This window comes from Varroa destructor, unplaced genomic scaffold (genome assembly GCF_002443255.2).
Source record: "Varroa destructor unplaced genomic scaffold, Vdes_3.0 BEIS01000005.1, whole genome shotgun sequence".
In the NCBI taxonomy this organism is placed as follows: Eukaryota; Metazoa; Arthropoda; class Arachnida; order Mesostigmata; family Varroidae; genus Varroa; species Varroa destructor.
The window spans coordinates 5,529,815-5,601,903 of NW_019211458.1; the positions used below are offsets into that span (position 1 = coordinate 5,529,815).

Here is a 72,089-nt window from a genome sequence, read left to right on the forward strand (position 1 = left end):
TAATTGCGAGATTCATCCAGGTCTAGGTGCGACGAGACATCGTTACACATCCCCCGTACCGCTCGAAGAAACTACAACCCCTAGACATGCAGTTTTTATGCCATCCAAAGTTTGGCTATGTACAGCTCAACAGAATTTTGTTACTACAGTGGAAGATTGTTTTACGATAGCGAAAACATTTATAGAAGATGACTTTCTTCTTTTAACGTCACAGCTGGGTAGTTAGCCGAAACTGTCGAGTTACCATTGGGTGTGATTTCAGCAAAACAGCTATTTACTTCTTGAAATGGAGGCTTTGTAGCGGTTCGACTGCCACCCTATCACAAAGAGCCTGTAAATGATCGGTTTTTCTCCATTTTTAAAATACGGGCTCGTTCGCTTCGAGTGTACGATAGCATTAATTACATTCATCGATGTTGTCTAAATAAATGTTTGTGTATCAATATATGTTTTCTTCACGAAACAAACAATTAAATATGTAAGAAATGTTCAACTACAATTATAAAAGAAAGTATTTGACTACTTCAATCGCTTTAATAAGATTCGCCGCACAGAATCATTGGAGGCCCATGGAACCCCAGTCATTAGCTCTATATGGGCCAAGGATGTAAGCATCTCTAACTCATTATTTTTTTCAAGCTAACGATTTCTTGCCTCCCAATTGTACGCGAGGAAACAGAGGAGTTCTTGCCGAAAACACTGGTATGACTTCTTCCGTGGCAGTGTTTTTTTTTTCAATAGAGTCGTTCAGTAAACTAAGCTTATATGGTCCCATATACAGATATGTGTGGTTTAACTTTGCTCTTTAAGCTTTACCTTACTATAAAGTGTTTGAAATGCCAAAACGGAGAATAGCTTCGTACTTTTTTCTATTTCATTACTAAGTTACTGTAATTCTACAATACCTTCCAGAGTTATGATGACTCTAACGCCGGTCCCACAAGTAAATTGTTGGCTTCTAAATCTCATTTCGAGTCGGATATAACTGATGATGAAAAGGACAAACATCAAAACGGCGTTCCAATTGAAAATGTTTGTTGATTCGGCTTTTATTTTGAATATTTGCATCAATGAGGGTAGTACTTCAAAGAAAGAAGGAGATTTACACGGGTTTCGTTCATTTAATCGTAAATCCTTCACAAATCCGTGACGCCTCCGTCTGTTCACAACGTAAAATGAAGGACGATAAACACACGACGTGTTGATAAGCCGACACTAATCGATACAAAGGTAAGTTCATGGACAAATAGAACGGCATGCGAGTGGTCCCATTACAATGTAAAACTGTCCTTGCAAACGTTAAGAAGAATCATTCTAATGTGGTCACAGTGGGCCTAAATAAGCAAAAAGGATCAATGATGATGCGAGAACACGTTCTAATCCTAATATGCGTACTTCTACTTTAGAACTTAAATTGTTTACACGTTTGAAGTGTGTAAAGGACAACAGTTCTTTTTACTAGTTATCCTTAAAGTTCAATGGTTGATTGTTTCATTAAAGCAACATGCGCCAACTCTCCGCTGCCGTAAAAATATGTTATAAACGGGCTGGATCGAATATACAGAGCGTTATCACGTCATAATCACTGATCCTCCTGAACCATAGTATAATGTACGAAGCATGGCGGAATCAATAGCGCTTTTCTGACAAACAGAGTTTGGAATATCACTATATGCCATGTGTAACGGCATAGCTCGATCATCATCGCGGTGTAAACTCTGCTTACTACCGAATCTTACCTTAACCATGCTGTTATTTTAGCCTGTTAGCACGTTGCCAATTACCATCTTCGCGGAGGAAAGTGATCTAGTTGGCGCAAGCTACTTGATAGTGAGAGCAATAGTCTTTAGTAGATGACTCAACCTCTCCCAACTGTCAAGGCAAGGTTTCAATATGCCATTGAAAAGTTAATTGTTATTTCTTTTACCTTATCACAGTCGTGCAGTGTGATATATATGACTTAATTATCAATAACACTAAAATATCATAAACATAAAGCTCACAAACGGATGAAAATACATTAGCTACCTTGCCGCTGTCGTAAGCGCAAGCATGCCATCAATTTACAGAGAAAACAATACCTATTATCTTAGTCGATCGTCTATAAAGGATACGTCTTTCCGCCGGAGCTGCAAAAAACAGCTGCAAACGTAATTAAATACTAAGCCGAACCGTATGACTATCGTTTTGGCGCAAACTAACCGCAAATACCATATAAAAATTATAGTGATATATTTAAAAGTTAGTCGTAGTTTTATGGTTGATTTAAGATGAATATTTTTTCAAAGTTATTCAAAAACAGGATAAGGTTTTATATAATCTAAGAATCAGCTGTTCTTGTCCGGCTGATAAAGAATTAAAGTTACTTGGGTTAGGTTGACACACGCCCATACGCAAATGTAAAGCTATCATTATTGGTTACTTGATAATCAGGTGCTTGTCTATTACTGGAATCTGAATCATTGATTGGACTCGTATAACTTTCACAATAAGTGCGGGAAGAACTTCGACAGATTTGTCAGCAACAAGGCCAAGTGCGAAAAACGTTCTTCAATCGTCCCGCTATTTCTAGATGAGCGCTAGAGATCAAGAATGAGCTCCCACTTTTTTATTAATGCTATAAACTACATCAGTAATGTTCACCGTGTATATACCAACCGTGTATTATATATGAAAAAGAAAAATATAAAAGAGATGAGTTATGTCCGGTGTAAATTGAAGTAGCTTCAAATATATCGAATAAGCCATTTTTAAATTAATTACTGTAAACAATTATATAACTCCATACAAAGAGCTTTAAGGTATTTGTATTGGGTTTGAGAATCTCTCTAAAATAAACGATTGGCGTTTTACAGGTAAACAGCATAGGTTTTAATTCAGGCTGGAAAAAGCAAAATTAAAGTAAGAATTAACCTTTTTATTAAGCAGATAATTATCTTATTAATCTTCAGAGATCTTCTTTTTTTTTTTTTACTTCCACTGATATTACGCTGATCGATTTTAGTGACAGTACGTAAGGCTATTACAATAATCCTACAAAGGAAAGCAAGCAAAATTATCAAAGATGTCTGCTTTTGCCTTCAAAGCAGCGGCTGTAAAATTTTTGCAAGTTGTCTTTCTCAACTAAGCTCGAGTTAAAAAATGTCAATTAGAACAAAGTTCGTACAGATAAAGTTAACCTATGACAGTGCGCGCCGCAACAGTCTAAAACCTAGATCTGTACAGTCATTTATAGTCTCCGATCGGATCATTATTATAACCCTGTTGCACATATCCATTTTCCCACTTCCCACGACTAATCATATTTCATAAATGGTTTTATAAATTAGCCAGGTTAGCATAACTTCCTTCCGTGGGAGAGAAAACCTTACCTTTAGATTGTAAGAAACTGTTTCTCTAGATCTAGAGAGCTTTTTCTCTAGATTCAATGTTGAGTTTGTTGTTTTTATCTCGTATGTTATGTTTGTCTTTAGAGTTTCTCAGTATGGTGATATCAAGAATTCTCAACCGTTGTCGAATAATTAACGAAAATGGGTCAACTTGCCTAGATTAACATTGCGCCTTATGATAAAAATTAATTTCTCTTGAATGAAAACTTCGTTTGAATGAAAGTTCTGCATCTGCGTATTGTTTCTACTTTGATCGGTGCTTAAACATTCGTAGATATAATTGTAAATTAATTTCCGCTGTTTATTTAAGAAGCGGTCTGGCTTGCTTATAGAAATCATATTACAGTTCACGTAAAGTTGTCTCGAAGCACCTAAGGCTAGACAGATTGAGGTCAGGTAAGATCTTATTGGACTTGCCTAACTTGATTAACAAGTACTTGGGAGCTTGTCTGTAGTGGCCTTGTGCCCATGAGAAGAATCAGTGTGTGGTGGGCAAAACAGACAGCTTGCAAGTAGTCTTAAATCATAACAGATTTAATGGATTCGTGACTTTCCCGGTCATCAGGAGTATAACAAGTTTTAAATAGCTTCGGACACCTGAATCCGCACGGTGTTGAGCATAACCAGTGGCCAGTATCAATTATCTACAAAAGACCCTTATTTAGGTATCATTCTTTGAAAGTAGCCAAAAAAAAGGCCACTGTCGTATGTTCTCAATGCGTCGAAGGGATACGGTAAGAAATGCAGACAGTAAATCCCGCGTCAACGCGGGTTTGTTGTATAGATGCGGCCAAGAAGGTTTGCTTGGTAGTATTGTAAACAGCGTGAGACAAGCACGCCTTTCCTCTCTTTGACTCAAAATAATTTATCCAGGTGTAAAACTAAGTGTGCCTGCATCAAGCAGTGATTCTGCCAATTGGTCGTCTGGCCAAAAAGATATAAGAAATGTTGGTGGGTCGAAATGGACTGCTCATCATGTATCGAGTCCTTGCGGAAAAACATCCGTTACTTCGTAAGTAAAAGCAGATGTCGGAATCCTTAGATGGCTGGCGGTCCTGGATGAGGAACCTAGGGATTTGGGTGACAGCCTGGCAGCAGCCAATGTATCCCCATTTCGGTATTGCTCGATCTTTCCTACTTTAAGGATGGCTTTGTTCCTTTTTTTGAGCATATACTTAATGATGTATTTAAATGACTCAATATATGCCAACACTGAAATGGTAGTCCAACATTCTCAGAAGGAACGCGTTGTAAGGCACGACGCGTTTTGAGCTAGCTACGTGATGCGTCTCGTCGTCAGCATTTTTCTAATCGGCAACCCCACAAATTTCCAGAGAACGCCGTAGGTACATCGGAAGAGTATTGTTGACGTAAAGTATATAGCTAGTGTAGGGCCCAGAAGCGATGATGGACCCCCACGAATACATGTGGTGTCGTATAAACGTTTTTTCCAGTTGCAGAATTCTTTCAATCAAATATCGCTCGCCCTTGACTAGTTTGGATTCGATTTTGGACCAAATCATGATGAGGAAAAGAGACGCGTTACCATAGGTGCGGAAGTACATCACGACGTCGTAACCTACCTCAGCCATATATCGAAGGCACCCTCTAAAAAAATATGAGAAAACGTAGCACACTCCAACGTTGGATAAATCATCATTGCGTCTTACGTCAATAAGGCCCCAATATGTAGTAACCCGTAGGTGTGTTAGCTAATCTGAATATAAAAGACATTCTTCTATTCAACTTTCAAAATAGCCATGTCCACCTAGTACTGCCGAAATAATCGCTTTGCATGTAAGATATGACAAACCGAACCGGCGTGAATCACGACACGATATCGCAAGGCAGTCACTTTACCCGCAGCGAAGGACACCAGCCATTTTCTTTGGCACGGGAAGAATAAAACGCACTGCAAGCAGTCGTACGACCGATGTAGTCCGTAAACGAATCGCAGCATACGCGGGTGCGTGTCGGAACGACCTTCGTCGAAGGCTCTGTGGCGGTACCAAAAGACTATGCTACGCGGTACGATACTGAAGGCTACGTCGGTTTAAACAACGAGTCCGACTTCGTTGGCTGACGTTATATATTGTTGTACATGGCATGAGCTCCAGACGGGCTGTTTTTCCGGGTTAACGATTATGCGTGCATCTCAGAGATCTACGATGAAATGTTTTAGCTATCATTTTAGTTTAGTTTAGAGATTTAGCTATCATTAAATGGCAAATGTGTTGGTTAACCCATCTGAAAGTACTCTTGAAGAATTCAACGGTATCTTCGGCAGCGCAGAATTTCACTTTTTTTTTTTCCGGTTAAAGTCATCTGAAAATAGGTGTTGCAGTGACGGTTGTTTTTCTTCGGAACGCCCGTCATACACTATGAATAAGGCAGCTCGTGTCATTTGTTTCATTGTCTGACAAGTGTGCATTATCAGTGTTAACGTGTTCCATTCTTTGGAGGCAAGTAGGCCGTTGGTCAAGCAGCGTCGTTCATGGCTAGGGAGTATGCTAAACTGCGAACGTATCGGGGGCTTTGTTTAGATGCCGGGGAGAGAGTTCATGTGACGAGCCTCGTCTTGTAACAGAAATGATTTGTTATTGTCAACGTTGGCAAGGGCAGAGCTGTAAACAGGCATGTGTCTTGGAAAAACAAAGGGGGCAGTGGCATAACGGAACGAGCTTATCAATTGAAGCAGGACGGCGGACGTCCCGCGACGGTAGCGTCGTCGGTGTCGAAGAGTGCAACCTTCTAATGGAAGTTTAATGACGCTGTGTAGTGGCTCTAGAGGGTTATACTCGGTTGACCCGTATGAGCTGTTGCTGGCACTGCTGTGTTCAGGTCTGTCGACGGAGTCGCTTTATATCGTTTCCTACGAACAACGTTTTTTAAGCAGGCTTCGCTTGGACATAGCTGAGCAAGTGCGGTAGAGGCATGATAAGGGTTAATCGTAGATCGAGCAGGTCTGACTCTGCAGTACAATGCTAAGATATTACAGATCGGCTAGATTCACGCGGTGCCTAGCAGATACGGCTTCAGGCTTCATCATTCGTTCGTTTTGCTGTTTAACATACTATTTTATCTACACAAAAGTGAAAGGTAAATTACATTCACAGTAGGGTTAATTTGACTGTCCAATTTTAGGTTGTGAGTTTTTGTTTTGATATGTACACCTACGTACATTTGCATGAAATCTTTGTTCGTTGATACGGTCCTAACGGCAATGCTGCTGGCCGTCGAAGTCATATTGCTAAGTCGTTGTTTTTGGATGGCATGAACAACTCTCCTCTACATAGAGTTCCATGCAACAAGAGAGCAAATGAATTCTCAAAAAAAGCTAGCTTGACTTGTCGTCTACAACGTGAAGTTTGCCAATAGTACGTATGACTACTACTAAGGCCATACGGCCCTCCTGCAGTAACAATGAAAATCACCTTAGTCAAATAGACAAACCTGAAATACTTATTATGTGTGTGAACTGGCGCATTATTTAAACACGGTGTTTCATACTATGCACGTTAGACACTCTGACAACACGATTTTCACACCGATGATGAACGACGTTGGTGAACGCCGAAAATGAAGTTATCATCTGAACTTACATTATGCTCTAAGAGAAAAACAAAGCTGGTGCAGAAAGAGTGCAGCTTTCAGACGTGCAAAATAAGAATGAAGTTGTTGCTTCTTTGAAGGGCTAAGTCAAAATTATTCTCTATAGCAAAATGCAGTATTTACCCCTCTTAGGGAGAAACGTATTTGGCAAAGCGTATGATTTTTTTCACGTAGACCTAATCAGCTCAATCGGAGCACCTCAAGCGGTCGCCTTCGATTGGACAAAATCCGTTACCTAGGACTTCCAGTAGGATGCAGTAGGACTTAATGAATATGATTCATTAAGATTACACTCAATCTAAGGCAAGCTGTGAGATAAATCAAGCATCCCATTGCACTTACCTTGTTTCATCTAACGTGTCGCCGTTCGCAGTAATTTCGTCTGCCTATTTCCCCAAGCGTATTCCGCCAAGGGGCTCAGTTAATTATAGATTTGTCGTGTTTGTCGTATGCTGGTATAAGGTAAAATCCTGCAACACGGTTACGAGTATTTTAGCCTGGCTAGTTCTCTATCTGTTCCATCTCCGAGCCGTCACCAAATCTTAAGGATTCTTTAGCTTTTGTTTTTTTCTTAAAATAAGTAGTTGCAGAAATTAAATTAAACGAAGATGCAGTAAATATGTTATATGGATTTTGTATGTTTCACTTTATTTATTAACCCCGTTCCTGGGTCGTCGCCAAGGCTTAAAGGTGTTTTTGTATCTTTTCATTTTTTTTTATTAACAGGTAGTAGCTTATTAATAGTTAATAAACGTAAATAATAGTAATAAACGAAGATAAATCTTTTATATGTTTGGCATATTGATTTTGTTCTTTGGACGCCATTTAAATCTTCAGATTTTTAGTCTAATTGTTTTGGATAATAATTATTCACATATATTTTTTTAAATTTTAGTATTTTTCTTTCTTAAGATCAGTTGGGGTAATTTTCATTTGCCAATCTAACCTTCTGATAGGCACTTATTAGCAACTTGCTCAAATACAACTCGAAACATATTTTAGCCCCATTGTTGCATAAGCAAACCGGTACTACAAGTAGGAAGTTTTTCACAGTTTTCTCTAAAAAGTATCCATATATATATATATGTATATACATTCGGTTCATCGAAATCTATCAGTTGTCAAGAAAACACACTTATTTTTACACAGCTTTCCAGACCTTTCACACAAAGTTCATGCTCTATAATAATTTTTATTAAGGAATCTAAAATATGTGCATTTCGATTTTTTTTATTAAATGTCTTGCCAAACCCTTTCTTTTTTTTTTTTTCGAAGTTCCTAGCTTTTTATTGAAATCCTTTAATTTAATCCAAAGATATGTGAAAGCCTTATTTTGAAGAACGTCTGCGATAATATTTTTTTTTGATACTCGGTTTTGAATAATTTTGAATCATTGCATTCTTAAAAAGATTACATAAGTTTGGCGCCCTTTTTCATCACTAACTTAATCACAAAAGGATCGCTTGAGATATTTGAGTTTGTTCGGCACTTCATAGCCTTCTGCCAATCGTCGTTGTTAATAAGCAGTCGTTTCTTTAGCAAGTTTCTGTGATTAATGAAAGAATAATTCATGCGTTTTCAGTGAGTCGAACATATGGGTCCATGAATATTACGAAGTGACAATCTTGGTTCCTTCCCGATATGGATTTGCTGTGCAAAGACGTGAAAGCATACCTTTCTGAGTGAGTGGAAAAATGTAAAACTTAATTCTTCTTTCTTCCTGCTTCATACAGACGTAGAGCAATGTTTCTATGGGCCATAAATGCTGGTTTTTCATTGTCTCAAATTGCTTGCGCACGGATAACTTCTTGGAAAACACTCATTGTTCCTGCGGTTGGTATAGAGGTGGTCGTTCAACGGATTGACACCGTCTCTAAATCGGGAAATTTTTTTGTGCATGAAACAGTCGATACATTTGACACAGTCATATGTACCGACTGTTTCAACATTGTTAACTTTCGCCTTTCAAGATAACTTTGTCGCTTCCTTTAAATGTGTATTTCGCAGCATATTTCACTGATTGTATTTCGATGTTAATAATTGAAGACAGAACGACCCACTCTAATGTGATTTTATGATTTTGATGTTATTGGCTCTCTTTGTAGCCTATTTCGGAAGAGCGCCGTCCATATGCACTTTTTATAAAGTGTACGCTCGACGTGTGCTCTTGGTTTTCCCTTTGAACATTGACGGTCGGTTACACAGAGCGAATTCGTATTATGATTTGAAACACGTTTAAGAACTAATCTGCGAAGTTCTGAATTCGTTTGGATTCAGAAGTTTAGCTTACACAGGTTTGTCGTAGCTGTGCCATAGCGAAATACAGATATGCGGTGGCCCACTTTTGCTATATTCTTTAGTTATCAAGCAGGCAGTAACATGGCTAATTTCTGCATATAATGTTCGACAAACAACTTGCTCTACCTAAGATACTTGTTCGATTCATCCCGACCCATTCGAGTTACTGGCTTCCGGTAATTTTTGACCAATGCGCGTTGCACGTCATCGTGAGATGTAGCAATGCGGTTCCGTAAGTGCAAATGTAGATTATAGCATTCTCGTAACAAGTTTTACCATGTATCTCTGTCCGTCTTGAAATGAAGGTGAAACGTTTGCCATTGGTTGACAACCCATCTTCGCTGTTAACGACATTACACAGCCTCTGATACGCAGTGAATCTCTGAGAGAAGATTATTTTGAGTAAAGGATAAGTTTTCAGAGCCAGTATTTGCTAGGTGTTGCTTAATGAGACGGCCTGTCTGCAACAGATGATTAAATCCATTTGTGATTCGATATATGTAGTATCGCGGTCCAGTTTCACATCGACCATCATCACCGAGCTACTATATAATCGATATAGTTACCTGCAAATTTGCCTATTTTGGCGAACCTTCCTGGCTAGGAAGGATCATCTCGATAGCGTGGAACGATGTGCCGCAGTGTTACTATACCTGATAGTAGGACACTTTGAACAATCATTTCCACTTCGTTCGCTGCTTAAACGCTTCGCGTTCGCTCGGTAGTCGTCAATCAAAATATTCTTTGGCTTTTGTAAAATATTGAATGTTAAGGATTACTCGCCCAATGCGCCCCTTCGAAACCCTACACGACGACACAAGGTTCTAAACCGTTCAGAATCTGTAGACGGCGATGAGTACTATCTTGTGAATCCATAAAGTAGATTTGAGAAAAAATTATAATTATTGGCCATTTTATGGCCTTAGTCGTCCGTTTCTATTCTAAAAGCCATTTTGTATAATTAACAAAGGATTGTAGGTTTCAGGACGAGAGCGATCTCTAGTGAAAGTAAACAACAATCTTTTTTGTTTTTGTTCGTTAGGTTCAATTATAGCTCTGCAGACAATTTAACCAATTCATTCTAATTTGACATTTCATCTAGTAACGGCAAATATTTAGCTACGTTAATATGTTTTTGGTATTGGATTCTTTTACGTTGCCCACATCTTTTATGATCAGTGTCATGTTGACGATCTATTCATTCTATTGTCTCGAGCTTTTGATATAACACACATGGAGTACTTGTCGTCGAACATAGTTCAGGCAAGGTTTCTAACACACCATGGATTTGAGCATAGATACATTATTTATACATGTTTTCCTAGAAGCAACAACTATAATATAGGTTTCGATATATGTAATACATGAAGCTATAATTTCTCTCGTTTAAAACTTTTTTTTTTTTCATTTAATTTATTTCACAAATAAAGTTCCGAATATTGAAATTATCTTATGGCTTTGAATAACAGAACTATTATCAAACCTGCGCTAGTAGAGCTAGACAAACAACTTTTTAAAATCAACTTTAGAGGAATTCTCAATATCTTTGGAGCTCATTCATCGCTCGATCCTGATATACCTGACAACTCAACATTTGTCTCACTTCTGATATGTTGATTTTTGCTAAATTTCCACGTACGTGATGACGATTCTCTTTTCGTATTGATTTTTTCTAAAATGCACGCGAATTGGGTCGGTCGTTAGGCGACCTCTAAGGAACGAACGTAAGGTATTGCGATTAATACAGTCGGCTGACCCATTGATCCTGTCCCATCACCCAATTGCTAAATAAAGGAATCCCTACGATCAAAAGGTTCTGAATTTTATACTCAAAGATATCAACTTTAGGTATAGGCATATCTATTATAGCTTTTTACTCAGCTCGTTAAAGTCTATCGATTCACATCAAGAAAAAACCCCGTTACCTAGAACACTTTATTAGGTTTTCATCGTTCAAACAAACAGCGTTGTGTTACGTTTCGATTCAGCTCGGTAAAGGTTTTCGATTGGAACAAAGGAAGCCTTCTTTTTAAGAAATTATTCGTCTCCACGTCACACAAGCGAATAAGCCACCAACACTAACATTTATTAGAAAAATTAACTCAAAAAAATACTTGAGTGTAGCGCGAGCGGGACAAATCCTTCAAAAAAACTTTTGTCTTATCTTACGCGCAGATTCAGCCAGAATGAAACTCTGACGAGACGTCAAAAATCGATCCGATAACTTCAAAAAGTTGATCTGAATCGGATCAATAAACAAAACACACAGGTTTTTAGTATTATATACAAAGATAGACCGCAATATTTCACTTCGCTCCGTTATACAAAAGACATTTTATGTGGGCACAAATGTGGAAATTATAGTTGCAGTTACTCAGTGCAAATCGCAGAGCTTTTTTTCTTTTTACTGGAACTAAACCCCAGTAACCTAGGTAATGCGGCCAGTCTAATTATTCAGGTCGGAATTACCCTGCTCTGTTTATATGGTTCTTCCACTCCAACAGTCCTGCTGCTTACCATGCTCTTCTAGTACTTAGAGTTACACCCAATCGGACGTACTCCACGATTGCACACACACACCTTTAAAAAGTGTCCGGTTCTAGCTTTCATGAGACAGTTTTACGTTAATTGTATTTCCGCATAGTAATTATCCAGTTATAATAATCATATATATGCTATATTTGCTTGTAGTCAGCCGATAATTGTTCCAGCGTCTTCTAGGTACTGCAAATACATCTATTTGCTATTGTACAATAAGGGATGGAATAATTTGGAAATATACAAGACATAGTGAAAACCTAGCGCGCGCGATCCGCTCTGAACAGTGTTTTAATTGTAGATGAATTCATTTAAAGTAGCGTGATGCAGCTAAAGTATCTTATGATCGCTTCTTCGCTTTCTTATATCAGAACTGCGCTTGCGATCTTCTAATTGGCGATCTTTACCCGACAGTATATTCCTAATGCAGCATTTTTTCAAATATGAAAAACGAGAAAGAAGCTGTTGGTCTCGGTTTACGTCCAATTAAATTAACAGATTCTATAAAAAAAAAAAAGCTTTACCCATTAGGAACAAAGTATTTGTTGAACTCGCGTCAGCCCAATCCGTGCCCTCTAGGGTTTCGTTTTGGTTGAACAAACTTATGAACCTACATTTTTAGTAGTATAAACAAACGTACATAAAAAATGTCTGGCTGACATGTTGCATAAGACTATTCAATGCTTACTTACAGCACGGACGTTTGCCAGCAAGCTGTAGTAATGCTTTACCGACCGGTGTACATAACGAAACAAGCATGACCGGTCTTTATAGAAAGCAATTACGCAAAAAAAAAACGTTACAGGCTTTGGCTCATCTCATTGTAACAAGGTTTTTAAACGCTTGCTCATGTAGCTCAAGCGAACGGCACAGATTTCGCACATAACAATCCATCATCATGGCGTGTGACATGGTCCGTGAAATGACGCTTTTCGCTATGTTCATCGACTCCAGGAAAGAAAGTGGAGGTTCCATAAACGATGTTGCCATTGATCGGAATGATGCTACAAGAGAATGCGCTGAGTACAGATGACGGCGTGGCCCGACCGGAACACGTCCGTCCAATTAAACGACATAGCACAAAGTGGTAACCTGAATCGCCCGCTGTTTTTACTGCTGCCGACTTATCTCTTCGTTCCAGTTGATGACCCAGCAGGCCAGCTAAAGACATTGTTTTATGCCGATAATCTTGTCATCTTTGCCGGGAGTCGGTCATATCCAGTAAACTTTTGCAAGGCTGACGATCTACATGGAAGAGACTAGACTATCAGTTAACATCGCTAGGACAGACGCCATGAGGTTCTGGCTTCCGACATAGGCAGAATGTTTTTTAAATGCGTACACAGCATCAGGTACCCACGGGTAGTTTTGCCATCGAATAGCCGAACCTTCGCAGAGAGCCTATAGACAGAGAGACAGAGAACGGCAAGCGATGGTGCCGAATGTGAACACTTCCAAGATTTTCTTTGCAAATGGCGTTGGTAAATAAGGATAGTTCCAGGTTCCTCCTACGGGTTTTTAGTTATCTGGAAAGTTTGCTCGCGTACACAACTCAAAAGATCACACCGTATTAAATCTGCGTTCTTGAAACGCACCATGAGGCTGCATCGATCATCATTGAGTAGATACGTGTACCCTTTAGGCGATACGTTGCGGTTGGTAAAAAATCTAAGACGCAGATTTAATCTCCGCGTTAGTCCTGCCTATTCGAGGTTTCTTATTATATGAGAGAAGACTTTTGTAACACGAAGGCGATGAGTAGCGAAGCCTTAGGAGGGATCCGCAAAATTAACACGTTTTACAGTAGGTGAATTTTATGCAACAATGGATTTATCCTGCGGGAGGCATCTGTACAAGATGTAATGTAATATGTCCCAAGCACTACGTAAGTTTGTACTCTCTCTCTTTATTTTTTTCATAAGTCTAGAAGTTTATGAACTTTAAAAATATCGGAGTTTTTGGATTCATTTATACACAAAATACAGTTGTATATTCATAAAGAAAGTTGTCTATATTCTACAAAAACTATGAATGTATCCGATTGGTTGAACAAGAATGCGTTTATCATTCTACAAAATTCGTTTTGCAGCATTAATTAATTAATTAAATCCGTATAAGGCATATGCGCATAATTTCCTAGTTATAGCGGCCCATGAAATACGTATGTGTGATCTCATTTATTGGAACAGACTTTATATTTTCCTGTATAACAATTTCGAGATATTATGGTGTCTAGAAACACAAATGGAATATTATTAAATAGAAGCGTTTATAATCAAATATCCAGAAGCTATCCATAGACCTAAAAATGAGTAGCTCTTCTTCTGTTTTGATTATTGCCAGAAATAGTTCGGATAGGGGCTACCTTTGTTCAAAAGAAGATCGCGCTTTAACAGAGACGCCTACTAAGTGCAGTTAAAACCCACTAACGTTATATCGACAAACTATATTATTAAGTTAACTTTAATAAGCAACTCTACACTACTTATGGATATCTGTAAATATTGTTACAAATCTGGGTATCCGGAGTTGCAATTCCGTCAATGTAAAATATAAAGGTATTTTAATTGTCTTCATCAGTTTACCTTTTTTGTGCACTAATAATCGTTAACCTACTCATTACTGGATCCGCACTTACCGTAGGCCTATTTTACCTACTTTGACTGGAATCAAAAACCTACTTTTTCAAAATTATAATAACCTTCTTATTCACTCAGGTTGTGTATCATGTGCTGTTGGCCTCGATATGGCGGGCCTAATTTTTACGGTCTCCAGGTATAAACAGTTCAATTGTCTTATTTTCGATGACGCAAGTCTTGGGACGTAAATATACAACGTCGCTATTTTTTTTTTCTAAATTAAACAGTTTCCAGAACTTCTTCTGTGGTTGTCTATGCCAAACAATTTAGGAAGCCCCGTACAAAAAGAATTATTCTTTTAGCAATACTCATTTCACATTAAAAATAGGATTAGGAATTCAATTTCGATGGCCATTATGTGTTTGAGATCTTCAAAGAATGACACGTTTTTCATGGGCTATCCACTGGGAAAATTTTAGAACTCCAGTTACCCTACAACGAAATCAGGCTGATGCAACAGTAACCTCTGCGGCTATAAGTTTGTCATTTTTATCTGTTGTGGTATTATTTGGTAACGGAGTAGGCTCTTAGATGCAGCGAACCATTTTTCACTTCTATAATTTCTAGACTCATCTGTATCGTATTGTGGGGTGCTTGCTAGCAATGGTAAATTCTAATAGACTTAGATTATTCAAGTACACATCATGAATACGAAAATAGTAACTTTACAAACTCATACAATGGGCGATGAATCCCCTAACCTTCTTTACTAACTAGTTCAACGACCGTGGGATACGGTGGTTCTTTTCTAGTTCATATCTGCATGATAACAAAACTTTTTCAGGACTGAGGTGTTAGTACAAGCTTTCCTTCTCTGAATTATTAATGGTTATTTAAAAAAAAACTGGTATATATATATATATATATATATTTTTTTTTTTTTTTTGAACAGCAGCTTTTATAAATGATAGTAGAAATAATCGCCTGTAATAAGTTAAGGCTTTTATACACTATTATGTGCTACCTAAACAATACAAAAGACGTTTAAAGTCATGGGAATTTTCCAAATATTAAACTGTATGTGGACATTGAAAGGAAAATTGTACAAGTGTGCGCGAATGGGATTGTGGGATAAAAATAACTATCGTTAAATTATCGTTACTATCTATGTCAATAACAAAAAGCCAAAAAAAAGTGAATGGAAATGATTAGCAAATTATCAAAGGCGTGTAGTGAAAAAATTGTTGATTTTTAGAAAACCAATTATAACGGCTGAGTGAATTAGCCGGAAATATCAGGGGGAAATGCTGGCTCAAGGTCTGCTACAGGTGTGCAATTAAGGTGTCCAAATGAGAAAAAAATACACTAAACATATATGTATGTATGTGTATATGTAAAGCACGGAAAGTAAATAGAATACTCTAGGACTTAGTTATAGTTCGAGTTTTATAAGGGTAAAGGCTGGATCAAGTACAAAGAACTGCGTTGAATTAAAACGAATATATGGCGTACAGACTTCTATATGTTAACAGAAGATACTAACTAGTACGGTCGACCAATAAGCAGTAAGTTTGCAATGTAAATGTTTCTTTACTATTGAAATCAGTGTTTTTTAAAGTAGAAACACAATTTCTATACCAGGACCAGAATATAACATTTCTAATATCTAAAGCTCTGTGTATCCTATTTACAGAGACACAGTTTCCGTACGGCCATCTGGACATTCTTTACTTAGGAATATTACCCGCAAGTTCAGAATGTATACGGCCGAATGAATTATTCTTCACTTTATAATTACGATAACTTGGTATAAAAGTGTTGTTGCGATTTCGTCTGCTATAATAATAAGATAATATATGGTAAACTTATTTTCTCTCCTTCCAACAACAGCAGAAGTCTTCTGACACCTCCAGCGAGGTCTTTTCAGCTGAAGCGTCTTGGACTATTGTTAACAATGTCGTTTAACATTTAAATGTTCTCTTGCACCTAGATACACCGTGACAGTGACGGAAGAAAGCGCAGTATTATAATATTTCTAGCTAAAAGCGTTTGTTTTCGGTAACGGCTGTATTGAATACCTGGGTAAATGTGCGGGGCAAATAGTCCTAAAGTGACCAAGTACGTTTGTTTAATCGATTGAATACGCATATTCGACTGGGATAGTCATTCCCTATAATACCATATTGATGTCGTACACAATGAAGGAAACAGAACCAAGTGAGAGAATGAAGTCAAACAATATCGACATACTAACGATTCGGCGCACGGAACGATTTCAACTGCTTCTAGCAATAAAAAACACGAAAATCTGCTGTCTTTGTCTGATATAGGCGTACCGTTCAGATCGGTGATAAGTGATGCTGTGAGCAGAAAAACGGGATATGCGTTTTGTTATTAGACAGCATGAAAGCAGAACCCGACAGCTACGAAGTCGATCATGTGAATAATTTCGAAATGAAAAGAACAAATAAATGTTGCGTAACTAAGTATCCCCATAAACGACAAAAAAAAATGAGGCAGCCATAGTAGTGTCGCACGCACCCATCGAATTTACTCTCGATTAGCCGGGCATCTGGCAAGTTCTGCAAGTTATATCTAATCATGAATGAGCACTGTGAATACGCAAAAGGCTGGCGGAACAGTTCGCGTGCAGAGAGCACACATCATTAACTAAAAAGCTTAATAGCAATATCTGAGGTGCAATCTTATCCTGAGGTTTGCAGATCTTAAGAAATGAAACAGTTCTAGACGCGTAGAAGGCGGAATCCATGTTGCAGGTTGCAAGATATGCGCACAAAGAACTAACTCAATATAGAGACCGGGTGACATACAGCACACGGAAAGAAGCTTATTTAAAGGAATAGTCTATGTTCGAAACGCGGTTCGTTAGTTTGGACTTTTATATAACGCCATCTTGCCCAAACGCGAACGTCGGGGGGCGTAACATGTAATGATATCTTAAGAAATGATAAAAAAAGTTTGAAGATACATTGATTAAGTATGTATGAGACTTCGATTGTGACTATACTGTTGAGTTAAACAGATGTTTATGTGCACTGTTTTCTGCCACTCTTCATAAGTACTATGCCTTCAGTAAATAAAGTGTTCACTCTCTTTGTTCTTTCTAACTCTTTCTCTCGCTATTTAAGGCAAGTAGCATTCCTCTCTCCTTGTCTGCATCATATACTTAGCCTCGTCCTAACATATCACTGCTTGTTAGGAGCAGGATGGCCATCTGCCTTATAATATTGAACAATGTAAAAGCCTGAACTGTAGACGACAGAGTGAACTGCGCTGAAAAGCACTTAAGAGGAATAATGAAAATAACAGGATGGAAGAAGTCGTACTTCAGTAGCTAATGGACGGACGACGCAGAAGTCGTACTTCAGTAGCTAATGGACGGACTCATTTTCTAGAGAATACCTTAAAGAAAGCCGGAAAGAGTTACGCATTAGAAGCTTGTCGAGGAGCAATGCGGCAGAATGAACGAAAAATTTGTGTATATGTGAGGGGTAGTAAAGTGTTGAATTTTTAGCGATGGAAACTAGCTGCAGAAAAGTTTTTGAGGCTCGTATGTATAAAAACAGGGCGGTAACAATCGTACTGTAAGGTATAAAGGAGGGTGGAACAGTTGCTAGCGAAAAAAGAACTGAGCAAATGCCTGATAATGCTAGCCGATTCTGTTATTTGGCTGTTTTGAGCTCCATATGTGTATTCTTGAAAACGTAACAATTATAGACATAAGAAGAATGTCAGCTACAGTCAACTGATTGATATAGACCTATTGGGTAGAATATCTTGCAAACAAATCTTGGGACATCATATGTATCGAGTATTAAAATGTTAAAGCCGAGCGTGTTACTTAACTGCCAGCATATACAACAGAGGTTGCTAAGAATTGTCTCGGTTTCATATAGTCGGCGTTACGCCAACTTGGCCTCAAAGGGGCAATTCGAGTTGTGAGGTAGTGATTATTATGCAGCTTTTTTTTCTTTTTTGTTTTTTTATTTATACAAATGTTAATAATGACTGCACTGCCCTTCTAGACTGTACTTGGTAGTGACTGAATGTAGAATACGTTTTTAACCTCACCTGTCATAAAACTATAATGATTTAATTCAAAACGCTATTCTGCAACCTAATAAATAGAAAATACATGGCTCTTTACGAGACACACCGATGATCGCTACGGGCTTCCGGTTGATGCATTTCGGTTAGTTTCAATGTTACGCGGTATTGTTGGCTTAGCTACACTGCGAAGCATCTAACAAGGGACAAAAGTTTAATATGTTACTTTCTTCCTACTGACTGCAAAGCTCTGTTTGCACAAATGCACAGATATATGTGACTGGTGCAAATGTGCTTGACGTTGGTTTCGACAATGGGCAATCGGATAATTCTGCTCGCTGTCAGAATCAGTCTGTATATCTATCTATAGTCTGCGTCTCTCTCTGTCTCACGTTACTACTGATAACTGATACATTGATTGAATGCCACCTTTCCAAAGGCCGACGTTCGAAGCGATAATTAGCGCCGTAGATAGAAATGTCTGCAAATACTATTGTGCCACGAAACCACTTTCGAACGTGTTCCACCGACAAAGATTTATCAACAAACGTCTTATAAGGGAAATGACGGGATGAGAGAACATGGAGGCAGGTTTGTCTGACTAGCTAGTACAAGCTTTTTCTCTACCTATAATATCTTAGAGCACATATATGTCTAATAAGTGTGCCTTCGTAATACGTATAAGCAAACCCTTATAATGCCTTTTGTCGAGACCAATCTGATTTCTAGTTTTTGCATTATATTATATCCTAGTTACCGAGAATTGGCTATGCAATGCTATCCGAGTGCACTTATTGTATATCTTGGAAAGAAACTAGGTGATATTGAAAGATCCGACTGCTCAGTATATTGCTAAACACGAAGAATGGCTTCATATTGAGCACTGCATGCCAACCGCTGCTTCAGCATTTCTGTTGCGGCGTACTTATTCAGTAAAAGTTTACTTACGCAATCGCGTGCCCTACGTGTCCCAAATCTAGCTAAAACATATTCCAATCCAGGCAATCCAATGGGCTGTTTCTTTTAACCTTGTTGGAAAATCTCGAGAATTTAAACGAACGAGAACTAAGAATTGGGCCAAAACATTTGCTTCTCATTATAGTTAAGAAGTTTGATGTTGTACTGCCACAAAATTCTCCACATGTTCTTTCGATGAGCCGTAGACCTATGTATGAATAAGGACTAAGATCGTCTACTGAAATCAACTGCTTAGTTGTTCAAACATATATACCTTGTTTTATTATGGTAAAGATTCTGGTTGATACAAAGCACAACTAAAATTATTATAAATGTTTTCTAGGTGCAAACCAGCATGAACTCATTGAAGGAAAATTTAACTTTTAAAAGCTGTGCCCTTGGAAATAACACCATTAGTCTGCGTCTACCTCGACTTCCCACGTGATTGTGTATATTGAAATGTGCTGTTATAAAAACGAGTTCAGATAATGCACGTGTACAGGGTGTAGAAACAGATGTTCCCAAAACACTTAATTTATTTTTTGGCCTGACGTCACTTTGCGTGTTCTGAAATACTTTAAACGGTTTTTTGTTCATATTCAAAAGCATCACTTAAGGCACTGCATGCTAGTCACCTTGTAAGGTAAATGAATACAGCCCATACAACATCATGTCTTAAATAAACATAAAGCGATATTTGTATGTGTGATGCAACTAATAAACACTTGTTTGTTAGACTTGTAACAAGAACTTTGCCTTCGATGATTATCCACGATCTGAGGCATTTCAGAAGGACCTCAGATATTATAAGCTCAGATATAGCAACCTTTTAAGAAATTCCAGTTATCGTAGGGCGAAAACCTAGATCAAAAAGTTAATAAGCCGTTACGGATAGTTTGCGCGATGTGGGATAGAGATTGTTGAAAAACAGCTTCTCCATAATTGAATAAACATGCAACCTCACGCATCTGTCTTATCAAGTTGGTTAAAAAAGTTATTATTGTTTGTATTGAGTTGTTTTGAATTTAAAGAGCCATAAACAACAAAAGCAAGCGACCATTACCTGTTCAAGTCTCAACGTTGGCAAGCTTGTTAATAGAAAGATTTTAAATAGCAAGGAGTAGAACTATAAGGGAAACATTAGAGGTCATGGCTATAACAAACTTGTGTGTTTGGTTACTATGCCGCTTCATAGTCCTGTTACAAACAGCCATAGTTCTAATATAAAAAAAAAAGTATTTTGTTAGTACGTTGCAGGTTTTTTTTCTGTCTCGTTACGGTCATCTGACTAGAGCTTTTTTAGAAACCCTGTTTTACGTAAATCACTACCTTGTTCTATACATTCGGTTATCTTGCTGCATTTTGCCATTACTTATTTCAGTCAGCTCGCTTTTGACATGCTATGCCTAATATTCCATACTCACTATGATATTTCACAGGTAATATCTTAGTACTGATTCTCATACTCTGTTATGGCGTTGCCCGATAATCCTCCAAGGACGTTTTAAATAACCCGCCCTCCATTTTCCCATTATGGTTATTCCGTTTTGTTAATTTAAAACCAAATATTAGGCCTTTTAAGATATATATATATATATATATATATATATATATATATATATATATATAAGTAAGTAGAAGCTTCTACGACGTAGAATTTAAGTTAAAGAAAAAATTTATTTGTTTAAAAATACAATGAGGATCCTAAGAGCATAGATTGCGTGTTCTAGTTGCAAATGTCCCTAAGTTATATACATTATATCGAAAAGGTACTAATATACATGTTTGGAAGGTACGAGTTAAGAAAAGTATATATGCATGCAAATGCAATAACAGTATTGATAATATTAATTATGATGACGCTTATTATTACTCTTATTGTGATAAAACAGTGAAAAATTTAAATCGATAATAAATTCCGCGCAGACAAAGTGGTATCGTGGCAAAACAGATATGAAAGTAAAACGACTCCTCGTTCTACCGTCGCCAGGGGTAGCAATGTCGCTTTTTCTCGCGAATCTACTCGAAATTCAAGCAGATCTATTTGCTTATGTAACCATATGTGTTATGTATTATATATTATGCACAATATTTATGGATTTCTCTTAAGTACTCTATTGTCCCAAAGTGAGTTGAATTGGCAGACTGGCGACAGATGTTCTGTGCTTTGGGTTGCATGCCTGGGTGGAAGTGCATCGAGCGTATATGTTACCTATGGTAAAGGTAGGGCTACACATAGCACGGGAGCTGAGGGGCAAATGTGATACACAAGGTAACATTTGTTGAGAACTCAATGCAAAAAACACCATCTGTCATATTCTGATTGGATCTCTAAATACTGCACGCAAATTCAGCACAAAAAGGACATACGAATTATGTTTAGCTCTTTCGTCAACTTCGTAACTGTAAAATTCACGTTTATGTTATATCATATTTGTCCATGTCTACAGTTTAACTTGATGTGCACTCACTTGCGTCAAGCGCCCTGCCGTCAAATACACTGAGTGTTGAAAAAATAGTTCACCTGCATTAAAAGTTAGCTTGGAAGTTTAAATGGTGAATTCACGGGAAGTTATACTTTTCTCTTCTCTAAATATATATTCACGTTGTCAGGTATAATTTAGGATGAGACAGAGAGCGAATCTAAAGAGCTTTTATTTAGTAGATTTAAGAGTACTCGGTATCACACTCTCGTGAACTGTTCAATAAATGCATTTTGGTGATGACATGTCTGTTCTCGTAGTTGGCGATCGTTATACAAACGAGATAATTAGAACAGTGTTACATATTATTGGTACTATTTCTGTATGCATTGATATTGAAACTTTATGTAAGCCACTACAAAAAAACCTCGTCATTCCCAAATTTTTACGTGGTTTCCAATTTGGCGATTTTATACGAGAAACTCATCTTACATTTCTTTGGATTGAAATGTCGTAGAACTTTTTACTCTGGACGCTACGGTAAGGTGTGCACGCTCGATTTTCGGAACTTCAAATTCAAACGCGTGACCTATATAAATTTGATTGAGAATAATCCTAGTCCCTCTACTACCCCAGCCCTTATCAAGACATGAGGCATACAACACATGTTTAGACGCCATCGAACGAGGGCCGTGTTGAAATGCAGCGCAGATAGAGCTTGTCCTTCTTTATAGCCTATTTCCAAACTACACGCCACGTTCTCATTATCTATGAATTAAAATGATGTGATAATATAATAACTACTACTATCAATATTAACTATTATTCGTGTACGTACGCGTATTAGCAATGTTATCTTTTGAAGTGAAATGAAGGTGATTTTCGAGTTTATCTGAAACTTTCATTAACCAAATTCTAGTCAAGGATTTCAAACTGAAAAATAAAATGGCTTTCTTAATTAAAAGTATACATTTTTCTGAATGGGTAATAGTAGGAAGTGAAAAAAAAATATATTGCACTGAGGATCGAACATATAGGGTGAACAGAGGTTCCTTGGACACATGAGGTGCATTATGAAGTCGAAAATTAAACAAATCAGAAGGCTGCCTAATTCCTACAACTGATAATTATCAAAATTAGTAAAAATGGCAACAAATATGTAAATCATTTATCTATTATTATCTTTATTGGTATAATTAAAAACTTGTTGTTTCGTTATGCAACACAACTTTTCCTAAGTCGGCTATACGTTACACCAAAGATGCTATATTTAACGTTTACTTTTACTTTAGCCTTATAGGAGCTCTCGTCAGATTATTATTTTTAAACAATAGCCATAGGTCTTGTTAATTTAGAAATGCATAGCGGATATTTCGGCGTCCCAGCCTCAAAGTATTGTAATTTTGTCACTTTTAAGATGTTTTCAACCTTAAAACTTATAATAGTTGCCTGATGATACCGTTACTCAGGTATACGAGGTTGAAAATGTCGTTGCATAGTGTAGTAACTCTGCTTTCAAGCGAATTCCACCGTAATGGCGGGAGGCAATTGCGGGACGTAAAATTATAGTCTTATAAACATCTTCGGTTAGACGTGTAGACCACAGTCTAGCGATTCGAGGACTGCATAAGTCATTGCGTAATATATTGGGCGCTTGACTACGGGGTTCGAAATACTGTATTGCAGTATTTCTTTTTTGTGAAATTTTTTTTGTGCAGATAGAATCAAGGTTATTACGTGGGAAATGAAGTGCCACCGACGTAACGCAATATTTTAACGGCAATAATTGTGACACTGTTGAGTATGTGTATATTAGAAGGAGCCATTCCAGCCAATTTTCATACACTCAGATACCGATTGTGGGATATAGCTAAGCTCCCAAGTTGAAACCTGTCAATACCACTGTTATGATCAGTTGCTGCCCTGCGTGTCCAACACTGGACTACGCAAAGGGAGCAAAAGCCGAGTTCAAATTAAAGTTATCTTCGCTCAGCCTAGTTACATTAACAAGTGCAAGAAGTAGGAAACGCTTTCCATCATTAACCCTCACATAGGGCCACGTAAGTTTCTCCGTGGCTATGGAATCGGCGTTTAATTGACAGAAAACAATTAATACTGTCCTCGCAAATTTATCTAATTGTATTATATATGAAAAAGGTACATGCCTGCAGTTAATAATAAAAAGGGCCTGGAAGATCTCCCATAGGGTATTACGAAATGCTCCGAGGCATATCTCCTGTTCACAAAGAGGCTAGGTTGGATTATTATACGAGTGGCTAGAGAGCAAACACGTTTTACAAATGATCTATGCAGCATCAGGCCTTATCGGACAACGATATTGATTGATACTTGACAAACTGTCGTATTGCTGCGTATCTTCCGTGCAATCACGGTACTCTCGGTTCGACAGCAGAAAGGCTGCAGCATTTCAAGATGGATTCTATAAGCTTATTTATTTATGTGATCATAGGTTTACTTTAGTACCAGATAATCTTGAACACTCACAAGATGCTCTTTCGTTGTAGAGCATGACATGGTACAATATGGTATTTATAATTGATTCGTTCTGTATGAAGATTACGGAAATCGTTTACCCTCTTAAATACTGCTGCTTCTGGCAAAAGCATGTTTGCTCTAGGAGTCGTAGCTTCTACGAGACTGAAAAAGTATTTCAATGCGATATCAGATATCATAAGGTTCGGAACGCTAGACTGCAAGCGTCTATGCCAGCTTACCATCAGGTGGTTGACATTAAACATAGATCTGAATCCCGCTGGAGAGAACTGCATTGCATATGTAAAGCACATAGCCAATTCACCGAAATCCTAGTTCCTCTTTTTAAGGAAGCGCTAATACTGTGGAGTAGAATTTCCACAGATCAGGTGGGATCTTAGTAATAAGTATTCTTACTGGTTAGACCCGAGGCCACAAGTAAATGTGTCGATGTTCCTCTTATGAGATCAGCCGATGCTGAAGTATGTATCAGAAAATTATTAAAAATATATAAACGTTGCTCGTTTCATCATGGTGCGGATGTGACCACAGATCACGGTTAGCCAGTCGCCAGGCAAAATCTTTTTACACTAGGCAGAGGGCTTTTTTGAAACTCCATTGCGCTATACCATCTATTTAACGCAAACGCTACCGGAAGAATGGTTGGGATAGTTAAAGAAAATATAAGGGAAATGCTAGAAACCTTAAACCTCGACTTTTATGAAACACTAGCCAAACTCTTAATGGAAGTACCAAGGACAGTCACCTTGAAGATAAATAAAATTACTGCAGAAATTAGCTACTAAATATGCGCCATCGAAAGAAATGGCCTAAAGATGGTTGTGTTGATTTTATTCTAGAAATTTCGATATTTCTAAGTAGGGCGCTTCTCGAAAAAGTTGAACGATTACGATTGAAATCACGATTGTGAAAGTTGTGAGCCGCTATGGTATCGTCAAAAAGCTGACCATCGATCAACAAGCGGTTTTGAGCCATTTGAAGAAATCTGACTACTCAATATCCGCGGATACTACAAAAGAATTTAGTCGATCGTATCTTCATCTGTAAAATTCATAAAAACAACGAAAACGAACCATCTCTAAAACGGTTTATCATGGACGATCAAAAGCGGATCAGATATGAAAATGATGTACAAATAAAAAATAAATATAAAAAATATACATGATAATCTGTAGCAAGGCCCAGACTGGTGTCAAAGAAGCTAATGCTATGTGTTTCATATGATTGTGAGTCGCTCTCGTCTAATAAACCTCTATTGTCAAGAACTAACGATGTTAGAACGAGCCATTGTCAAAACTTTGTGTGAGATTGAAACACTGTGAGAACTAGCGGAAAGGAGCGTCGCCTTCTGCTCTATGACAATGCCAGATCACATATATCTCTAGCCATCCGGCAAACGTTGAGAAAAGTTGAATGAGAAATTTTAGCGTATTCGACATATAGCCCGAATCTTGTGCGATGAGACTATTATCTACTTCAGTCTTTGTAGATTACCTTACAGTGTTAACTTAGCTTGAATAACAGAATGTAGAAATTACAATTTCTCGCCGAGAAACCATAGAAAGTTACCGATCAAAATGGCGCATGCTCACTTTAGAAAAAGTTTAAAATATAAAAATACTTGCTTCCACTTTGTCCTAAAAAAGGGACTACTTTTTTTCCACAATCCAACCGATGATCCCGCCCGCGGGAAACTTGCAAACATAACTAATAATAAATACAAAAAAAAAAAAACTGATGCAGTTGCATTACTACCTGTAAACTATTTTATAAAGTTGGCTCTAGACTCGAAGATACATCACGACATCGGCTATGCTTTTCATAGCGCATCTGTATGTACTCGTACATCTATGCTTCTTCACTGGACTACTTCAGGAGTCTTTTACCTATAGCGCATCTTCTATTGCCGTTAAGTGTGCAACTCCATAAGTTTAGACAATAGTCACAACGTTACCTGGCGCCCACATTCGACTGGCTACGCCCAGACAATGCGAATGCCGCCGCAGATTGGTTGGTTGACGCATCACCGCTTAGAACGAGGACCGACAGACAGACGAAGCCATCGATCAGCGATCGGTATTCAACCCTCCCTTGACCATAGGACCTGTGTGCTTGTTCCATGCGCCTTTGTTTTCCCTATGCCTGTATTCTTCACCCCTACGCAGCCTTTGCTCCAGCAACGTATGCTCAGCTGTGGCTTAGCCATTTACTCCACTTCTGTGTATATGACTACATTCCAAGTCACAATCTACAGCATTGGATACTTGCATATAACCTAGGTCTACAGATGACGTCAGCAACGAGGAACTACTTGTGCTCTCTGAATATTCGTCGAGTTATATCAAAGCATCCGTGTCGCCTGTTGGTGATGGCCTCTTTGGGGTTTGGCGTTAGCACTCGGACTTCTCAGATTTTGTGGTTTCTCCTCTCTGGCTTCGCTTGGTAGCTTTTCCTTTCCATTTGGTATTTATATGGAACAGCTATGTTCGTCAGGAACACGCGTACTTAATAATTCCACGTACGAGTCAGCGTACTGAGAATGGTCAAGCCCTTGGCTACACCGACGCAAACATCGAGTGCAACCTAAGGGAGAGTCTGTTTCGCCATTGTGTGTTATGCTTTGTTTTTCTTTCCTTAAATAAACTTCCATGTATACGAATATATGAAAATACGCAGATATGCAGCTCTCAGAAAATTTATTATCAATTTAATTAGAAACCGAAGTAAAATATAATATAGCCACACAGCGGTAGCAGCGTGAGACTTTCAACGAAAAACTTTGGTCGAATTGGAATCTGTTGGATCATCATTTTCGATCACGTGCTCTGCTGATATTGTTACGTTGGCACAACTCTGGCTAAATGCTATTAGGTATTAATGAATTCTGTCCACGAGCCTCTTTCTACTTCCTCCTTTTACAGATAGAAAAAAAAATTATTGTGTTGATTTTAAGTCCGAGAAGGGTTAAATGTTTACTATATCCGCGGTATTTAACTTTGTCAGTATATCCAGTGTTAGATGATTAAATCAGATTCGTATATAATTTGTCCACGTGTATTATATTTTTGAATGCCTAAACCGTTAATTGGAGACTGACAATACATCGGCTAACAGCTAGGGCTTTTATACTTTAATCGCGTCCAAACTAGCAGCCGTTTATTGTTTATATTCTTAACCGTAACAATCAGCCATCACTGCTAGTTATGCTGCGTCGTTGCCACGGTCCTTCAGTTGTCTGAGCGCCCTTGTACTTTCGCCTATCAGCGTATTATATGATCGGCGCTTTCCTTTCCTTTCCTGGAACCTTCACGGTCTTGATCTGGTGACTTCGTACGGTATACGACAGCGCACGCCAGGTCTTCCTTGGTGGTCAAGGCTCTTTAAACTGACATTAGTCATTCGCTTTGGGACCCCACTTTGGCTCCTGGCTTCAACATCGGGGATTACCTGGACCATTACCTAACGCCTTTATCAATCCTAACAGTTGCCGCGAGAATGGCCAGCCCCCTACGACTATTTGGCTTTAAGCTGCCTTGACGCCCATGACGACCATCCAACCAGTAGCTTCCTCGTTCATGACTTGATCCTCGGACAATTAGCCGGTTTCCAAATCTTGCGGTACAATCGCTTCTATAGGTCAGGTAGGACAAGCGCCGCGTCGCAGCCACTAAATTATACAGAACTACCCTGTCAATTGGAGGCTGGTAATAGACTATCTACCAGTTGAAACCTTTGCGTTGTGCCTTAAGAAAAGAGAGGGCTTGGTCGCGAAGAACTAGTGTGAGCGAAAAGAAGTTTGACGAACAAGCAAAAGGGAAACCGCACGTGCGCCATATAAAAAAACAAGTAGCCATATATTATAGAACGTTGCCAGATCTGGACTAGAAGTGTTCCAGGAAAACGCCTGAAATGTACTTCAATGATGGGCGTCTGTATGAGTATGCGAAAAAGGCAACAGGACTGCATTTATGGGGCGCATGCGCTAAGCAGGTAGCCAGTCGGGAGGGAAAGCCCTACCACATCGGGCTGCACGGAGAACATGTAAACGCTGCGTGGATGCAGCATGGCTAATAGTAAGGGCCAATCCTTACGGCATGTGACAATCATCCTAGGCAATTCTGTCTCCACCGCTATAACGGGACGAGGTGGTGTTGAAATAAATCACCTTTTTTTGTGCTAGTAATTGAGTGTCGACTACATTCTTGTATAACATTTTCGTCCCTCTATTTACTAAACATGCCTCCGGCTCAATTATAATATAAGTAATATAAATATTAACTACGTGATATGAAATTGTGTTTGGGCGGCTTGATTTTATCCGGCAAATCTTCACGTCTCTGTCTTCGGATTTTTTTTTAACTTTCAAATGCACCATCATACTTTGGACGTGCTCCACAGAAAGGGTCCATGTGAAAGTTGACCTCCTTTCTGTTCTTCACAATAACTTTTCTAGATAAACTGCTTCTTTAATTGACATGATATGAGTCGTGTCTAAGCATTGTTGAAGTCTATTGGAATCTATCAGTTACATATTCCGCCAAATAGAGTGTATCCACTGAAGGTGAACACCCACGTGGACGTTAACGATCTTGAAGTATATCTGAATTTATTGCACAAAATTGCTTGTGAAGACTGTAGCGTTCTCGCGCTTTCTGTGATCCTTCATTTACACAGTATAAGTTCATGAATTTCAGCGAGCTCTGATATTGCTAAGCTCTTAGAGTTCTTTATGGAAATGACACTTTTTGTCTACTGTGGTATGCCTCTCTTGTCACCATTGTGCGTACGAAGGTCATCTGCGAAAATGACGCTTGTAAACTGTGTAACGCGATGTTAATTTTGCTTTGTTGTGTCAATGGAATCCACTATTTATGTATATATAGTAACGGAAAGAAACAAAAAATACCTATTATAAAGAATGACTCAAGTGTTGAATTTTTCAGCGCATCGAGCGCATACAATGTTATTAAAACCCTTTGAACTACAATCGTCCTATTGATCATTTCGGTTATCAATTAAGTATTAACGACATTTAATTTAAGGAATATATTTAACAAAAAAGGTTAACTTATTCGGGTTAAAAAGGATTCAGTAAATTATTTAGTAAATAAATATTTTCCGCCCAGTTGCGATTCATGGATCACTTGAAGTTGCGACGGAAATCCTAATGTAGAAAGCACCATTCTATTCATCCAGTAACAATGTTTACCAAGTTCCAACGTATTTTTTTCATGTGAAAAAGACTATCCTCTAGTTCAATGACCGTAAGACCCTTCTTGACCAGCGTTACCTCCAGATTCGTTGGGGACCACGGACCGAACAGCCATGTTGAATCCTCATGCTCAGCAAAAGTAATTCTGTGCATTTAATTGCTTGCATGGTAACTGGTCAAAGTGTAGAATGTATTTAGTATAATTATATTTGGTCAAGGCTGCGTGATCACATACTAAGTTACCGATATCTACCAAGATCATAAGAGGTGACTGTGCCTCACTTCTCAGTTTTTCGAATGTAACTGCTCACCATGTATTTGATAGTGGGTCATTTAAAAAATAGCCTTGTTGATGTCTCATAAGTAATTTCTACAACAAACGCTTATATTATTATTTCCTATTGTAGATTCTATATAGATAAATATATTATATCGAAAAAGTTTGATCGTTTTGGTTAAAATTGGAGCAATTTTTTTTATATTGTGAAATGGTATCGCCAGACTAAATACGCAACATTTTGATCGATGACTTTTTGCCATTGTTCCGGTAATACCATAATCTCATCACTAGAGAACTTCTGTGGCTTTGAGCGAAAATTGCGACAAGTAATTTTTACATCTGCCCCTTAAAACTGCCCTTAAAAAAAACAGATGATAATCTGACAATGCGGGATCTGGGTTGTACGAAAGACGCATTAAAATGTTTTATCCAAATTGTATCAGTTGTTGCTTGCTGACTAAAAAAGTGCATCGTCCACCATTGTTGTGGTGAAAGGCTTTTTGTTTTCAGTAGTATTTTTTTTCAATGGCCTGCTGCAACCTTGTTAGTTGTTGACAATAGAAATCTGAATCAACCGTTTTACCAAGCAGTAAAAACTTATAAAGCATGACCCCTTTCCAGACCCACTAAACACATAGCATTACCATTTTTGGTTTCACTCTAGGCTTTGTCACAGATTGCGGAGCACTTTTTTCTTCCCTCTTTTTTTTGTTTTCATTCGCACATTATTACTGTGAGATTTCGTTGCCTGCAATCAACCGCTTGAAAAAAGACTCGGTTTCCTTACGCTTCTAAAGTTTCGCATCAGCAAATGCTTTTGCGTCAATTCATATGGCACCCGAACATCGAGCTTTTTTTTATAGCCAGATTTCCCCAAATGGCTGAGAACTATTTGCTGTTAGGCCGTAGGATATTGCTCAGCTTTTTGTAGTGATCTCAATGAATTTTTCTATAACTTGTCGATCAAAGCGACAGAGTCATCATCAACAAGGCAATAATGTTTTTCAACTATAAACAGCACAATCTTTATAGGCCTACGCAGCATAAGTGCCTTTATCGTAATATATATTTGCATATATTTTATTCATATTATCTCTTAGGCCGCTTCGACAACCTAATATATCACGAATTATTATGATATATGCACAGATAATTGACAAAAACTATTAGTATTTGTATTGTTGTATATGTTGTTTATACTATCTAATCTTTTATCCTTGCGGCGATATATCTTATTCGAGACATGCTATATCAGTCTGTCTATCTATCTATCGCATTTGCATTAACACCACTTACCAGACAAAGTCCACAACTTTCTGTTTAGTCTTTCTTGAGACTAGTTTTTTTATATAGAGGTAAATCAATAGCCGTCTTGTTTTTATAAACGACTCTAGTGGCACTGTAGTTCTGCGGTTCCCGACAGATAAGTTAACTAACAAACACTCTGTGTCAACACGAAATGTCCTATGCTGGTAGCAATTTAGCGTGCCGAAATCAATCAAAAAAAATCAATGCAGACTTTATAATTGAGGCTTTGCGGCGCCATTGAAGCGCGGCTTGCACTTAGCTTATGACTTGTTCGTAGGGCATACAACTGTATCCTTGATTCTATTTAAGTCTTTGTTCGTTATATTGTAAAACGCTGTTAGAAAATACACTTATTTGATAACGATCTTTATGGGAGCTGCGGGTGGATCTTAATTACGAAAAAGCTAAGAAATAGATCAAGTGATGTGTCATTTCTGGAAACTGAATTTAATCATCGACCCGAAGCGTAACGTGTACGTAGGGTAAACACCCTGCAAACGCGTAGTTTATGTGCTTTATATTGTTGCTACTATATATGCAGAAAGTATGCATACTCAAAATCGATTTTAACGAACTCATCTTTAGAACATGGCTTTGCTTTTACAAATGAGTTTTTTTCACAACCTTATAGATCTATAAGTTGCCTAATGAAGAACAGTAAATTAAAAAATAGTATTGAGAAAAATGATAAAAATCTAATTTGAAAATTAGGTATTATATGTAAATTTATTGTGATTGGTACTATTGTGTCCCGCAACGTGCAATCGTACCGCCGGAGACTATAGAGACAAAGCAAGTTCGAAATCAGATACAAAAAAAAAGATAATACTTATCTATAATTTTTAAATTCCCTGAAAAAATCACCGAACCATGTGAATCCAAAAATGGATTAACGTTCACTGTTCGCTGCATTTTCAGATGGAATGTTTTACAGTGTTTTAACGTCCCGAAATGAAGAACTAGTTGGAAGCGAAGATGGATTGCTGAAGACCTCCGTCTTTATCCTTATTTTAACATGCTGACCTGTACAAGAACTCATTAAACGGCTATGCAATTATTAGCTACTCTGTCCCCTGGGGACACGGTCCGTATATTTCCCCGATACCTTAATATACTATGATCTGCCAACGATAATAGGCTATGTTTTAAATAGCTAACCAACAAGTAAGTTTTCCGAAAGGTCGACGTATTCTTGGAGAGCAATTGGCATGTACACTTTTGCTGAATCACTCCGCTTGACTTGGACGGTTGAGCCTATTTAAAAGCATTGATCATTCTCGACGTTTTATATAAGGTGTATTTAAAAAGCGAACCTCGCAAAAGGAGGAATATGGAAAAGGAGAGTTCAAGGTAAGATCGCCTTATAAATAGTTGCAAGTGGTGAAACAAAGAAATAATCTAACTAGAATCTAATAATAAGCGTTGCGTTGCTCGCGCCGATTGAAAATAATGGATCTGGTTAACGAAAGAATAGGCCTAAATAGCAAAGGTCAAACAGAAGCCATCGGCAGGCGTCAGCGTGAGCACTGAAACAGCGGCATGAAACTATTCAAATGTGTCCAACAGCTTGCCACCTACAGACGTGATGTCGAACGCGGGAGCTTTTGTTCTCAAAAATCAAATTGTCACGATATTTTACGATTTAGGTACAATGAAAATATTTATATACACCAAACGTACATGCAATATTCATGTTATAATTTAAATAACTTGCATCCCAACTTTAGCATGTTATACCTTCATGTTCCCTGAAAGGCACGTTAAACCCACTCAATCTCAATAAGATGTAATTTACTTCCGTTTAGTTCTTGTTGTAATAAGCCAGGCGCATATTGAATGGAGTTTCCGCTTTATTAAGCCTGCTACTTTGGTTTTTGCCATATCCAAAAAACAAACCTGTCGTTAAAAAACGCTTGCATGTCAGTGTATTTCAAGTGACGAAGCAGTAAATTCGGCTGAAAGGGAACTGGACGCTATTTTGATGATAACAGCTTAACTCCGAAAAAGTAGCTGGCTCGCTCCTTTGCATAGATGACTATTTCGGCGTGTTGCTTCTCGTTTTCAAATAGCTTTGGACCTAAATTGAGTCTTTGTAAAAAACCACTAGGGTGATATAGCAGGTATCTAGATGAAGAAATCAAACATGACACATACAATACCGGATGCCCCATAAAAACAGCACCAACAAATAAATAAATAAGTATCTAGTTCTACGGAGAGGAATTAGTTAGGAGTTTGGCCACCCATCCTTGCCTGTAAAAAAGACCAACAGCCTTCTAGATGGACAAAAGGCTACGCGAAATGAAACAAAACAGCACTCTCTCACTGCACAACTATCCAGCGATAGTCTTCCCTGTCCCTGCCATCTAAAGCAGCTTCTACGAGCCACATTCGAGCCACCAACTACTCGTTAATAAGCTATAGTTGATTATTTGCGTGGGGGTTGGCCCGAACCGTAAAACAGAGCCCTGGGCTCCTGTGTGAACGAGTTTTTTTCTACCCGCTGCCGTATTGCCGGTCATAGCCCCACTAATATTCATCTTAAATTCTTTGCTTGTTTTGTTTGTTCCATTTCGTGTTCCCCTTCGACTCTGCATAGTTGTTCGTCCTGGGCAAAAACGAAAGCTTTAAAGTATCCTTTCCTGATGAAAGAACAATACAAAAATAACAGAATAACAGAGAACGTTTGCTTTCACTGCCCAACAAAAATGAGGAAATATGTGTATAACCGCAAAACTGCTCCCTCTATCCATAGGCTTCGTTTGGCAGACAACCGAAGGGTCGTCTTGTCGGTACTTACATATTCTAAAAAATGACCATCAAATAACGTCCATAAAGCCTATTTTTTACACATTTGGGGAATAACTGAGGGTACGCTAAATTGCACATTCGACTGCAAGTATAAGAGAAAACAGCAACTTAGCTGGTATTAGCTGAGACGTGTGCTAGAGTAGTGCATTACTTGATTAAAGTGGAACTCAAAAAAATTATCGTTGGGTTAAAATAATCAGCTAGAGAGCACAGTAAGTCGGTTTCTTTTCACTTTCTACACTTGAAGCGGAAAAAACTTTCCATGAAGGAATATCTATATAAGCCTTTCTAAAGATCTTTCAAAAATGTCACGACTTTTTAGTTTCAGATGTCTATTCCAAAACGATACTTAGTCATATTCTGCTTCTTAAATAAACCTTCCTTGTTTCGTCGAGACTGTCGCTTTGCTCTGATGATGCATCTAGTCATAATCTAAATGTACTAACGTCTAGATTCGCTAACTAAAATAACATATAGTGTCCATATAGTAGTCTATATGTAGTTTGCTTGTATTTTAGCGAATAGATTATCTAAAATGAGCGTGTTTTCTAGCATAGAAACATTAATGTTTTGGTAGACAATAATGTTAACCTACAATAGTTATCACTGCTTTCCTATTCGCAACTAAAGGTTGCTTAACCATTCTTTTCCGTTATTTCGACATCATTGAAAGTTTGTGCTTATAATAAGGCCTTCAAAGCCATAAAGGCAGTGGTTGTATTACGCGGCCACTGACAATAGGAGTCACTGGAGCAGCAGTGCGATGGTACCTGTATCTGTCTATGTGTTAGTGCGTAGGGACTCCGGAACTTCGTATTCTCGCATTAAGCGTAACCTCATCTCCTCTATTTCTACTTCGTGTTTAACATCCTCCCAGGATGCCCTCGAAAGATGCCCCTCTCGCACTTTCTTTTAGAATAGAGACCATCTCCTCCAACGGCGTAAATTGAATTATGCAGATTCGCTATCCCGACACCGGCGACGCTGCACTTCGAAAATCCTCGTGGCGTAATGATTCTCACTTTATGTTGATTTCTTTTAGCTCTGTAGTTTTTTTTTTTTCTCCATGATCGTACCAGGTTGCCAGAAGCATTTAATTATTTTCTTTTCATTCAAAAGGCAAAAAAGAGAAATGTAAGGAGGTCGTGTCAGCTACCTAGCGACGCCATTCTTCCAAGGAGTGCCACTTTTTTTTTTAATATCTCTCAATGATGAGAACTGTTAGTTCGTCAAGACACTACGCCACCTTGCGATCCAAATCTAATGTCTTAGATTCGACAGGAATCACATATTCTTTGAGAAAATAAAGCTTTTCTCGGCCAGCCCCTGTCGTTCAAGGTACACTAGAGAACACGCATTCTTATACTTTATATCAAATGTGCACATAATTAATTATACATAAAATCTAAGATAACATGGCTACAAATATATAAAATATAGTTATATACGGCCCTGTAGAAGAGAATAATGGGGAAATAAGGATAACAAGTTAATTAAATTTTATTCTTGTCCTAATGACAACTGATACCGTCGATTAGGTCTCTTTGCTTTCGAAGATAATCAGTTTTTTATTTAAATAAAAAGGAGAGAAGAAGCAACCCGTCAAAACTTTCAAATAAATTATCGAATTTAATAATAGCTCGAATAACATAGATGAACTGTCGAAAATTCACTCGATTGATTTAATGCCTCTAGGAAGCGACGCCGTTGAGAACGATATTCGTCTAATCTGGACAAAATTCTGAATATTTTCAAATAAAAACTGAGTATTTCGTATGTTACGTTTTTCTGTCATTAAATTACCATGGTTAATAGACCTGAGTTACCCGTTTAGTCCGTTGTGGGATCGTAAATCGCCGTATGTCTAAAAATTTAATCAAAGTACTCTAGACCGAAAGTCTGCGCCTTTAGCCTTTTAGTCAAAAGCCTACGTAGGCAAAAAATTATTTATTTGCCCGCATGTAATGTTAAGTGCAAAGTTAATCTGTAGATTAATTTTGGTAACTAGGAGAATGTTGATAGTCATACATTATATTTTTGGCCGAGTCGTCTTGGCTAAAAACGTTTATTGATCAATCAATACAATGTACCATGTATGTTAGTGTGGGAATTAAAATTGGTTGTTTTGGCGTTATACGAAATAGCATTCGTCATTTTATTTAACAGGCTTTGCAAATACATAAAGCAGCACGAAAGATTTAGTCGGAATCGGACCATATGTAGCTTATGAAGACAAGGTGTAACGGTGTTGTAACTAATGTAACTTAGCCGGCTAACCCTGGGCATTTATTTAAAATAAGGATTTTTGGCAACCAAAGCTCCTCTTACAAAAATAGAGACATTTCAGTTAAACAGCACCGCTGCGCATATCTGTATTTTCTGCCCGACTCAGTTGATGTTGTGCATAATATTATAATTACTGAAATTTCTCCGTATAACTAAAGTGTATCTCCAAGAGTCGATAAAGTAACTACATATAATAGTAAATTCCAACATGCACCTTCACCACTTAAAAAGCAATGCAAGGCTGGCCGACTTGAGGGCAAATTTGCTCTACTTTTTCCTAAATAATACTGTAAACACAATAATCTATAGAAATACGGCCAAAAGAATAAAATCACCCATTTTAGCACATATCTAAATGAATTTGGAATTTAAATCGAGCAGTTTAGCCTTAGAAGCTGAAAAACGCGATTGACAATATATCAGACCTTTTCTTTTGAGGCATCGTTTTGCTGGTCGGAAGAAAATTCTAGCTTTTTATGTGGGCGGCATTAATGTGCTCTGCTAGATTTTATCCAGTTCGCCTCTAACGCTCCCCTAACAGTGATCGTATGCTGTTCACCAAGAGCTCTTTTACGAATGGTGAGAAGTTGGTGCTTAATTTAACTTACAATCCAAAAGAACAAACGAAGATGAAATTGTTAGATCTCGCAGTTTTTTTCTGGGTCCTATAACCATGGGCCAATGGTTTGAAAAACATGTGCCGTCCATGAACTGGAAGCTGTTACAATAGTATATTTATAATACATTACAAAAGGCATGGCCGTCTGAAAATAAATTGAAATTAAATAATTTTGCCTTCTAGAGAAAACAACAAATGAAACGTATGTAAATGCCAGACAAAGACGAAGCAACAACTGATTTATGCCTTGAAACATCTATTAAATCGAGCAAACGGATAACCCGAGTTCTTGCGGAGCCTTGATTCGAATCATAGTAAAAAGTTGTGACGCAACTTTATTTTTTAAATGTAAATCACAGATTTATCAAAGTCGATTTAGGAAACAATCAACCGATATTTAATATCAGAATATTTTGCGCAAAATCGAACAACTAGATCGTATCTACTACTACTACTACTACTACAAGGACGGGAAAAGGCTTTTTCTTTTTCTAAAAAAAAAAAAAAGACCGAATTAAACATAATTCGTTTGTCAAGGACTGTCCGTAAGGACAATTCATGTACCGAATCAGATTCTCAAGGCGTATAACGGACCATAAGAAGTTGCTCGGTGGCATTAGTAAAAGCAGCAACTGATTTTTCGCTCTCTAATACTAAATTTATGTAGCAATAGCTAATTAATATCGACGTTTAATTTGATAAGTTATTATATTATAGTTCGGGGAGTCCTGATTTAGATACGGGACTATGTTCCATTAATCTAAGCCAGCGAACACCAAGAATGACTAATTGTGTCACTAAGCTGCATTTCCTAGCCTTGTACTCACCTAAAGTTGACAATTACAGTAATATCTACAAGGAATAATCAATAAAGGGCCTGGGTGAATACAAAAAAGCCATCTGAAATTCAAATAAAAGAAAATTTGACTGAAAACATTCGGTAGCCAAACAATGGTTCATTCTATTTACCTGAGTTCGAGAGATTCACCCTCAAATTCAGTTTTAAACCCTAGTCAATTTAATTGGCCTAATTTAGATAAAAAGGACCCTCATGCCAGCTAAATTGGTTAATTTCCATAGATCTCTCAATTTGAGTACTATATCTATCGGTACTCATAGGCATTTTTGCTAGAGTGGCGTATAGACATTTGCAACAGACAATTTAGTTGATATGAGTCTTGTTTCCTAGAATTCAGAATCGGTTGATGCATACTTCTGCTATAAGTAACGGAAATGTGAATTTAGCTTTGAAATGGCCTTCGGGTATGCAGCGGAACCACGGCGTGTTAGCCTATTTGCATAGCTGCTTTTCTGATATTAGCCGGTTCTCCAATGCTTCCAAGTATTTTTTAGTTAAGTGGCACAGGTTTTTTGGAAAATTGACCTGAGGCTACATCTGTGCTAGCAGTACAAAAGCGTTCTGGTCTTTTCGGAAGAAGAGTTAGAGATGACTAAAAAAAAGCGTGCGTTTTCTAAGGGTAGGTGGTCAGACAAATTACTGAACAACCTCAACGAGTTATTTCGCATAGTCTTAAGTATTCATTTAATGAGGTAAAAACTTCAAGAGTTCTTAAGCGCGCTCCAGGATCTGCATGTCAATGCGTCACGGTAATGCGTGGCTTTCGGCCGTTTAGGAAGGTCTATTTGTACATACATATATAAAGCCAAAATGTGAGAGTTTGTGCTATTTCTAGGGTTTCATCTAAATAAAAAGAGATATTTCGACGAAAAATTTTGCTAGTGCTAAAAGTGCCTTCCCTGTTGGTCATGTGTACTTGACATATGGGCAACAGCTCTAATTTGAGCTTTCAACTACTGAAACCTAGGCATTTTCGAAGCCTTCATTTTTTATCCGCAAGTGACTTTTTAATAGCGAGCGTTGCTCAAGCGATATTGGTAAAAATAGACTCGCTAGAGGCTCACTCAAATACATTCCATAGAACAAAAAAAAAACCAGCGGAACTAAGTTCGGGATTAGTAGCAAGCCAAAAGTTCCAAGTAAAGGATTCAAAACGGGTAAAAAGTTCGAGGGGTTTAAAGCACAACTGAGATCCGCATCAAAAATCCAGAACCAATTAAAATCGCTCTTTGCGATATTTTCGTGAATTCTCGAGCCCTATGAAGTTTATCCCTGGTCAAGAACTCTCATTTCGCTTCATAAATCTTCCTCGGATTTTGCGTAAGCTATATGAAAATTGGCAATAACGTAAATTGTTGACTTTAAGTAAAAAAAAAGAAGCTTTTCATTTCAGTAAACGTGCCCAGCTTCAAAACAGTCAACGATAATTGACTTTCTTTCGTATTCCGAACACGAGTCAACTGCATCCACTCTGATAACTTTTAGATATTTATTATCTAGAAAAAATTGGCTTTATTTTATTACGAAATGTAGCGGATAAACCAATGCTGTCAGACAACGTCGCGTGCTCATTGTTGAGCCATTTAGGCCTTGAATCGAAGCTGTAATCACAGTAAACGGTGGTTACATTGAACAGAAGCGAGACTTAGCAAATCCAAAAAACGGTCGTTGAATTGTCTGTTTCTGTTAAGATACAGTCTTATAAAGACTTCATATACCCTATTCTACATATATCTAAATTCACTACTTGATATATATATATATATATATATATATATATATATATATATATAACTATTTATTCACTCGAATAGTATTCATCTTCATTTAGTCGAGAAGTATAAAAAAAAAGTTTTGTTAACAACAATGCTTGTCATTCGATGATCTGTTATAATAACAAATGAAAAAAAAGCGTATTTTCTAAATTATTCTTCAAATCAGTTTCGAAGCACCTCCTTTTGGTTTTTATGCGTACATGAAGTACGATGACGAAAAATTTCGGTGAACCAAGATATTCTTTGTGGTTCGGATTGAAACACAATCGAGGTATAAATATATAGGAATTTAGGGTTTAGAGAAAGTTTTTCAATACCTTTTTCGATCACGATAACTGACTGAACCTTCTATCTTATTTTTATAATTTATGTGTCAAAATCTGCACATGAATCACGAATTACTCAAAGCATAAAAACATACTATTTAGAATACATGCTATGTTGTTATATTATGGTATCTTGGCACGTGTACCTTACATTAAAGCCGAGCAAACTCGAAAACCGGGTGCACTTTTACTTTCTTTGTAGACAGCTATAAAATACCCATCAAGGCACAGCATATCTAAAAGGAAAGTTGTTTGCTTATCCCTGTAAGACTCGGATTTGGCCATTTTTTAAGTGAGATCACGCAAGTTGCATGCGCACACAACTCCACGACCGCTTGAAGTCGTTTTTAAATTTTCAATATATGTAAAGAATACAGCTGATGTAACAGACTATGAGACCCAAGGCTTAACGCAAATTGTACAAAAAACACTTGGATCTCCTTAAGAACGCCATGAGCCTGACTATTAGCGTGGTCAATTGTCTATAAAACATGTTATTTATCCTCCTTGAATCTCTTTTCTTCCAAAGATAGTAGTGACATTTTTTTTATTTACGTCGTTATTTCTTTAAATAGTCACGCTAATAATAGTATAGATTAAACTCGGTAGTCGTAAATCCTTACGTATCCACAACAAATTCCTCTGCGTCTACTTGTCCTTCATACTCGCTTACGCTGCAGTAGTTTCTGCGTGCTGTATATACGTTCATGGAAGTCTACTTCCTCCCTCACTACGTTTGCGCACTATGGCTTCCTAATCCCCCCTTTACAAAGATGGCGGTTCTGTGGAACCACCAGCTCATTTGTCTAGCTTCACCTTGAGGATCAGAAAGACCTTTCGCATGTTCTGGAAGACAAGGAAGCAGGGGAAGGGAGAAAATTGGGTACAAAGTACCAAAACAAAATCTAAGCAGCAAAAGTCTCAGTCGGTTTGCGTAAATCCTTTCTCCCCTTATTCTTTTTTTCTCATCGTCGCTGCGATAAACCTTCATTCAAGGACAGACCCTAGCTACGAGTCTGTGTGCCAAAAAGTTTTGCCGAGTTTCAAGGCAACGTATTCGGGGTGTCCCGCTGCGAACGACAAGGGGCGACGGACTCCCTCTAAACGTCACTATCCATTTTCACATATCAGGATGCTACAATAGCAATAGCGGATTCCAGCGTATAGGGAAGAAATATTATATACCCACTATACACCACTGACAACTTTCTTGATGCGACACTTTAGCAAATAGGGCGAATATTAGAAGCAACTAGATAGTTTGCCGTTGTACTTTGATGCAGACAGTTAAATAAAGATGGTCGATAAATTTGAGCCACCTGTAACACAATAGACAACGCTACGATGTCATTGCTTTTTTGAAATTTGCTTAGACTTACGTTTGCAAGCGTTTTAGTTAGTACACGCTTTTAACAGAGAATGCAGATGAGAAGTGAAAACGTAAGATACATATGATAATGATTCAGCGAGGGATATGAAAATTAACGCCTGAGAAGCTTATACTTGGCCTTCCTAGATAGAGTGATTAGATCTCAACCTACTCTAATACCACTAGTTTTTCTATAATTGTCTCTTCTAAGGCCAAGTTAGTAAACTTTATAATCTTGGCCTTCAAGCTTATTGACTCAGAATTCAGAACTCGTCAGATGGCAACAATATTACACTTTGGTAAACTTTTAACAAAATTCTAGTAAAATTTTCAGCAGGTGTTCCAGCCTCGTGGGATCCAGATGTGCCGGGAGTCAGTCGGGCCAATGAGCAATAACTTGTTATTAATACTCTTGTAGGCAGTACCTGCTCAAGATAGTAGTGGCGATTTTCTGTTGATTCTCAAGTTGGCACGTTTCTATCACTTTTAATTTTTCCTTCAATAAATTTTACACACTGAATTTATGTGTCACAGAACACATTTCATTACACCTGCCCCTTTCAGTTTAAGTAATTCAATTTGCTAATTGAATTATTAATTGAAAAAAATATCTAGTACGTAATTAATTTTAGAGGGATGTTACTACCGTACGATTTTCAACTGTTACCGATCTGTGTACGTATGTCGAGCTTTGGCCTTCTTGGCCGGGCGCAATGAAATATTTAATAAACAAAAACATGAAAAATTTTTGTAAAAAAGCATTGATTGTATAGTAACTAATGATATAAAGCCCAGTATTGAGTTTATGAGCAAGCCCAAATATTTCAAATTTAGCGGCATGTGGCCATGTAGATTTAATGTAGTTAGCTACGCAATATGCAACTAAAAAAATTTTAGTACAAACCAGGGTATGACCCAGCCTCCTCATTTGGAGCGAATACTCCAAACAAAGAGGGTGCCAAGTAAGACAGCAGTCCGCTATAAAGTAGAACGTACAAATCTTCGTCATAAAGAAAACCAATTAGTAAATCTAAAACTGTCTCCTAAAATAAGAAAGAAATGACATGGATTTGTATATATAAAGCTTTATATCAAGTCTAAAGGCAGGATTGATAGCGTGTAAGATATACGAATGGCTTTTAGAATAGACCTTAACAAGATTGCAGTGATGGAAAATATTCTCTTTGCTACAAACTACACGTCCGAATTTTTGCTCTTCCTGCGAAGCCTTTGCAAAGTGAACGTAATTTAAGGGCTGACGGTCCAGGACGCCATGTTCGAGCATACTAAAAAGCATCAGTTTTTTTAGATAGATATGTAACAGATAGAGAATGACCTTTGAACTAGAAAATCGCTTATAAACATGTTAAAAAATCAATTAGAGCGTATCATGGATAGGCTAAGCCACATGAATTACGTCTAGTATTCATTCCTACGGATGGAAGCGTTGGTCCAACGTTCATAGCGAGTGGCAGATTGGCAACGGCAGGAACGACTGAGCTGTGTCATGCGACGACAGGGTGCCAACAAAGTTCGGATAAAAAATTACACAGATCTTGCTGATGGTCTATCATTAATCGAAATATTGATTTTCGCATATGTAAAGAGACGTTTCGAGAAGTGAGGGAGCGATACCTACTTAAAATAATAGGTACGAGTCAAACAGGCGGCACAGTTTATGATTGCTCTTCTTTACTGCGACATTTTTTAACTGCTACGTATGAAACAGTCGTTCTTCAAGCCTATCGACGTCTCTATAGAAGCGTCTACCATGCTACTGCTCAATTCTAGTGCTGTGCACGTACAACTGAAATTCTTAATTTAAATTTATCTAGAAAAAGAGTATCGTAGACAAATGCATACAAAATGTGACACACGGATTTACCGAAATTGTTAAAATCTCTTCACAAAAAATTGTGTTACGGTGACATTGTTCAAATTTAATATGAACTGACTTATAAGATCGATGTTCTCACCACTGTTCTTACAATACGATGATAAAAAACACTTTAACACTTGGTCCCAAGAGCCATTGAATGTTCTCCTAAAAATATTTAACTACCACTTCAGGCCTTCGTGTTAGACTGCAACTGCACAGCGGATCGACCATCCTATGCACCGAAGGTGAATGGAACAGCTAATCTGAGAGAAGGTCATATACCAACGTGCCTTAGAAAATAGCACCTCAACTTAACGGCCAGTAAAAAAGGCTTAAGCGGTCGTACTTATCAAGTTAACGGCCCGAAAGAGGCAATTGCCACCGTTAACGTCAAGCATTGGTGTTGCCTCTGTGAAGCAGGAGATTCTTTTATTGTCATTTCCTAGGCTTTTATCTTTGGAATTTGCACTTCAACGAATTAGTCAATATTATTATAAAGGAAATTACTGGCAAAATTTTTTTCATATGGTTATTAAAAGGCCATCAAAGTTAAACCTGATTACAGAAATTTCATAAAACTTATTTTATCTATGGGTGTCCTGCACTCTAAAAAGCACACAACTAGTTGCAAAGCACTTACCTATAGTGGCTATGATATAATGTCACGGCTTAAACGAGACATAATAGTTGCGATATCAAGCTCTTATTTTGTCCGACTCCCACTCTTATGTAAAAATAGTTGAAAACGCTTTGAATTCAACGCTAGAAGTGTCTCCTCTCAAGCCAAAAGAAACATCAGCGAACAAGGGCTAACTTTAAAGACTTCTTCGAGCTAATTAGTTCGACCTCTATGTTACGCTACTAAAAGTAAATTCCGGTAAACTTTGAAATTAAGTAATTTTTTTAACCACGCGCCGCTAACAAACGAAACGGTTTTTTAGAAGCTTATGAATGAAAACTTGTTGGGTTTACTCAGTGCTCTAGTTTGTGTTCGTCTTCGAAATTTATTGAAAATTGGCGAAGACATTAAGCAAAGAATCGTTGAACGAAAGCATAGTTGTCAAATGGTGCAAACGTTTCAAACGAAGATTGCAGTGTTCGAAATCACAAAGGACAAAAACGCAATCGATAAGACTTTACAGAAGCAGAGTCTAAAGGCTCTGACGTCCAGAATTAATATTTCATACGCAAGGCAAAAAAATTCCCCCCTGCCGATTTACCTTAGGCCAGTTGGAGCTGCACGTGGTGTACAATATGCAGAATTTTAGTTAACAAAAGACTCGCCTAAAGCACACGGTCGTTGTAAACGATGCATGATTCAATCGTCATTCAACCCGAAACGGAGGCAGGAGAGAGAATGATGTCGTTTTGGGGAGAAATGGAGTTCGGTGGCAGTGTCGGGACATGAGGTGGTATTAGTACCTGCAATGGACATCAGAAACATTTGCTTCCGTAAGATACTTACCGAAGAATGAACAGTGAATGCAGAGTTCTTTAAGAGACTCGTGGGTCGTTGCTACCGCTATTCTTGCCATTACAGAGTATGTGGTGGCAACGTTAGACTTAATCGCCGTGTTTCAATTACTTGCTAGACTGACTAAAACTTATCCGAAGTTGGCTTCCATCCGCCTATTCTTCTGACCTAAGTCTGTACAATCATGGGGCTTTCCATGCTTTAAAAAGGATAACTGGTAGGCAAGCATGCTAATTCACTTCAAGAAACCGTAACTAGAGAAATTACATCTGGGGATGGTATAATGCATTACATATGCTGCCGAAGCGCTGGGGTAGAAAATGTAATCCTAGGTGTAAAAAATGAGTATCCTTGAAGCTTTTAATAGTCAAAGTCTACGGGATTCGTTCGTAACAGCCTAATAGATGTCAAACTGATCGCGCGATCAGTCGGCACTAAACATTTTTTACGATCTGCAATGACTCTATTATAACCCATTATATATACTATATGACATTAAATCGTATTTTACTAAGAAATTCCAAAATAATGTTTCATTTTTAATGCATTTTGATGCGTATTGGGAAACAGGTTTGAATGCTAGTAGAACATCCCAGAGATAATTGAAAATTATCGCTGTTAAATTTTATACATGAATTTGAACATTTTATATTTTAGTGAAGTTCAATCCACCTTCTAAATGTCTTCCAACTCTAAAAGGTGCGGACAAATATTGAATATATATATATGAAATATTTCCTTCAACAAATATTGAATCCAATGTCTACTATATTATGCATATGTATATATAGTAGTGATCATATTTAAATAGTTTTCATCTTTGAGCAGATAAGTTGTAGTATACTATAAAGATCAGGAAACTAGAGTAATTTACGAATAGCTATTTCATCTTGGAACTGCAGGAACCTGTCAACTCGCATTATAAACCTTATATTCGTTGAAGGTTCAGCTACTAGGGACATCATGAGGTACTGATTTGGGAAATTATGCGTAGAGAGATTTCAAACTTGAACCTGAGTCTCGCGGGAAACCCCGTATGAAAGAGTGCAAGAAATGTGCGGTTAAAGCCATTTTCAAGTCTATGGATGCTGGCACTCAAATCCGTACTTAAATGTACCGTAGCCGTTCATTTCGGTCAAATTAATAAAATACAATAAATCGACGATTTGAACGAAGGTAAAAAAAAAACCGAGCTAAAGGCGTTTCTTTGTTCCCACTGAATCGTTACCGGTGATGAAAAGTGGATCCACTACGCCAAGATGGACGATAAGCAGACCGTCGCATCAGTGGATGAATGCAACTAAAGAACGAGACGTTATCGTGGGGTAGATTTACTGCTACAAAAAGTTATGGCTTGTATGGTATCTCTGCACTACAACTTAAGTCCTAACAATTGAAGGAAATGGTCTGCTTTAAGCATTCAAAATTAGTGAACAGGCATATGGATAAGAGTAAACCAATCCTATCGAACGACAACGCTAGGTCTGGCACCGGAAAAATCACTGTGGCAAAGATAGAGGCGTTACAACTGAATGCTCTTTTATCCACCGTCTGCCAGACATCACTTCGACAGATTACCATGTCTACCAAGATCTTGGTAATTTGAAAAGTACATCAAATCTCAACATGTGAAAATTTTTTTTAAAACTTAATAGACTCTTGTATTTTAAACATCCGCGCTACCATAATAAGCGGGCAAGTGGCAGAAAATCTTAATTTTTAATCTTTATTAAATTTACACTAAAGAAAGTCAAGCGTCTAAAAAAATTACTTCACTGTGCGATATTTCGTATTGGACGATTTAAACATTTATTAAGAAGGCTGTATTTAACGTTATTAGTGATATGTCACTGCAGTGAATTTATACTTGATAAATTTTATAATAATTCTTGTTAATCAACATTTACACCATATCCGTTACAGCTTGCTTCAAGAAATCCTTAAGAGATGGGACGCAGAAAGCACTAATGAAAGTTCATTTGACTTTCGTCTTCTCTTCCTTTAATAGAAGCGATGCCAGGAAACGACGTAACTACGATGAATTTTCATCGCAGAGGAGCAAGAAACATGATAACACGCGAAAATAACTCCAGCAACTCTTGGTGCTGGTGTCCTTCAGTAAACGTGCAAGGCGTTTTACTGACGCAGATAATACTAAAAAGAAGAAACCTTAGCTAGCACACTCTGTAACCAGTCGAGGCAAGGGCCGTGTGACGGAGGCCTTCAATGGAAAGAGACCACGACAAAAGAAACCTCGTTTACCGAAGTCCAGTTTTCTACAGTCCTCGACGTCGTAATGCGTCTCTCTGCCTTTCGCTGTCCCGCTTGTACCGGCTCTCCTCGGAGTAAAATAGTCGATTCAACAAATTGGAGTTTTCACCAGAGGTAAAGAACCATAAGTCGGGAGTCTCAGGGCTCTGTTCTACTTGAATCGAAAGAAACTTTTTTTCAAGAGAAGCGGGTCAACAACAAACACCTTCTGCTAGAGCGAAAACGCGTGGCCGAAGCCTGTATAGGCCCGTACTGCGCCAACAGCAGGAACAATTAAACAGTAGAGTCTACCGACTAAAGTATAGGAAATACCAGCAGACCTTGTGGTAACTAACAGATATATCATGACAAACACAGCTGCACACATGCATAGGCATAACTTGCTTCGCAAGTATTCAAAAGTGTTATCGAAAAATCTATATTTTAAATGTTTCTACTAGACATTAAATCAGATAGTGATTCTGAAAATAAATCAGGCTCGGATATACAGCTACTCATTTAACATGGTAGCTAAAATGAATAACTGGCTATAGAATAACTATGAGTATTATTCTATAATATAACGCGCAGTACATCATCGTTAACAAACCGCCTAGTTAGAGAAGGTCTCCTTATTTTCTACAATCATAAGATAGGCAATCACACGCCGCGTCTAGAGGCGAATACGCTTTACGTGTCTAGCAACTAGGCCTCATACTAGCTTATGTTTGGTCGGCTGCTTTGAACATAACATATGCGCTGGTAAAGAAACTCGTCAGTGGGCTAGAAACGCGATCCCCTGATTCTGGTCTCTCCCCTGGCCATTGCCAACAACTTTAACTAGCCAAATTCTAGCCACACTTTAGCGGACTTTGCTTGCTGTGTAATCAAGGCGGATCAACACCGACTTTCTTAGAAGGTGCAGGAAATTCGGTGAGCAATATCTTTGCGACGAGCGTAACCAGCTTTCAGTGCGAAAAAGAACTACTGGTCGAGATCCTGCTGCATCGTTCTCTGTCAGAGGGCGCAAGCATATGGCGTGGTTCAATTAATTGCAATTTTGCCTGGGAGGCCAGATGGCCTTCAGGCTCATAGCCGAGGTACAATTTGTATTCCATCCTTTGGACTCCGATTTTAAAACAACCTGTCGAAAAACGTATGTATCATAAGAGCCACCATTACTAGACCAAACGGCTAAAGACCTGCAAAGTGTTAACCATAGAAGTGGCTTCTATGACGCCGGCTCAGCAGCTTGCACAATTAATTCCTTGACCCTCATTATTTCTCGGAGATGTTTGCATTAAGGGATATAAAATCATGCGCGTTGCCCTTTTTCGCCGCAACGTAGGAAGAGTCAATTTCAGTACAACACGGTATCCTACAACATGACTTCACAGTGCGAGAATCAGCACAATGTCTTCGGTATCTATGCAACAAGAAAGTTGCTGGCCAAGATAGAGTTTGCAACTAGCATCTCAAATGCGTCGTCACTCTGGCAATGTATTGGGCAACACAAATGAATAAATATTCTCACACTGATACAATCTCAGCGCAGCGGAAAGATGCCACCCTGGCATTGATCCCTAAAGGAAATGGCGCCCCAATAGTATTGTAATAATGGCGGGTGTTCGGCATGCCGAGGGTAAAATAGTGTTTGTTATAAGCTGCTTATTCGCTTGCTGACTAAGAGGCAAAACAGCTACCTAGAAAACATGCACGCGATTCTAACAGAGCAACATGGGTTCCGGAGAGAAAACGCTCCACAGAAACGGCGTGCAGGATTCTGTTGACCGACGTGGATACAGTACACGTCAAACTGCGCAATTTCAAGGAACCCCTTGGTTCGATGCCCAGGGGTAAGACTATGCCCACGTTGGCCAACATGAGTGTGTCTATGAATATACTCAACCTTCTCATTACGATTCTACCAAGGATACATATAATGACGAAGTAGCCGAACTCCCGCTTTTCACATAGACAATTGGCCTGGATTAGAAAGACAATCTGAGTCTACACTAGTTCTACATCTTGCTGAAAAGCTTTCCTAATCAAATAGAAGGACCAAGCGAATCAGTCTTGTATGCAGACGATATAGAAATATGCGGGTTTATAGTTCAGCGAGCTCTAGCCCAGCTGCACGTGGCAGTCACAGACTTGAGGCTGAAAGTAAACCTAATTAAGACAGAGGCGACGAAGAGGAGGCGGGACGGCGGCCACTGACAACCCGTACCTCGAGAGATGTAAATCTGCCGATGTCAGATGCAACACTGCCAATTGAAACTACGGTGCACTTACAACAGTGCTAAGTCTACTCATATGGTCGAATAAGGAATTTAGTAAATAGACCGGTGTTCTTTTGGTGTGCTTCAACCGATGCCCATTGAGTGCTCTTAATAAGAGCCCTAGAGTAATAGATATAATCAACAGCGGAAAATATGAATAAATATGCAGATTTCTGTATCGCAGATATCCTTGACAAGTATTAGGCGGTGTCCCATATGTTATGCATGCTCAGATGTTATACATTACCTCTGTAGAGATTCCTCTCTGGCAAGTCGTAACTGCAGCTCTACTTCAGGGTGGCTTGGGCACAGTTTTCAGCTGTAATTCTATAAGAAACATGAACACTAACTGGCATATAGTTTAATTTACACATTGTGTAGATGTCTATCGGACTGCTAAGATATAATATTAGCTCTGATATTTAAAAAAAAAAATACGATTGATACGAGATTTTACGTGTCTGACTGAAAAAGGCTCCGCGTTAAACCTCGCATTGTAACACGTACATAGGTAATGAGTTCACGTTCATTTATATAAATGGTTTACCAATAGGGCTCCTTATAGGCTTCTAAGTGTTTCGGGGGCATCTATCAAAGAACACTAGTATTGCGCAAAAAGATGCTCATTAAAAATGTGGTTTATTTAAGTCTGTGAAATTCGAAAGATGCCGAAAATGTCCATAATAGACTATTACGCAGAATATTAGAATGCATACAGCAATATGGGGGGAAGTTCAGCTGATATTGGAATATAGGAACCTAATTGTTCCACTGTTTTTTGCTACGTTCGGTATTACAGATTTTAATACTTCTATTGAATATACTATAAGGTCTAACTGCATTAAGTGTGGTCGAAGGGAAGCTGGGCTAGGAATCGTAAATATTTACACCGAGTATAAGGTACCCACACGATTTCCGCGTATGAAGATGAAAGTACTAGTAATAAACGATAATCCTGCCACACGATGCAAACCTGGTCGAATATATTGACGCAGTATATATATATATATATATATATATATATATATATATATATATATATATATAAGGGCCAAGGGAGTAGAGATACCGTTTGACTCGCATGCTTTGTAAATAAGCAATCTGAAAATAACATAAACGACCTCAATTTTTACAAAGCTCTAATTCACTTGAGAGGTTCAGAGGGCTTCTGGTAAGAGGTTGAGGTCCTGTTTCTTTTTTAACTTCAAGTTCGCATGCTTGAGACTACTTGACGTTTGGTTCTTAAACACTACTAAACAATAAAACAGTAAAAAAAAATCTGTATTTTTAACTCACATCAATTTCGGAAACTGGTCACATTAAGCTCGTTCTTTCTGAGGTGCTAGAATTTCAACCTGTAGTGGACAAATAAATAGTTTTTTCAGGAGGATATTTGATTTTTTTATAGCGTGTGATCTAAATTTTGACTAATTCATTATTTTTTGCGATTTATTTGACAACTGGTGAAAACTTGTAAACGGTTTATGTCAGAATGTTGTTTGTTTTTTCAGCTCTTCTACTAAGCGCATTATTGGATTTAAGGGAAAATCGTGATTTTTTCCGAAATGGCTGCTGAAATATAAACCGCCACCGCGTATCGTTTGGAATCCTTAAAAGTATTAATTACTTCTTCGAAGGATAATTTCTTTCACTCGATGGTCCATTAATTTGATTAAATATGAACCACCTTAGTGTGTTGTTTATAAGCTTTGATTCAGTAAACACCTTTTCTAGAAATAAATTATTTGTTTCATTCGGATATGGTAATTTTTTTAGAGAATTTGAAAACGCGTAAAAGGCTTTTACTGTTAAGTTCCTTATTTTTTCAAGTTTTACAAAGTACGTACAACATCTATCTTTGATTTTTCAATATGATTTTCCAGTTTTGTCATTTCTCTTATTCAAATAATTTATTTTTTGCCAAAATCTTTATAATTGGTGAAATATGAACCGTTATTCCCAGCGAATGAATTATGTTCCTTGATTGAATAAATACTTTCTCCAGAAAAAGCTTCTTTTCTCATAGGGTGTGATAGCAAATAGAGAATTATTCGTGGACTTGTTCAACAGCCGGTGAAAAGTCTTTATGCGAAATTTAATAATAAGCAAAAAAAAGCCTACAAAATTGGCAAAAGTCAATATGGAAGTCGAAGAAAGGATTAACTAAAATAAGTAAACGGGCAACAACGTTACAATGAGATAGCGAGTATAGCTGGAGATAAATACGGTATCTTTGTCACGTTAAAATTCGGAGTAATGCTGCGTGAATGATCGTAGGTTAATTGAGCATGTAGGAATAAACTAGAATCTGTCTGCTGAAGATTGATAATTGCAAAATCGAACCCAACCGATTTGTTAATTAGCAAGAAACGGTAACTGAGAACTAAATTAATACCACAGGGATATGTGGTACCAAATATTTAAATATTAAATAAAAAAAATATTTTATTTAAATGGTAAATAAACCAAATGTTTAAAAGAAAGCTGGTATGATGTTCAGCGATTAACAGCAGGTCTGCTGAAACAGTCCGATGAAAGTTCTCTAACTGGTTGAATGCAGTAGAAGCGAGAATTGTTGTAGCAACGGAATAATGGAATCGGTGCTACAGTAGCTGCCCAGGAGTATTGCAACCGGTTAGTTGTTAAAGCGCAGATTTCAAATCGAACCTTAGTTTGCGTAGGACTAGATAAGACACGGATCAAGTTTATTCATATTAGAACAGGATAATATATATAATAGCAAAAAGGTGACGGGTTAGATGGGGCAAATATTTGTAAAAGAGCAACTCTTAGCGGATGCCTGACCTAGGTTTACATGAGATTAGGTGGAATGTTGATAAGTCAGATTAGTTCAATTAAGCGACGACAAAAGAGGTGCAGGATAAAGGTAAGGGGTGCAAATCCTTAAGCGCTTTTTATATTAGCTTATATAATAACTCAGAAACTCACGTATCGTGTACAGGTTGTACCTAGAAAATATCAATTTGCTATAATTGCATTTAATGGTCCAATTTGCAGCTAAATGGTTGACAGAATTACCACTTCCAGGGTCTAAGGGCGCCAGCAACAACAGTCTCTTTTTTTTTTAAACAACAACTGCAGATCGAGGCCCACATCAGCACATAATAATGGCAGATATAACTGGAATATTTCTAAACTGCGACAATTAAAAATTACAATTTGATCTAGACATTTTACGCGTACGGTCGTTTCACGTATAGAGAGCCCATAACACAATTTTGCCAACATTACATTGTTAGGCTTACAGTCATCGGGGAATAGCTTCCATAAAACATACAAATAATAACGAATGTCTTACTTTGCGCTCCTATTTTCAGAAGTAACTGTGGCGGTATGCCCGAGTAGAAAAAGGAAAATTTAACTGCTACTATCTTAGTATCATTGAACGTTGAAAGGAGAAGACGCTGTTTGTTTGAAGAAAGCCAAGTTAAGTTGTTTTTTTGTTTTTCTTTAGTCAGTAATGATAAACTTTATGAAAAAAAAAGCATAGGTAGTCATTGCCATTGGTACCTTTGCGCCCTCTATGTCTCTATTTGGTCACGGCTTGGAAGCCCTGACTGCGTTTAATGAAGTAGGATGCCCGCTTGTGTGAACGAAGGCATTCGGGATATTTCTGTCCGTGGCCACTTGTATTTTTATTTCTAGTCCATTTGTCGTCAATTTCGCCGAATTTATTGAGCACTGATTACCTCCTGTGCTTTTTTCAGACAGACATTGTCCACCCCTTGTTCTGTCGAACTTAGAGACGCCAACATGCCACAGTGTCAAGTTAACCTCAATCTACAATCCGTGTCGCTGTTACTTCAACTTTTTTATAGTCCTTTATAACTTACAGAGTTTTAAGCATGAGTTTAAATATCATAATCAATCCTGTCCACTATATTGTACATTCAAAGCCACTAATGAAAAAACGTATCTGAAGTCGCTATCGGCACTGAAATGCTTTTCAAGAAAATAAAAAGGCAATCTTTACCTATAGCTGTACATGTGCTTTGCGACTTCCGTTCGAACCTACATTTCATACTGCTCTGACAGACATTGACAAACTGTCATCGAATTGACAGATTCTTAAAGGGTTGCTGCATACCAGTTGCGCTGGCTACTAATTCTAGCTGAGGTCTTTTTCCATTCACTCTTAAACAATCACAGACCGCCGGAAAAAACGGTGGCCTCGTAGTGGTATGCAGATATTGCCGAAGCTCAGCGTCGAACGCGCTCGTGCTAAGCAATAATAATAGTGTCAATGTTTCCATTGACTTCTGAACAATGATTACGCTGAGCCGCTTTTGCCTTAGTTGTTGTTGTTGTTGTTGCTGCTGCTGCTGCTGCTGCTGTTTGTCAAGCTGGCCAACGACAGCCATCGTGCAGTCAAGACACAACGGGTGCAGTCAAGTGGACTCATGTTGTATGGTTGAATGCCTTCGAAAGGGAATGAACCTCTACTGTTTAGCTAGAAACTAAAACGCACCAACTAGCCATTATTTCTCCTCCACGCACAATATTCACACGCATATAATCAAGTCAGTGCTCGGGGCACGTTTCATGCGGCAAAAAAGATAATGATACCAGTAGGGGTGGCGCATTATTTACAAGTTGTTGGCAGAACGCCGAAGCTGCTACGACGTTTTTATGTGACGTTTACCCAGCCCCCATTTCGAGCATCGTCCCGGAATCCCGATGACACTTTAATCATTTCCGTAACTTTTACCACACGATCAATTACCTCAAGCTAGTCAAAAGAACCATTCGGGTACGGCGCGATGCAAAGGCGTACTCTCGCTAAAAATCATCTAAAAATTGTCGACGATTCCACTAAGTCTGTGTTTTTCGCATTTTCTTTACTCGCTTATTTTTTTTTTTAATTTAGGGCTAACTTCCTGCTCTTTCATCGTCCTGCTCAAGCTAACGAAATGCACGTCGTTTGCTCGACCTGCTTACCAAAAAAAGACGCCAAACCGTTCGGCCTTTGATAGAATAAAAATAGGTGAGCAGTTGCCTTATTTATCATCACTATTAACCGGAGGCCAGCGGGGAGTCAGGAGATGTATGGTCAAGAAGTTGGGATGTGATAATCGAAAAAAGGCCTGAAATAGGGTGATCTTATTTAAGTTGGAATTACGATCAATTTAGCGCTGCTGCTCTGGGCATCAAGCTTCCATCCCAAGCGGTAGTTATTACGATAGAAGCTCACTCTATCAGATCATATGGAGTCATCAAGCCAACAGACACTCCAATCCGGGCTTGCTGAAGGGGAACGTTCAACCTAGCCATTTTACCACAGCGAGACGAAAAGCAGACACGTCTTTTGTAAAAAAAAAAAAACATTTTTTGTGTCTGCATTTAAAATAACCTGTTAATTAAGGAATAAATAATTAGCTTCCAAGTTAAAGTAAATTAGGTTTCTTCTTATTTTATATGGCTTAGTAAGTAACTGGTACATATTAGGCCGTATGAAGCTTCTATATGTAGCTCAAAGATACTTGTCACAGCCTGACATACCTACATAGCCCGCCATGACTAAGCTGGTCCACACTTTCCACATAACAGGGTTCCAAGAAAGTACGATCACACTAAGAAGGTCGCGTCAGCTTCCACTTAGATCCAAAAATAAGTCCGCATAACTGCGCACTGACTGTCGCACAGATGCGTTCAGACATAACGAGAGGAACGACGACAAGAGTAGACCATTTGTGGTGTTTTCCAGCTGTAGCAGCTGATTACTTGTACCTTTTTGTAGCTATTAAGTTACAACCCAGAGACTGCTTTTAATTCTTACATAGCTAGTCTATAATAGCTATAACCTAATATCCTTTTTTATAATATCGTTTTAACAGTTTTTCATACGATACTCGTTACTCAACACGATTTTTACACTGGAAGCGCGAAAGATGCTATTGGCCGCTTTGATGTTTGTGGATGTTCGTGTGGCCTACTGTTTCAAAACCTGTAAATTGAGAAGAAGCTTGCCTGTGTCGCGTTAAAGCCAGCTAATTTAAAACTATGCTCTATGAAGAAAAGCAAAATTTTTCTTTTAAACGCACGACTACCGGTCTAATCGATCCCATCTTTAGCACAGACGTTCCAGGACGAAACTTAAAAACAGATTAGTTCAATTTGTGTACCATAAAAGATCCGTATGGGTCTGCCAAGCATGAGAACATAGAGTTTTAGTGGGATAAGTAGATAGGACAAAGCTGCGCCTAGTTTGTCGTCAATTTAACTGATTTGGTCCGTCAATGTTACACCCAGCTCAGCCTGAATAATAAAGTAAATAATAACTAGCCCCTTATAATTGGTCTACTTACCCCGTTACCTTTTTGTAGTTATTTCATTAACTTATTCTAATTTGTTCGCCACAGGGCTGAGTTAACTCACAACTGTTTTGCTTTTGATACATTTCTACAACGCGATTACAGGGCTTTCTTAGTGTTGGCCGATTGACTCTACTTCCAGAACACATGTGAATGAGGTCGGGTGCCTGCCGTTTTCTGGAGTCTGTGGATAATCGAATAGGCCTTCGATAATAAATAAACGTTTATGGTTTATTAATCCTGTCGCTGGGACGTGAACAAAGTTGGAGGTTTTTTCTTCTTTTCTTCTATAATAACTAGTTACACATAGTGAAATAAATAAATGTATAATAAGCAGGTCATGATGATTTTATATGTCTTAGTTGACTGACTTTGTCCCTAGGACGTCACCAAGGCTTAAAAGCTTTCAGTATCTTTAAATTTTTGTGTGTTAATAAATAGTTCTATGTCTCGGGCGGTATATCGATTTTGTTTCTAAGACGTTGCCAAAGCAAATTTTTTTATAACAAATATTTTTTGCCATTTTGTTAAATAATAATTTGAACTTTTTTCTCAAAAAAAAAAAGCATTTAAATAGCATAAACCTGATTTTTATTCAATTATTACATAAGTAAAGCTAAATAGACACCATATTAAATTTATGGAAAAGGCCGTATGGTTATGGCATTAAGGCCGCCTGGCTAGAGTGCCACCCGTGTATCCTGCCCTATTTTATTGTTTGACACATTTTACCTGTACAGAGAAAAAGCTATTTATATTTTCTATTCAAATCGACGTCGAAGAGCGGTCAGCTATCTCCTACTTAATAATTGCGGTCCGAAAAATATTAAGCACACAACACAAGCTCAGCACATTTATTCACGTAACGTAATGGTGTATCAGTGCGGACGATGCTGGCGGCCGCCCTGGTGTTCACAAATATGGCTAAGGCATTGTTTTTAACATGAAAGTTGTTGCCGATTAACTAGATAAGCATAACGTATCCCTGTGATGGTAAAATGTTTGCTTGCTACACTTAGAGATGCGTAGTGGTCTACGATTGAATTCAAGCGTTAACAGAGTTTGCTTCGTGTTGCAAACCAGTTATCTGGAGTAATTGCAATTGCTGTACATAAAACAGTAAATTGACAAGCTTTGCCTTAAGCCCATTTTGCCTAATCGTGTTTACAGCAGAGGTAACTTGGAACGATCCTCGTTGTTATGCTTTAAAATCCTTGGATTTTTTCCATTTTTGGAAGCTTTGGGTTTACTTAGGTGATATTATCCTGTTTAACAAGGTGATTTTGTCTGCCGTTGGCGTCAAGCCAACGTCATCGGACTTGCAGTCCTAGTTATTTCTCTGTCAATCTGCGTATATGCGAATTGGCATAGTTGTATTTATGCAAATTTACGAATAACTGAGTCATGGCTAAAATTTCATAGCGAAGATGTCGTTGCAGAGCGCTTCGAATGATAATGTTTTTAGTTCCGTTTTTTTTTTGCTTAAGGAAGACCTTGACGTCTTCTTGGGGGTTCCTGACTGAGAACGGCGTATAGTCGACCGCGGTTCTTCGAGGGAGATGAGGACGTTTTCCCCTATTCGACCTCGTACGTTGTAAATTGGCACAGTAAATCACGACTGTACTAAAAACTGACGTCGCCTAAGCGAGTTTCCATTTTCCTTTCGAAGACTGGAAGTAATTTTTGAAAGCATCAGCTTATAATCTTCTTTATAATAATATGGTTATATAGATTGTAAACAATAATTCTTGTGCCGTTGCGAAGTTTAAGAGGACCTAAGCTCTCCACCAAAATGCTTGGCGAATTTCTTTTCAGTTGCACATCATTATCATGGATAGCGATGCGTTCCCGTACATGTGAACGTACATTATGACGTCACGTCAAAGTATACGTATCTTGGTCTAGCTTCAGATGAAGATGAGAAAAATCACACGTCTACTAATGTTCTTAAATTCATTCTCATTTGTTACGGGCTCACTACATGTTGGCGATTACGGAGATTTTTCGGTTATTTTGAATATAAGATAGGTTTTCAGTCTTCGCTGCGACGTCGGCCAGGTATTGTTGAAAAAGGTTAATTGTTCACAATATGATTCAAGTGACCTTTATGTGTTATGGCTTGATACGCGCAGTATGGTAATGCGGCTTTCTTTTTTTTACGCTATACGTAGCTCACAATGCCGACCATCTTCATTTACTGGAAGCAGTAGTACGTATTACGGGCAGTCATAGGGCTGATTATTGTTATTAAATTATTTGCAAATTGTTCGTTTGCTTATTTTAGCTAATTCCATTCCATCCATAAGGAATTGCGTTAATACCGTAGGACAATGTTATACCTAATTCTATTACATTTTGAGCAATTTGTTTTTATGTATTGTGTGTTCCTTCATGTCTGCCTGCCAGCCGTCGATAAGGAGCAATAATGATACGTAACTTCTGTAAATATACTTTTGGCTGGTATTCAGTATTGAATATAAGGATCGTTCTTTCGGGATCCGCCCTCTAGATGTTTAACGATGGCATTCGATGCTGTCTTCCGGATCTGTAAAGTAGGTTTGAACAAGGTGGAAATGCCGGTTGCGTTGTTCTTTCAGTGATCCTATCTTATGACAGACAGCATCTTGTAGAATTTATGGAGGATTATTGGTTTTTTGTTGAGGATACCGATTTGAGTCATCTGAAATTTCTCATGTTGGTTTGTTCAACATCGCTTTCGACTTTCGGTATTAGCTCAGCGCTGGTCATTTGCTGTTTCATTCTGTTTGGAAGTTGTTGTTTTTCTCAGCGTACTCTATGTCCGATCATTCGCTTCTTCTATTGTTTCGGCAGCCTTCTCTGTCCTATTTTTCGCTGGCTTCGTCTCGTTTTCGGTGGCTGTTTTCGATTATGATCATTTCCGCACAACTAGTTAGTAGGCTATAATTTTGATGATTTATATTGATGCTATACCAGCGGGAACAATGCTGATGATCGCCTTGGAGTTTAACAACGCTGGTGCGGCGTTGTGTTCAGACATGGAATATGGGAAAGGAGACGCTGCTGTCAGTCTGTGCTTACCGAAATTAACATTATGCTTCATAGAAAAAAAGTTAACTTATTTATCTAGAATTATTATTAATCGGATTATTATTATTTGGTTCCATCTTTCGCGCAGGTCTAAATGAATCTGAACTTGGTTGGCTGAGAAATTCGGATTATTAGAAGTCATTTTAGATAAAATAAGTTCGCTACCCAAGATCTTCAAGGGAACCGAGTGTGTATATAGATATAAATGGGGGCGCTTTCTTGCATTATCTTTATAGCTGTATCTAAGTAAAAGTAAATATTTTAACGGGTTCGTCAAGGTGGATTGCGACATGACTAAAACAAACTATGATAAGGAATGTCAGACGTAAAATTTAAGAGGGAGCAGCTAGAACTGATGCTAGAAGAATCAAAAGATTCGACATGCCACATAATAATAAAATATAGAAAAGTGTTCAATAAAGGTACGTAAACTGTAAAATAGCACGTGTAAATTTTCTTAGGCTTTGTTACTAAGACTGTACCTGAACACAAAAAAAGATATTCTAACGAAGCTCTTTATGTGTGCTAGATCATTTCCGACAGTCACATTCATTCACCACCATTCGATCACTGGAAGCTCGCTAGGCGTCAAAATTACACACACAGGAATAGCCCGACAATCAGAATATGTTACAAACCGTACTAAATAGATGAAGCATGTTTCGTAATGTCACGTATCTAAAGAAATAAGTAACGCTTGCTAATTATATTTAATTGTTAAGAATATGCGTAGAGGAAAAGGGCAGTCCGACGCTTACAATGGGGTAAAAACGTGCAATACAGCGCCCCTTGCAACTAAAGAAGGTGAGTGTTACACACGTGTTATGCTGAAACCAGCGAGAGGAGTCTTCCCGTACGCTCTGATCTCAGGTAAGCAACCAAACCACCATATCCACCGTAAGCGCCAGGGGTGCTCGATGCAGACATATGTTAACGGGTGTTACCATTTATTAGATGGCGCCATCGGATGATAGATTTAGCACAGTTGGTGTCAGGAGTATTAAGTATAAGCAGTTGCTATAGTCGTTTTCAAAATATTTTCATCTCAATACACAACTAACTTTTTAACAATAGCTGTACATCAAGAAGCGTCAAACTCATAGAAGTGTCGCTCTTATCCAACTGACATTGGTTATATCACCTCCAAAACGGTGACTAATTTCTCTCTAAAAAATCCAAGCGTGCTAAATATATAGCTTTTTAAATCATTTTCGTAAATTTTTGAAAGCTTTAGAATCTAAAACCTACTGAGTTTCTTGCTGTTTATTGCATACAGATCTTTCTCGGATGTTCGAAAAATCACATAAAAATGTTCAATAACATAAACTATCGATTTCGTTTTTGATCCTCAGAGGCGTTTCTCTCCGCGAAATTTCGAATATTAGCTCATACTTATCAAGCTGTGAAAGCGATGCTTTGCCATCAACCATGACCAGTTTCTTTCAGGCTTTTTACCAAAGATAATGAATGAATGCTACAACAAACAGCCCGTCAAAGTTTGTTAGAATTTAGTAAAACTTTCGCAATTCTGAGAAATAGTATCATCGATACGTATACTTATGCGGTAAGCAAATATTTCACAGAGTCAAGCTAATGCGTGGTGTAATTTTATGCCACTGGCTATCTAATACAGCAGTTACTTGATCTTGATACTCTATAATTGTAAAGTGAGTAAGATAAATGTAAATTTGTTTGTGCTGGAGTAATTTAGAAAATGACAACAATTTTTGTTTATCGGTAGACAAAACACGATTGTGAAAAATACGTTTTTACGAAAATAGATTTTCATCTTCAAGAATGTAAAAAAAAACCTGTTCTATGCTGATTCCTATGATTTTTGTCATACATTCTTGACATGCCGCATGCTGTTAAGGCGGGCCAATGTGTCCAACTTGGGAGTCGCGCCGACTCATTGATCGTTCCGTTCAATTGTCCAATTTAAACTGGCAGAAAGATGTCACTGGGTTAACTTGGGTGTGCTCGGTTAATCTGCTGGGTTTGACAGGATGAGAACGAGTAGAGAAAGAGCCCCTCTATTTGAAAAGGGTCCCGGTGGTCAAGAGAGTAGTGAGACTGAACAGATGGGAACAAGTGACAGAGTACTCATTTACATATCGGGAATCGTACCAATTTTGGTCTAAAAAGAAAGAGTCAAAGGTACTTTTTCACGGAAGCAATCTTTTTCTTCGTTCCGGTGGAGAGTAAACTTCTCTTACCGTTTTTATAGACTATACAAACCAGTTTAGTCTATTTAGTCACTTCATTCAGTTGATCTTTGTGTTTGTAGGTAGGAAAAATCTGCCATGGTCTCTTTAGCCATATTATGAACTCTATCCAGAAGACTTCATTAACCGTCCATGTCAAATTTTCTTACAGAGATTTCTAAGAGTTAACGTTCGTTCTATGTGAGGGGTTGTATTTCAGTGTCAAGTAAAGCAAAAAGAAGCTGTAGACACAACGTAAGGCAACAGCTTGAAAGATTACTAGAGTAGATTGATTTTTTTTATACCGTAAACTTATTGCTCTATTTATGTAGAATTATGCCAAATATAAAATTATTATTTTGTTATTTGCACTTGCAAATGTTTTGTCAATGATAAACGCATCGTGGCTAATATAAAAAAACGAGTAGACTCGTTGTTGGCGGCGACAATTCTCTATGAAACAACCGCTTTTTTGATAAAAAGACATCAAAATTTACGATCTTGTAGTGGGTCAAAAATGAGTAAGGCGGAAGCGTAACATGAAATGGCTAGTTTTTTGTAGAGAATGTCTTTTACTCTAGAAAAAATAAACGAAATACTTAGCTATTTGTCACCACAAGGTTAATATTAATGAAACACACCACCCAGCTTTCAAAATTCAAAGAAAAGAATTCACGGGTGCATTCCTTCCTTAGCAGAATTTGATAGATGATATATACTGTTCAATAAAACTGTAAAATATGTCCAGTTTGTAGCGTGGTGTTTAATACGAAATTTCAGATAGCTTTTTTTAAAAAGATTCAGCTCTCGAAAATAGCAGCTCGACACTCTAAAAAAGAAAACTAGTCCGTAGATCAGGCCAATAATACATGTAACTGAGACCTCAAACAATGTGCCTGATCTTTCCTGGGGACCTGTTTGACTCTAATTCATGACTGGATCTACATCTTAATGAGCTTGCCCTTGCATTTTTTGACTAATTCATATTCGTTGATTAGAATATTTAAACCATTTATTTCTTATATGTGAAGCAGCGGTACCATGAATGAGAGATGGACCTAGAGAGACAGGTTAAAGGCGGACAACGGTCGGTCTGTAAAACGTCTGCTTGCCATTCGAGTGTGGGGCGACGTCAGTGTTTAAGTTTTCCATACGCTGGTTGTATCAGACAACTAAAATGAACACTCCGGCTACTATGCATTATGCTTCAGAATCTACGACAATTTGTACTAATATGTAGAGGCATACATGGGGAGTTCCGCAATAAACCAACTAGGGTTGTATATCCCTTGGGCGCTTTGATATTTGTTCTATTAGGTATTTAGATTTTTATGTAAACTGAAAGACACAGCTGGTTAGGTGACGCGTTCTTTTATATTAGCAGACAAAGACGATTGCCGTTTTATACGTTGTTTAAACATTGCTGAACCAATAGGATGAGGAGGTGAATTCAACGTGCTCAAGTTATCCAAAAATACTTCAGATGGGCATTATAACTGTATCCCCGCCTGGTTATATACTGCGGTGAACTTATAACAGACAACTTAAACATTATATTTTTTGGTGGACTTTACATTTAATGAGCAAGTTGGATTTTCATATTCCTTATTTTTCGAATTCCTACGGAATTTAGCCTATAATGTTTATTCATATATATAAAATTGTATGAAATCCATGTTGCTTCTCTGCTTTCTATGCATATATGACCTGGAGTCGGCTCGGACCTAAGGACTTCAATTTATTCGAATAAAACAATGTTTAAAACATACTCTATAAGTTCAAATTAACGTAGACGAATATCTTGCATTTTTAAAGCGTCTAATTAAGGGTACGCATGAAAATTGCAATAACCCAGAACGAATAGGACCGATTGGTATCATCTACTCGTATATACTGATATATATAAATATTTGACGTAAACATGTCAATCAAACGGAAAAGTGAGATAACCTTGTTTCTCTGGGTAAAGGTACTCTGCTTGACTTTTTTTTTTTACTGCAAACGGTACATATTATTTTTGTGCAGCCAGAGGGGTGATATGGGATATAAATAGCTTTAGAAAAATTGTTTAGCTATCCGCAGTCGTGGTAGAATTTGCGGGTCCAATTTATTATAAAAAAGTATGTAGAACGAAAACAAAGCTATAAAACGCATTATTGTCTGCTTTGTTGCTAAAGGTATTCATTTGGAACCAGTTGCGAATTCAACAACATTTGAATCCTTTTTCGAAGACATTTTACGAATATCATCGTTATTTGAGATCAGAGCAGTTTCACGATCCAATAGACCAATGACCTTTAAAGGTACGAGATGTCCTATTATTGCAGGATCTAAGTGGAAACTGGGATTCTGGCCTATATGTCGTAATTAAAATGGGCACTGGACTATCTATAGACGACCCACTCCCATGACTAATCCAGTCGTAAAACAGATATCCCTTTAAAATATATTGATTAGAACTGAAACGCATTTGTTATTTAGCTCGGCACTTAGTGCTGTTTTGTTTTGAGCGAATCTATGGCTGTATTTGTCTTGCGTGGAAGACGAGCAAGCTGATTCCTCAGTCGGATTTACCTACAGGTTCGTCGGTAATGGTTGTTGCTTGATAGAGTCGTTCCCTGTGCCGCCACACTCTTCTCACTCCTATGCAAACACGGTACAAGAAAATTATATTAAGCAGATGGTAACAGAAAACTTAATGAATACATACATATACGAGTGGCATTTGATCGCGATGAAGTTCACTCGACAGAGAGTTGTCGGGCACGTAACTAAAGTTATTAGGACACGAGCAGTGGTGCAACTTATCGGGTTTTGTTTAAGGAATGACTTCCTAGAGCCTTAATTCAATACGTCCAGCATTATTGCGTTTTAAATGACTTTTTGAACACAATGCTTTACTGTCACACACTATGTTATCTGTAATACATAGTGTCATCTGTATGTAAGGCACTTTCCATATTCCATAGAATCTGAGGAACCACATGAACATCTGAGGATAGAATTATTAGAGTTGCCGAAATTTCTGTTAAAAGACGAAGAGTTTAGGCGATAGTTTGAAGAAATGACGGTTATCTCCATTACCGGTGCAGAAATAATTATTGATATATTTGATAGCTAGCTTTCGTGGACTCTAGGCTTTCGTAATTGACTTTTTCTACCATTCATTATCAATGATTTCTGTGTTTATTTTATTGTTTTGTTCCATTTGGTAAGCTATCGCAAAAAGCTTTTCAAACGACGAAGTTGCCAAGTGAGCAGCAATCACCAGTCACTAGCTGGCTCAGAAAGGGTGTAAGGGTCGGTGGAGTGACCAGGGAAAATAATACAGGATTTTTACATCTTCCCGTCCTTACTGAATGCGGGGAGCGGAGAAGCTTTGCAGAGTCTCAAAAAAGGCGTCGTCCGCGGCTAGACGGAGCCGAGTGCAGTGTGGTAGGAAGGCCGGATACTTGAGTCCACGTCCTATCGACCCCACATATTTCTCTATCGGCAAAGATATAGCGAACGCGGAAAGAATTAATTTTCGAAGGTTTCAAACTAAACAATGGTTCTGACCAGCGTGGAAAAGCACAAAAAGGACTTCCGGAAGGGAAAAGAACAAAATTGCAGCAGTTAGCTTCTGTTTCGTCTTCGCTTTTTCTCTATTCAAGAGAACAAGGGCAAGCCACCATTACTGCGACAAGCTGCCACTCTTCAACTTCCGTAACCCTCCTGCAGATCCGAAACAAACTCCGTGAACAAGCTTTTCCCGAAGCTCCCCCTCATTTCTCCCCGCCGCGATATTTTCAACTCCCCTTTTCATCCTGTTCTTTTTTTACGGGATCCCCGCCCTTTTCATGCTCTCATGGACCATGCCTACACGGCGCCGGCTTCCGAAGGAGGCTGTAGTGCAACCTCAAGCTGACGCCAGGTAGCAGGACGATAGAAAGAACTACCCGCCACCCAACGACTGGTCTTTAACATGGTCCCGCTCCTTACGGTGTTCTATCCCAAAAAAATCTCAAAATGCTGCTTCTGTTGTACGTGCAGCGCCGGCACATCCAGCAACGTCCTCTAATGTCTTGCATTCTAGCTGCGCAGAACCACAAGCGAAAAAGGAAGGTCTATCCCATGCTACGAGTGTCGAGCGTGGCTGTAGAAACGATTCATCCGAAAAGCAGCCTACCGACTACCATTATTTTTGTTTCTAGCTTATAGCTTAGGGTATTTTGATCTTGTCAAAAACAGCTTGATCGTTCTCTTTTGGATCATCACTATAGTCGTCGAATAACTCGTTTTAAACTGGCCACCACATAAGAAAATAAGTTGGAATGAAGCCTTTTGCCCTAGTGACAGTATGGTCTAGTAGCAGGAAGTAATTCGAGAGCTAAAATAGTGGTGACATGCTATAATAAATTTTTAAACATTTGGAAAATACGCACAACCAGCAAACCAGCAGAAAAGCAAGTCGGACAGCGGGTTAAACTAGAAACAAGGCTTTTACGAGGCTGCAGCAACGGTCTAACATCTCGATAATGATGTCCTGGATAGATACAAGGGTATTAGGGATAGGGAATTAGGATAGGCCTAGACGAGATAGAAGGTGGAATCGGATACCACCGTTTTTTGCAGAAGAGCAAACAACCAACAACGAAAGACAAGATGAACTTGCGTTTAACTTTGATGCATTGCTTGATAAAGAGCCAAAAATGCGCGCATTTTTATGGTGTCCCTTATTCTTGTCGCCGGCAGCGACAAAAGAAGATATTTTACAATGTTTCCGACGTGTGTCAGAGAAAAGCTACCAACTTTTTACCAGATACAGAGAGCTCAACCGCAAGTAAAAAGCAAGTACCTCATCTATATTACATAATATAGATGCAAAGTAATATCAATCCGACGTATAAGTGTAAGGCGAGAACATGGCAATAGGTGCTCGTTTTATTTTTTCTAAATTGTCTTGGGCAATATATTACACAGCTATAGATTGTATAGTTATTATTGAGCGTAAAACTAGAATTATCGATAATTTCCTACATACACTTTTTTATAGAATTATCTTGTAAAAGAACGTTTTTCTATACACCGTTGAGGCTTCCCAGAGTCCTCTCCTCCGTATACTCTCGTGAAGGTTTAAAGTAGCGCAATGGCGACCAGTTTGAACATATAACAGGACAGAGTCTGATATTTACATAAATGTGGTATGCATATTGCGGTGAAACACAAAGCATTGGATACACAAGTAAGAAAACAATTAAGATAGGAACTTTCCAAGATTGAGAGAGGACCATTCTGTGGAATCTATTGATGCATTTACCTATGATACATACGTTTCTTTAAACCTTTGGTAAATCGACAAAAACTAGATACTAGATCTAAACTCAAAAAAACATTCGACGAAATTGATCCTCTAGAGTTATTTATAACTATTATCAATACTATTAATTTTTTTTTGTAAAGGCTGTACAAAAAGATTATTTTTGTAAAAATCCCACTCGGAGAGCAGCGTAGGATTTTGGATGAAATACGTCAACTACGTCGACTTAGCCTATAAACAAGTCTTCTACAGATTGTATTGATTTCATTAATCAGTTTAACAATGTGCAGATTTCTTCAAATGCCGAAATCGTCAGCGATGAGAACGTTCTTCATTGAAGTATAGGAAGTTTATCTCACCATTACTGACATCAGCTGCTATGTAACGATTTATATGAAATCCTGCATAAACTAAACTAAATATGTCGTCTTGGAATGGCTTATTAGCTAAGGTCTTACACCATTTGAAACCAAAATAGGCTAACAACAGTAGATAGTCATCAGTACACGGAAGACTGTAACTGATTCCCTTATCCTTAGCGCATTTACATGGCAAATATAGAGAACAGATGACAACTAACAACATTGGTGACAGTAGAGAAAAACTTTTCTGAACTGTTATCGACAACCTGCTGAGCTCATTATTGTCGGAAGTGTTGATAAACAGCAGGAACCTATATCAAATAATATCAATTGGAAGCATTGGAAGCAACCGTGGGATGGTGACACTAGAAACAATGCTTTCTATAGAGACAAAGCTATAAAATGAGCAGCCTGAATGCCCTACAAGCGCCTAGAGACAACGGGGATAAAAGAATTATAGGAATGCGCTCAACGGTACTTCCCTGACATCATTACTGAACCATAATCGAACTTTGCCCCTAAAATATATGTAAGCTAAATAACGAAATCCGATAGATTCTTGTAGTCCGGCGCCAATATCTGTCTCATTACTACTAGTAAGTAACTTACTGGTTCGCAGACGGTGAGCCGGTGCAGAACGTGTATTAAGATGGGTGATGTTAAGATGTGGAATCATTGCATCATGATGTAAGAAAACGGGTTAAAAAAGAACAGATAGGTTCGACCCTTAAATGGAGTGTTTTGGCTTTAACCCGAGTCAATCAATCAAAAAGAACTGTACGTAGTCTTATCCAGCTGATGTAGCTCACAATTAAGCTCGAACACATGGAAATGATGTAACAGTTTTTCCAAACAAAAGGAAAGCCAGTCTGGGTTGAGATTTTCAGCGGCGAGCTCGGTTTACCCTTGACCGAACTGGCTTACATCCATTTACGCATAAGGTGCCATATTTTGTAACGAAAAACACACGACATGATACTCTCTTTAACGGAGACTCGAGATGTCATACTTTAACATCATGATATAACCAGGTTCGCAAAATTGCCAGAAAAACCGATCAGGACGACGCTATTTCGTATCAGTGCGAAAAGCAGTTTGTGCTCCTTGGAATTGCAAAGCGAAAAAGTATCACTCGGATTTATGGCATGATGAGTCACAGAAAATTAGAAAATTCCAGTGACTTACAGATATAAGCTTCGTCTTGGAATTACAGCTGGTAGACATAGTTTGCCGTACAGATCCTGTGATCGGTGACTACAACTAGAAACACCGAGAGTCGCCGGTTTGAAGAATTAAAATTCGAAAAACTTGTCTAATGGGAGTCGACCCATCTCGCAGTATGCGGGTGTTAGCATACATTTATTTTATGTAAAAATAACACATTGATCCGCCTCGACCAAACTACTAAAGTAAAGAAAACTGGCTTTAGATGACTTGTCGTCAAAATAGGCGGTTTTTCTATAGCAATCGTAAAAGATCGAATCAGTGGGTACAGGTGTTATCCACTATTCACTATCCACCTCAGTCGTCAAGTACCGCTGAAGTGTAACCTCATAATTGGAAGGAGCGATGAATGAACCATGCGTTAAATAGTCAAGATTAGTGAAGAGACGCAAACAGGTCCTATAAAATAACAATGCTCGACCTTACACTAGCGAAAATCTTGGCAGTAAAAATGCTACTTTGGTACCTCGTATGCTCTTTAAATATTACGTTTATGGACCACCATTTTTTCGAAAGTCAACAATTTCCTAATAAAAAAAATTGTTCAAATATTGAAATGCGGAAATTTTCCTTTCAACTTAAAAAATTTCCACGTCAGCGCAGTAAAAAATATCCAAATATCGAAAAGTCATAGATAATAATGGGGCGTATTCCGACTGAAAATCAGAAGACTACATTTGTGCAAAACGTTTACGCGGTTTAAAACTCACAGTCTTGATTTTAATACTGAATCTAGAACATATATATATATATATATATATAAAAGTGGTCGTAATAATAAATATATATCTTCCAGCTTATATATCTAAGTGTGTTTTGCATAACTCGATTTGTTTTGCCCTATCTTAAATAATAGCAGCCTAGTTTTATCGATCATTCCATGAATACGACCTTTTAGATCATGGACTGTTTTCCACCAGGACGGCCTTTCGACGCCATCGTCGTATGCAGGAATCAGCAGACACGAAACCATGGTTTCAAGCAGATACATTGCTTCCTGCACAATACAGCAACCATCCTGTTAACACAAATTATTCACAAAAAGAATTAGGACAAATCGCGATAGAGCTTGCCGTTTTCTCAGCAAAAGGACGTCAAATGACATTTACTCGACATGTCGTAGAGTCAAGATTTCGCGCAATATTTATCCTGAGCCTTTGGTATATTCGCATAGTCATTCAATCGACAAAGAGCCAGAGCTATTATGACATCGCAATAGACGTCCCGTTTCGATGTCTAAGTAAAAGCAAGCCTATGTATATATATATAAGCGGAGCAGAGCTATATATGATAACCGAAAGTAAGCTTATGGTGACTGTAGCCATAGTTCGAATTCGAATAATAAAAACTCATACGCTTAGATTAGGTTGAAAGAATCATTCGAATAAGCAATTCGGCGCTGGTGGCACCTAAATAAATAATTTAAACCTCTGAGAAAATGTTACGTAGATCTCAATAAAATGTTTCTGGATAAAAAATAAAATATTCGTGGATTTGCATAGTTTGTACGCGGACCATAGACCGAAATTACTGTGATCTCCCTATAATGCAAGTGTGCTAACGGTTGCTAGGTGCTGGTATTCACGGTGCTTCCGTAGGATGCATAGGGTACAGGTAGAATCAAACAGTCGACCAAGGATCCTGGTCGACAGGACACAGTATAGGAGAGGAAATAGTATAAGTGTATGCGAGGCCTTGCAACGCCAGTGCTGCCTGGGCTAGATCCATCAACCCATCATAAAGAAAAAAAACGCCACACGGTAGCAGAGCTGCACATTTGAACGTCTAAGGTTTCTTTTGCTGGGATATTTTATTAAAATTGTCAACTAATTCATTAAAATTAAGTATATAACGATCGCTTTTAGAGAATAGCAAAAAGAGATATTTCACCCTCAGCCTAGCCCTTTCAGGCCAACTAGGCGAACATGGATTAATGGGAGCGAACGGCAAGCGAATAAAAGTGATGAAGACGAATCTGAAGCAGCATAATTTCGAAAGGTGACAGCCACTCGCACCTAGTAGCTTTGGACCTTTAGGAACTACTATGCATCGACTCATCTCTGCTATGAACTATAAAAAGCTACGCCTTATCATATCAGACCCTATCAACATTTTAATTTGAATCAATCAAATAATATTTACTCATTAGAGCTGGATAGCTTTAATGAACGAAATACAAGTCTAGGGATTTTTGTTTTGTCATGATATATTATCAGAATATGAAACGAACGGTTCTAAATTAAACTATTAAATATAGAACGATTAGCTTAAGGACCGCGGGTCTGAGGTGGCGTCATTTCATTTTCGATTCCTAGCTAGAAAAGAAAAACCGCTTTTATATTTCTAATCCGAGTTTACAACTGATTCGCCCAGTAGTGTGATGCGACATCAATCAACGTGCATAGGATTTAATCTGCCTGTTTCGTCAATAATCTGCACGGAGGCTTTATAGAAAATTTGGTCAACAATAAAGATCCAGTTATGAATAAATCAACAAAATGGCTTGTTTCTTTTCTGGCGCTTGATGCGCACTTCTGCGTATTTTACGTTTTCTGTCCAAAGCCTCCGGGCGGGTTCACACGGACACGCATGTATTTATCGATCACGGTGCTACTATCGCGATTCGAGTTCGCAGTGCCGAACTCTGTGATCAAGCGACCAAATTCCATTAGAAAATTTCCGAACGTCGTCGTCGTTACTATTCCTCGTTCAATATTTCAACCAACAGAAATCGACCATCTACCGTGAAGCGGCCTGTGAGCCCTCCCTGCTCACCGAACAAGTTCAGTGAAAAAGAGAAGGTCTCTGTCTTACTGTCTCTATGTCTGTCTCATATACTTTTATTTTTCCCTTCTGATCCGTTCTTTTTCCCTTTTCGTGCCTAATCGTCCTTCTCGTGCTCGCCCATCTGATACCACCCTTACTGCTGTTATTTTGCTCCTGGCAACATGGCACTGTCAGTGGGGTTGTTCGCATCGAGAATAGATCGTCGCCAGGAGTCCTTTATCAGGATGGAGGTTGGTTGTTTCATTCATGATTCTTTCATTCGTGTCGGATCTATTCCGGCAACGGCACTCTTCAACCATTCACAACAGCCTCTGTTTATCACGTAAGTCGTCCTATGCCGGGGACACGTTACGCGCTATTCATACGAGTATAGCAATTGCCCTTTTTTAGGCGGCTGAGTTAACTCTTGAGTGAATAGTCTTGTCTAGTAACATATCGAAGCTCGTCTAACGCTACTATCCAGTTTTCATTACGGATACATAACGTATATATGTCTGTCACTTACTGCGCTATCACAAGGACAATACTGTTACACAAAACCGATAAATATTCCACTGTCAGTTGATCTTTAACGAGATAAACAAAGTTTTTTTCTTGTAAAACGCCACAATAAAATTTCAATAAATATAGCACTCATTATAGTCAATTTAGATTCACTAATTTACTACCTATTATTATTAAACGATATTATACTACTACTACTTACTAAACGTTAACGCATAAGCGAATGGGCCAAGATAATCAAGAATTTTGATAAAGCTTTGCCCATGTCAGACTAATTATTGCTTATACTAGAATGCTTTTCATGTCACTTTAAAACCTATGCAGCTTACCTAACATGCGCCTTAAATAACGTGCAGTTGCAAAATTTTTGCAATATAATTTTGTATGGAGCCTGGGGGGGGGGGGGGGTATTTTCCCGGGTGCGCATTTATACAACTTCGAGATAAAGAAAGGTGCAACAATAGCTCAGCAATTGGGTTCGCATAACCATAGAACGGTTTCCGAAAAGGCCCTTCAGCGACTCTAAATTGATGATGACTTAAATTGTTTCAACATAACAAATACAACAGAACAACTTTGTCGCATGAGCTGAAAGATAATTTCTTGCAAAGGCGGTCATCAGTTTACACGTGAACCTATGTAGTCGACTGTTTTTCTGGATTCGCCGATTTTAGGAGACATTTAAGTTTATGTACACAATATACTTCAATTGTACAATGTTGCATCATACGCTATAAAAGTTTGATAAAAGAATCGCATGATCTTCTAGTTGATTAAAAAGAAACTGCGATAATCCTATGGTTTCGAGAGATTTATGGGATAGTGTGTCGTATGTAGATTTCTCCATACCATCTTTCTGATCCGCCTCATTATCGCTAAACTATATAAATGCTATGAACAAGGGATTAGTTTGCAACGTTTAACGCAAAACTTTCTTTTTGATCCGGCCACGGCACTAAGGGTCAGAACCTTGAGAAGCATCGCATACTGGGATAGCAAATGATTCGACTGTGCAAATAGTCCGTCCTAGGTTATCTCGCTGTCCTTGTGATAGCTTTGTGGATAACTTATTTTCATGCTTATCTTATTAGATACCCGAGCATTGACAGAGTCCGTTTTATGCTAGACTGCGTGCTAGGTACCGGAGGCAAAACTCGACACATAGAGGTCTTGTCGCTACCCCCTCCACCCGTGCCCCAA

General features: G+C 38.2%; 1 long non-coding RNA gene across 1 annotated transcript; it reads left to right on the plus strand.

The window, feature by feature from the left end:
• Positions 1-6,026: 6,026 nt before the first annotated feature.
• LOC147755204 (uncharacterized) lies at positions 6,027-55,703 on the plus strand. Its single transcript, XR_015328721.1, has 8 exons — positions 6,027-6,488; positions 8,584-8,683; positions 32,097-32,528; positions 46,585-46,961; positions 50,620-51,742; positions 52,447-52,555; positions 53,997-54,113; positions 55,546-55,703. It is a non-coding gene; the product is annotated as an uncharacterized LOC147755204 (long non-coding RNA).
• Positions 55,704-72,089: the final 16,386 nt, after the last annotated feature.